Source organism: Perissodus microlepis, chromosome 1 (assembly GCF_051167445.1).
Source record: "Perissodus microlepis isolate ML-2025 ecotype Zambia chromosome 1, ASM5116744v1, whole genome shotgun sequence".
NCBI lineage: Eukaryota > Metazoa > Chordata > Actinopteri > Cichliformes > Cichlidae > Perissodus > Perissodus microlepis.
This window is the reverse complement of record NC_140461.1, coordinates 10,162,181-10,228,157: the sequence shown is the minus strand read 5'-3', so window position 1 is coordinate 10,228,157 and position 65,977 is coordinate 10,162,181. Positions and strand designations below refer to the sequence as shown.

General features: G+C 37.2%; 3 protein-coding genes across 4 annotated transcripts; all 3 read right to left on the bottom strand.

Moving 5' to 3' along the window:
- Window positions 1–5,396: 5,396 nt before the first annotated feature.
- slc6a2 (solute carrier family 6 member 2) lies at window positions 5,397–31,166 on the bottom strand. Of its 2 annotated transcripts, none has more exons than XM_084929424.1 (15): window positions 30,771–31,166; window positions 30,156–30,633; window positions 28,966–29,097; window positions 26,653–26,881; window positions 19,970–20,108; window positions 19,644–19,778; window positions 18,925–19,028; window positions 15,884–16,008; window positions 15,584–15,696; window positions 13,220–13,348; window positions 12,474–12,573; window positions 11,471–11,571; window positions 8,625–8,789; window positions 7,518–7,589; window positions 5,397–7,223 (listed from the first exon to the last, which is right to left on the bottom strand). In XM_084929424.1, the coding sequence occupies exons 2-15, from the start codon at window positions 30,628–30,630 to the stop codon at window positions 7,200–7,202; spliced, it is 2,043 nt and encodes a 680-aa protein (XP_084785550.1). In that variant the 5' UTR covers window positions 30,631–30,633; window positions 30,771–31,166; the 3' UTR covers window positions 5,397–7,199. The 2 variants fall into 2 exon arrangements, with proteins under 2 accessions (XP_084785550.1, XP_084785541.1); XM_084929415.1 differs by having other exon boundaries at window positions 31,047–31,166.
- Window positions 31,167–36,048: 4,882 nt separating this feature from the next.
- lpcat2 (lysophosphatidylcholine acyltransferase 2) lies at window positions 36,049–45,768 on the bottom strand. The gene is made up of 14 exons (XM_084929402.1): window positions 45,162–45,768; window positions 44,661–44,803; window positions 42,716–42,933; window positions 42,086–42,198; window positions 41,855–41,915; window positions 41,388–41,446; window positions 40,877–40,911; window positions 40,602–40,656; window positions 40,329–40,411; window positions 39,805–39,930; window positions 39,522–39,675; window positions 38,766–38,864; window positions 37,914–38,055; window positions 36,049–37,562 (listed from the first exon to the last, which is right to left on the bottom strand). Exons 1-14 carry the CDS (start codon window positions 45,270–45,272, stop codon window positions 37,384–37,386), a joined length of 1,578 nt encoding a protein of 525 aa, XP_084785528.1. The 5' UTR covers window positions 45,273–45,768; the 3' UTR covers window positions 36,049–37,383.
- Window positions 45,769–46,005: 237 nt separating this feature from the next.
- Window positions 46,006–60,342, bottom strand: mmp2 (matrix metallopeptidase 2). The gene is made up of 13 exons (XM_084929392.1): window positions 59,996–60,342; window positions 59,597–59,823; window positions 58,655–58,803; window positions 57,543–57,671; window positions 56,578–56,751; window positions 55,660–55,833; window positions 54,651–54,824; window positions 54,352–54,507; window positions 54,104–54,230; window positions 50,506–50,639; window positions 49,742–49,901; window positions 48,686–48,795; window positions 46,006–47,242 (listed from the first exon to the last, which is right to left on the bottom strand). The coding sequence occupies exons 1-13, from the start codon at window positions 60,146–60,148 to the stop codon at window positions 47,139–47,141; spliced, it is 1,971 nt and encodes a 656-aa protein (XP_084785518.1). The 5' UTR covers window positions 60,149–60,342; the 3' UTR covers window positions 46,006–47,138.
- Between the last annotated feature and the right edge of the window lie 5,635 nt (window positions 60,343–65,977).

The window sequence follows — 65,977 nt, the reverse complement described above, 5'->3', positions numbered from 1 at the left end:
ATAACATTAATGTGAATTTAGGAACAGTGATAGGAGTGCACACACCTTTGGTGAAAATTTAAGAGCAAACAAAGAACAAATATTGGCTAAATTGCATGTAAATGTCATAAAATACAGACATAGAAATATACCGAATGGAAAGAATTGTTGTCCTGTCCCATAGGTGCAGACCAGTGTACCTCAGTTTAAGTGATTTTCCAGCTTATGTTCAAAAGTTACTTCATGTGTAGACCAACACTGTGCCTATTTTTAAACATGAACTCCCAGAAGGATTTATATCAGATTTTTATGGTCTGCATGTCTGGAAGTATGTGCACATGCTTGTCTGCTTGTGTACAGTATGTGTATGTTTCTTTGCTCTTGAGATCTTGTTTTTTAAATTAAAACAAGACATATACTTAAGAAAGTAAAGAAATTAAGAAAATTAATTTGTTGTTCTCAAGGTATACAGAAAGTATGGATGACTTTAAGAGCTACTTAACCCAAGGCAAAACAACCCAAAAACCTAATTTTAAGCTGAAAGCTATTTGTCTTCTATTTGATAACTGGTTTATCACACAGCCGGAAGGCCACAGATCAGTTATGAATTAACATTCTATTAGATAGAATATATATTCTATTGAACATTTACTCTTTTGTTGGTTTTAAACCTGGACTATCAGAAATGCTTACTGTACCAGGAGTTTTGAAAAGTAACTATATGTAACCATATCTTAAGTGGGAATCAGATTTTGATGTCTATTAGATTTATGTCTCCTTTTTCTTGGAAGACAGGAAACAGGCACTACTCATTTTAATGGAAAATTTTGCTTCTAAGAATAATAAAAATGGATGGGCTTAAACTGCAAAAGTGGAGGAGAGGGTCACATAAATTTTAGAGTTATGTCATTCTTTGGAAAGCAATTTCGATATAGTCCAGGGTTTTGGGGTTTTTTTTGGTACAAAGCTGATGGGGGGGCCCAAGAAATAAACAGGAAATACATCATCCAGAGAAGTGTGCCCTTGGGAGGAGAGGAGTTTCCTGAGGTATGCTGTCCATTGTGCTATGCCCATGCTTGCTCTGTGATTTCTGAATCTCCAAGTCAGCTGTGTGATTAAAGACTTCCAAGCACTTAAGTGACTATTACTGTCTGTCATTTTTGTTACAGACACAATATTACAAGTGTTGGACAGAACTAAAAAAAACAAAAAAGGTTTAAATTAATGTAATAATCAAATTTGGCACCCAGTAATGGAAAATACCTAATGGGGCATTCTTTTCATTAAAAAATAAATAAATAAATAAATTTAAAAAAAAAATGCCACACGCTAAAGAACTGGGAAATGTTGTTAAAGCTCAAACAGTAAAAGATTATTTTTCTCACAGCTGGAGGTCATGATGGAAAAGTTCATTGCTTGGTGAGTTTCCTTTATATTTCCAAGAAAAACAAGGCATTTTTGCTGCACTAAGGGGAGGAACTGATGTCTGGCATTCTGTTTAACCTTCAACGTCCACAGTAACTGTTAACCTAAGACTTTATCCATCAACACAAATGAGGTTTTCTTCAAACTGTATGCATCAAATATGTGTGAACAAAGAAGAACTCTTAACTTTAAATAAGTTTGTGCATGATTGCCAAGCTAATGCGACACAAAAAAGGGTTGACATTATTAACACTATCTGAAGTCAGACATATTACTGTTTCTGTATTATTATTAATTTAATATTAGCACTTCTTAGCTGTAGAAAACAAAGGTTTTATAATCTGAACCGATGATCTTATAGTGTTTTTGTAGCAGCACAGTCAATGCTCTACTTGTGTCTCCTTTTTTGAGCTGTCTCCAGGAAACAGAACACTTTCCCTCCAACCAAAAAAGGATTTTACTGCTCAGTCATATGGATTATTTCAAGACAATTGGATTGTGAACATAGAACAAGTCCTCTGTTTGAAGAGCTGGATTAAAAAATGACCCTCCTTTGCTCAAATCCTATTAGTGCTGTACACAGCTGACAATTAAGAAGCAGTCTATGTTGGTCTGGCCTGACTTTTATTAGCTTAACAAATTTGATGAAAGTTTGTGGTTTTGACCTTTTTGCTGCATTAAGGTAGAACTAAAACTATTCAAGCCCATCATCAAAAAATGATCAACTATAAAATGTTAATCATTAAATGATGTCATTCTGAAGCAGAAAACAGTATTTTCTTAGTCAGTGAAATTATGTAATTTCCATTTTGCAAGTATGTTTTCCATTAATCACTACAGTCAAACAAATCCAGAAATTGTATGCACCTTCTAAATGTGTTTGTGAAGTAATTTTTGTTAACATAAACATTGCCATACTGTTGATGCCATTTATTGAATTATCACTGTTAGCCTAAGTATGCAAAAGTAAGCCTTTTGTTGTTGTTCTTGTTGGGGGAGGGGAAGGGGGTTGTTTTTTTACTACACTACAACCCCAAATTCATTCATCTATTAAAAAAAAAATCCTTTCCATTTTTTTTTCATATCATTGAAATAATAATAAGAAAACAAAACAGTGATCTTTTCTATGTGACCCAGCCAAAGCAGCTTTTGCATAGTTTTGTTACTGAAAAGGCCTTTATAACATATAATCAGACAGCATGTCAAAGAAAAGCATTAAGATCCTTTAAATGAAATAAAATATTTTTCAACTCCATTTTAACCTTTTGATGTTACTTTAATCTTTGATGTTTAATGTCTCATCTGGTTATGGAAATATAGAAATGTATCCCAGGGCATGTCAGTACGCTGTGCAGACAACAGATGGGTTGCATTCAGACTTCATGCAAATGGAAGGTAAAACAGACTCTTGCAGTTCTTAGCCAGAGAGATCAGTGAAAGACTGCTTTTCAGCCTGATGTTAATGGTTATGAGTTCTAGCTTACGCACAGTGCTGTGTCGCTTGTTTAAAATAATACTTAAAGAAAAAAAAAAAGAACAACAGTCACTTCAAAATGGAGAGTGAGGTTAGTATCATCTTTTCTCTTGGTACCACACAAATCAAACCAAACAATATAAACAAACTCACCATGGATATTATGTAATGGATATTAATTTGGGATCATAAATTGCCCTTTGAAGGTTTCGGTTTCTTTGCTTTTATTGAAAATGCACTATTTAGGACGGTACCTACATTTGCATCTCTGTTGCTGCGTTCTCATTCCTGCCACCTGCCTCCATGACTAGTTGAAAAAGTGGCACCCCAGTGCTGTGATCCAGTTCAATTCAACTTAAATTTAATTCAATTCAGTTTTATATATATATAGTGCCAAATCACCGCAACAGTTGCTTCAAGGCAATTTATATTGTAAGGTAAAGACCCTGCAACAAAGAAAACAGAGAAAATCTAGTCCAGATGTCATCACCGTACCTGCTATAAACACATAGTGGTTATTTTGTCATATATTGAACTTAAAACTTAGCACTGTTTCTATTTGTTCTGCGTTCACTTATCAGTGTTGTTAATAGTTTGTAACAAGTCTTGTGTTTGTAAAATTTGCAATCATTTGTTTGGTATACTTTGGTTCTTTGTGATTGGACTTGCACATGTAAGTAGTAGCTTCTTTATGTAATGAACTGCAGTTACCTTTAGCTTTGCTGCAATATGTGAACCTTGCACCTTGAGACTAGGTCAGACTCTAGATTACCGCCTCTTGGCACATTGCATACATTCTTTAAATAAAAGTGTTTTTATTCATTTTGTCTGCTTCATTTACATATAATGTTATGACTGGTAGCATTCCTGTCAAGTCAGAGCTGATGTTGGATATTCATAAATGAATAACAAAATAACCACTCCATTTATTTTATTTAATATTTATTTATTGTCTATATAATAATAACATTAGTTTTTCTTTGCATATTTCATGTTAGGAGATGTAAAACATTTTCCTTAAAGATTTATAAGCCTGAATGGATTCACATGAAAATATATACAATTCTTCCATCCATCTGGCTATGAATCACTGTGACTGACTAAATCATGTAGACTCTCCTTACATCACCCTAGCCTATCACCCAGGTCCTTTTGGTTGATTCTAAATTGTTTGGAGACCTCATGTGACATTCAAATAGTACTTCTTAAGACAAAAAAAGGTGACTATTACTGTATCTGCCAATACATGCTGCCCCCCAAGCTCTATACAGCAATTAAGAGCTAAACAATATTAGAACCTTCTGTTTCACCGTGATTCTCATTAACCTATGTGCTACTGAGCCTGTGAATTATCTTAGTGGCCTGCAAGATAATAGGGTAAGGGTGCTGGATGTCCTCCAGCCACGCTTTTACCTATGAATTGAAACTGGTCAAGTTAAGGAGTTCCTTAAAAGTAGGGTATCTTTATGTCTGTCTCCATATCAACTTTGGAACAAGTGGGTGCCAGTCACAGGGTTAATGTATAGACAGAACCAATTATAGCTATGGACTCTATGGTGTTGCAGTCCAAACACACGAGTAAAGGTAAAGGTAACTGTGCCTTATTCATGTCTACAAATAAAAAAAAATCAGCCATGTATTTCTGCTAATTATCTTGTGCAGCTGATTGAAAGGGTATGTACTATTCAGCCCAGTTATGTGTGTGACACAATGGCCAAAGAGGTTGTTTTTTGTGTACTTCTGTGTACTATGTACTATTATTTATTCAGGTATTTTTAGTGACCTGAAAAACATTACTGGCCTGATGTATGTTTGGTGGGCAGCCACCAAATGAAATACTGAAAATAGTAGTTATGGAGGTGATGGCTTGCTTACTCTCTGGAATCTTTCTTAAGCTTTGGAAAATTTAGCATCACCTTTCCATCAAATTAAATAAGGTTAAATGTAGACCTTGTCATTTGCAGTATGATTGTGCTAGTATTGGAAACTCAAACCTCTAGAGTACTGTTGTACTGCTGGATGCAATATTATCCTTTAAATACTCTGGTTGATTTTACTTAAACCACTCATAATCGTCCTGGGCAGTGCTCAGGAAGCCTAGAAAGTGATGCCTGATCCATTCTAAAATAGTATTTAGAAGTATCTTTTTTCAATGAAATCACAGAGATAGCAGAAGGAAGTGTTCTTTTTAAACTCATCATGTTGAAAAAAAAAACTGGTGTGTATTGCAGATTATCACTGTAATTTACTAACTTTGTATTATAGTTTCAGAGTTTCTTTTAGAGTAACTGATGAACATGAAAATGATACCACCTTAAGGATACTGAACTTTAGTAAGCATTAACTAAAAAACAGTATTAGTAGCATGAGTATAAAGGCACAGTGAACCAGTATTAGAAGTGCTTATCCAACAGTAAAACTAACTGTGTTCATAATGTCTATGACACACAGATGAAGTTAGCAATAGCTGAATGCTTAAAAACTAAAACAAAAGGAAATAAAGAAAGAAAAAGCAATGTTAAACCGTATAGAAGAAATTCTTTATTATCATCGTGTTGATACTTCAGAATTCTTCATAGACATTTGTCACTCACGATCAATAGGACATTGGTGTTGTACATAGCATTACTCTAAACGTAGTCCAGTAAAGCCAGGGTGTTTTTTTTTTCACATTCATATGTGACAAAGTAGCCCAAGGTTACATGGAATATAATTTTTTTTCTTAGCTATACATCAAACACTATATTATGACTATGGACAGTTACGTTTAAAATACTTTACATTCACGGTTTGCTATAAACAAGTTGATAAATACAATATTAGATATAACAAAAGAATATATTCATATATTTCTATATCTTCTTATATATTCCACATATATTTGTTTTTTTCTTTGTGGCTTTATTCCTTTTTCTGTTATGATTCAAGGTTAGACTCCTTCAGCTTCATCCCAATAAAAAAACCAAAAAAAACCAAAAATAAAAACAGGAGAAGATAAAAAATATCACTAATACAAATTGTTGGCACTTCTATGATGATGAAAACAGGAACACTACAAGTCGTGTTTCAAATGAAAATATAAGTGTTATAATCAAATAACATAATCATTAATATACAGCACAAGAAAGCGAGGCATTTGATTGTTGTATTCTGTGTAATGTGCGCTAACAGCATATAGCATGGTTTGCAACATAATCCCAATACACAACTCACACACACACACACCCTCACACACACACACACACACACACACACATGCTCTCACTGTCCTTTCTCTCATTGTCTCCTTGAAGGAAAAGCCACAGAGATTCTTTAGAAGCACTAAACAGACAAAAAATGGAAGATAAAAGTCACACAACACAAATACAAAGCTGTTTGTAACAGTTACGCCATTTGTTTTGGTGAATTTTTTTCCCCTGCACCTTAAGTGAGCAGCCAGAGACTAACCAGGTTATAAATTAGCCATTCTTTGAGGCTAAGATTTAATTATAAGTTTTTCTTATGCTTCTCAAAGCGTAAGAGCTGAACGAAGCCTGCCACTGTTCTTTGAAGCTTTGGAGTAATACATGCATTATTCCCTTTATTATAACACAGTGTGACACAAAAGGATTGTTTCTTCTTGGTTTTTCATTTGATAAGGAGCTTGACCTTGATGCACTGTTGACTCCCAGCTCTTTGAAATTTGTGTCAAAGGACTAGGAGATTGCCATCCACAAAGCGGTTGGATTTTAGTGGGTTCCTGAGTCGACAAAGTGTATTTTATTTCTTTGTCTGTGAACTGTAAGAAACATAGAGTGTCTTGCTTGATAAGGCACTGACATAGATAAGTCACTGTGCACACAGAATGGTAAGAATGAAGACTTTCTTCCAATAACAACGCAATAATAAAGACTCTTTAAAACAAGTTTAAAAGTTATAACATTTTTGGTCCCCTGTTTAGTAGTATACAGGGAAATGGGATTGCTTCTGTTTTAGGTTTTATACCTTCCAAGAGATAAAGCAAAGTGTACAAAATGAAAACTAAGGTGTATAAAAATCATGAGCAAATAACTGTAAATTTTTCCCACAGTGTGATCCTCCATTGGTAGTGGAAGCTGTAGAATGATTTCCAAATGTTAGCAGGCAGGCTCTTGAATCAAAATGCTTGAAGCCACTGTTGACAACAAAGGCCTTGGGTGGTAAATGCAGAGAGAAGAGGGAGGCTGCTGAGAGAGGTTGGAGCCTACTGTTCTTCTTGTCTGTCTGACCACAGGTGGCACACAGGAACTTCAGACACCAGATGTGAGGATGGATGATAGTATTCTGGGTACTGTATTTGTGATCAGATGGCCAACCAGTGCCTGAGCTGTAACACAATAGATATACTCATCCATACTTTATTGCTTACTCACAAGGGTCTGTTTTATCAACATGCTAAAAGTACCTTATTATATTTTGATATTGTTCTCTGTGCAGTAAAATGACATTACATTACATTTGTAAATCTACCATACATTTTGTTTGCCTCTCACAGAGACAATAGAGACTATCTGAGACAATAGTCAATAGTCAATAGTTAGTAGACACACCTGTGTTCAAATCCAAATTAATTACAGCCATTTAGCCAGTTCATATTTAAACAAAAAAATGTGAGCCTTACTCTGAACTGCCGGACTTTTCCTTCAGCAACCATGTGATGTTCATGTTCTGGAGTGATGCAGTAAGCTATCCTCTGCAAAACAAGTAATTACGACAAATCAGTTCTAACAGAAGCATGTCATCTATTAAGTACACACACACACACACACACACACACACACACACACAGATAGATAGATAGATAGATAGATAGATAGATAGATAGATTTTTTTGAATGACTTCTTCTAAAGAACATGCAAAATACTTTATCATGAGGAAACTTCAGCCAAAAAAATGAATAGGCATCATAATAGTTTTCAGCACATGCCCTGAGAAACCTGAGAATAATATTTATCACTGAGGATCAATGGGAAATGCCAGAAGGATGAAGGAATTGTTACAATGGAGTGGCGTTAACAGTAGTTAACTGCTGTGTTAAATATAGGTCTCAGGAGTTTAACAAAAGCAAATTCACACAGCATTAGTGTACACCAATGGAAGTGACTGAATCTAGCTACTGTTATGTAAGGTTAATTTTCACTGTGTTTGATGCTCTATTTTATGTGTATTGTATACGTATGAAAAGTTATACTTTTTTCACTTTAACCAACTACTTATTTATACTTTTAGTTGCTCTTTGCACTAAAAAAATAATAATAATTCTGAGCGATGATCCTTCAAATCAAAAACAGGTTAATCTAAGCAAAAAATGATGTTTGCTTTGTGTGCGAGATTGAGGTCCATGGTGAAATATTGGACTAGCAAATGATCAGAAAGAATGTTTTTTTTTTCCAGTGACAGATGAGACCCATGAGAAACCCATGAGAAAATATCCATCAAAGAATATAGATAAATTAGATTAGTTTCTAACAAAGTGCTTCCTACAGTGAAAACGTCTTTTGTATTTGCTTCTTTTCAATGATCAGCCTGCTGAAAACCTGAGTCAATATATATATGTCTTGATACACACTTAATCATCCAGGTAAGGAAATTCAAGAAAGTTGAACCTGTTTATCTGGAAATTGTGTTTTCAGTGGGAGAGACAAACTGAAGAAGTCACTTGGATGAGTCACGAAATTAATACAGTTACTTTTAAACGTTGTGTGCTGAACATATCTTGATACAAACCTCTCGGAAGGTTCCTGATAGACTGCAGAACTTATACATCGCATAAGAAGGAACCATCAGCATGGAGGACAATGCCACACCCCAGCCGATTTGGTTGGCCCATTCAGGGAAGACGTAGTTATCATAGCTCAGGTCTGATGATGTCAGACTGGCTATTACCACAAACTGTTGAAAATAGAACAGAAAAGAGAAGAAAAAGAGAATAATAGACACAATATAAAGGTAAGATCTATTTGGAGTGATAATGGTCTTAATGTCTGAAATAAAACATGCATAGAATTGTAAAACAGGCAACAAAGGCAAAAAAAAAGAAAAGAATAAAAGGCAGGAATGTAAACAGAAGAGCGAAATAAAAGCTCAGCCACCAATGGGGATGGGAATTGAGAATTGATCTGATCAGTTCTTCAAAATTGTTAAAGTGCTTGCCTGTTGATTCCCCTTTTCATTTCCACTTAGCACTTGCACTGCTACAATCAGCTGATTTCATTTCTTGTGGAGTGTAGAGTGTGGATATGACCATTACTTTTAAAAGGACGAGAGTACGATGGTAAAGTGAAAACTGCATCCAGGACAGAAACAACTGCATTATGTTGTTAACCCTAGCTTTTTGCAAACATCTTCACAGACACTGTGCTAATGCTAAGCTAGCCAAAAACCCAGACTGATGTTAAAGCTGAGTGCTCAAAGCTGGCAGCCCAGCAGCCAGACCCAAAAATTTCAAAAGGTAGCAAACAGATGAGCAATCAGGCTGCAGCCTCCACTTATACCTGTCCATGTTTCTAAAGTAGAATCACTGCAGCGATCACTTTAAAGTCTCTTTGTGTCCATCTTTGCTTTGTATTGTTGGGTTTGTGGTCATATCTCAATACTATGATAAAGATCATATACTGTATGTGTCATTAGGATAGAGATTTGTGTTGGTGTATGGGACTATAGCCCATAGATTTACATCGTTAAATTGTAATTTAAGACAATGTGTTTCAGGTCATTTTACAGAGAAATGCAAAAGTAATGTAACAAGTAATATAATGAATTACTTTCTCCTCAAATTAATTATGCAAAATACTCCATTACACATATTACACATATTACACAAATTTGTAATTTGTGTAATAAATAACTTTTTTTGAGTAACAACCCCAATACTGATTACAGTAAAAACAGTAAAGTTCTCCCACATGCACAAACATTTGCCCACACAATAGGCAATTAATTTGCATTAATGGAATGCCTTTGATATGTTGCCTAGCGATGGTGGTGACACCAACAGAGCCAATAAGAACCCAGTGAAAAACAAAAAGAAAATCAGTAAGGAATTAAAGCAATAAGACATTGATAATAGAATTGGAATCACTAACTCCTTATCAATTCTTATCCCTAACAAGCAACACACTTCTATGAAACCACACACCACAAAATATGTGCAGAACATGATTGAAAAATGATATTTATGAAACTAATTTAATCTGTTTAACTGTTTATGCTTCAATAAACTGTTCTCCATCTCTAATATATGAGAGGAAGGCATGTGATTGATCCCAAATTCTTTCAGCATTCAGTGAGACAGTATTTTCCTAAGTCTTGTGAATGAATGAATGCATTCAGATTCTTTAATGAAGTTGGCTGTAAAAAAAACAAAACAGCAATGCTTCTAATGGCCACAAGAGTTTGTTGCCTTGTAAGACATTTTTGCCTGTAAATCTAAATTATAGTCCAGAACAAATTATTACTTCACACAGAGAAACACATGGACACTTAAGTGTATTCACTGACTTAAAAAGTAAACACTGAATTCACTGCCATATCGCTGCCATATTACTTATCTCCTAGCTTACTAACAAATTAAACTTTTTAGTTTTCAGGAAGGATATGTATTCTGTTGGTGTACAAAAGCATGTAACCCGGGGAATTCCCTGTATACGAAAATGTATACATAAACAATGGTAACTTGTTGTTATTCATTACAATATGTAATTTTACTAATTTCTGCAAACCACCACGCATATATATTAAAGGAAGCACATGGCTGTCTACACCCACTTTTGCATAACAGTGAATCGAGCAATGCGCTTCCTCTAATGCACGTGGAATAGCGCACTGCTAAATCCACCTGCCAGTGAGGAACTCGCCAGGAGGCACGCTAAGGTTCAAACAATTCTCCCTTATCCCACCCTCCTTCTGTGCTTATGTGCATATGTGCTCTCTCTGGTGTAGTATATGTTTTTGTTTTTTTTAAGTTCTCTATTCTTTCTCTGTTTTTTATTATTTCTCATGTTACATCTTGCATGAGCTAACCTGTACTGTATTACTGAGAAGGAAACTTAATGCTGGAATGAAATGGACCTGCTGGATTATTGTAGGGTCTTTACCTAGCAATATAAAGCACCTTGAGGCAGCTATTGTTGTGCTTTGGTGCTATATGGCAGCCTCGCCTCTGTCAGTGTGCCCCAGGGCGGCTGTAGCTACACTGTAGCTTGCCATCACCAGTGTGTGAATGTGTGTGTGAATGGGTGGATGACTGGTTGTGTAAAGCGCTTTGGGGTCCTTAGGGACTAGTAAAAGCGCTATACAAATACAGGCCATCTATATAAATAAAACTGAATTTAATTAAATTGAATTGAACTGGACCTCAATGCAGCTTTCAAACATTAAGAATGCAAGATATTCAAATAAATTAAATAAATAAATACATAAAGTAAATAATAATTCCAAGAAATCCAGTTGCTGATTCTTGAAACATTTTAGTTTTATCTGGCCTTGCTGAGTTTGTGTTTTGGTCTGAGCTCAGATACTATGCCTGTCCCAGAGTATCGGACTACAATCTTTCTTGTTGTTGCCGCTCTCACCAACAGAAAAGCAGGGCTGACATATTTCCAGCACAGCCTCCAGTAGAGTCCTGGCTTGAAGCCCATCATTCGCTCAATATCTTCACTGAAGCGATCCACACCTGGGGCGAGCATAAAAAGTTAAACAGCAAAGGTTACTAATCAGTGTAGGCTTCAGCCAGCTCTTTGTGCCAAGCATGCAGTCTCACTGGACACAAGGAGAAAATGCAACATGGTTTACACCCTCATAGTCCACTATTATTTTTCATGAGTGACCTGAGATAATCTAAACCTGACATAACCCATCAAGCATCTTATTCATATCATTATTTCAAAGAAATGACCATGTTGTTATCAACATTTCTTTCTGCCTCCTAAGAGATTTTTCTTATTTTAATCTATCTATATCTATCCAGTTTTGCTTGTCTACAGATGACTTAAAAGATTAGATAGGTGTGATGTGCCAAAAAGTATTCTATCTTGGACTTGGTTTATTCACTTTTCTCTCTCTCTCTCTCTGCCTCTGTATATCTCTCTTAATGACACTTTTAAGTCAAGTATGTTATCTTGTTCATCCCTGTGCTGCAATAGTGCAAAATACAAACAAATGCAAACTGGATATGTGTTCCACTAACTTAATTTTTGCTTGTTGGTCTTCCCTTGCTTAACCTATGACAGACTGTCTGCTTTTTTCCACCATTTAAATTTCTGTCTTATGATAAGACAGAAATTTAGCAGAAGAAAATGGATAGATAAGACTCTTATCTATCAATTTTCTTCTGCTAATCCAATTCAGGTTCACAGGAGAGAGAACAACTAAGTTTTGCACTGATTTGCAGAGATCTTTCCCTCAAAGGAGACAAGTGGACCAATTCCATACCAGTAAAATCCTAACAGGATTTTAATGGGATAAATGTTCATCCTCTCACTTTAATTGGATACCCATCTGTATAATATAGATACATATACAGATAAATAACTTAACAGAATATTAAATAATAAAGAATGCCATGGGCATACCTACCATAAAACCACGACACTCCAATGGCCTCGATCAACACACCAAAGAGTATTGAAGTCCCAGCTGCATGCCTATCTAACAAGGTCAGGACATACATTCCACCCTACAAAGCAGGAAAGAACCATCATTTAGTATGTGTGCCATATGTAACTGTTTTACTTTGAAGATAATGCAGCTGGTGAAATCAACCAACAAGTCTTTCTCAACGTAAATGAACTAATAGACAGCATATACAAATTTTGTTCTAAAAGATTATTTAAAATTGAGTTTGTGGAGTTGGCATCTCAGGATGATATGCCATGCACATTTGACGTAAGTAAATCTTTGATTTGGTCTGTTTCCTTTCTCAAGGATACGCCAAAAGAAAGGCATCATTCACTTTACTATTAATTTTACTGATCTGATAAAGGGAATAAACCATGTGATTCACTAACACAATTTCATCCTGTCTCCAAAGTTTATATTTCCACAGTCAGCATGAATTTTACCTTGCTGGTGATACCATGTGAATGAAAACTGAATATTGGCTTTAATTAAATTATGATTTGTTATCAGAGCTGGTCTTTTTGTTTGAAAGAGTTTGTTTCGTGATGGCATCAAGTCATGAGACTGAGTCCCTTGCATTTTAAATGTCAGCTGTGTTTTACACAGCAAAAGTATATTACAAAAGTAAAATATTTAAAACAATATTTACTATTTAGATATTCATGAATAAGTAAATAAGCAGATAAACATCCAGTCATACTGACGTTGGTAACGCAGAGCAGAGCAAACAGGAAGGTTCCAAAAGCTGTAGCGAAGGTGAAAAGCTTTCGGTTTCTTTTGAGAATCTTAAAGTCATCTGACAGGCCTGTGATGACTGCCTCCATGCCACCCATCTGGGAGGGGACACACAAAGAGACACAAGACACTCAGAACTGAATCTGAGCCGTAAGTGAACTCCAATGGCAATCATACAACTGCAAATTTGCAATTTCAGTCAATACTGTTATGGCAGTGTTTTAGCTACAAGAGGTGGCTTCAGAGGAGAAAAACCTTAGTGAAATGTCTACATACCACACAAAAGCATGGCGATGCATATGATATATTATAAAATAATTGGAAATCCTCAATCTGTACAATATTTTGTGAAATAATAATAATTGTGAAATAGTTATTACTCTGCCCTAAGATTAGAGTGGGCTACAGGGATGCAGATCATCTTTAAATATGTTAATAATATCCAAAATACAAACTTTAGGTATTTGGCATGACTGACAGTCTAGATGACTTATGATATAAGAGCTTTTTCATGCAAAAATTCATTTGGTTATAGTGTAACAATATTTCTATTAATATTTATGTTTGTAGTTGGCAATTATCTGTTTATTTTATTCATTCATTTTATTATTATTATGTTTCTGTTCTTCTACTGGCATGTTGTTCGCTAATCATTTGATGACACCTGAAGCCACACATACACTATGCTAGTTTCCTTTTGTTTAAATGTACCAACATTTTTCATGTTTTGTGCCAATAAAGAGTCTAATGAAATAAATAAAAATACCGTTATACTGTTTAATATTTTTATTACACCCCAATCTGTTCTATGCAATAAGTGATTGGATCGATAAGTTAATTTTTTATCTATCTATCTTATCTATCCTGTTGTTGTAGTTTAACTTGACAATGTTAACTTATCTGTCAAGTCGACAATACTGCCAAGCAACATACAACATGTCACACTGAAAGAGAATTGTGTACACATTAAGGTCAAACCATTGTGGACACTTTTTTGTGTACATAGTGCTAAAGGAACCATATTGTTGCATCATTTGTGAACCACAGTAACACATTTTTCTCGGAGTGCATATTATTATTTACACTTTTTTCTCTCTTAATAAAATTATTTCTTGTTGTGCATGTATAATAATGTATTTCAGCTGTAACATTCACCACACAACTGCTGCCTTATTTTTGTCTTTGGGCTTTTATATATTTTTACAACTTGACATATTTATTTTCCACTTGCATAATGTGTGAGCAGTGTTGGGAAGGTTACTTTTAAAATGTATTCCACTACAGATTACAGAATACATGCCCCAAAATGTATTTTGTAACGTATTCTGTTACTTTACTCAATGAGAGTAACGTATTCTGAATACCTTGGATTACTTAATATATTTTCAAGCTTTTTACAACTACATGAATGTACTATTGCTGTGTGATTTATTACTATCACTGAAGGTTGTTGGCCATACCAATAATAACTAGATTTTTAAATCTTAATATGAAATGAGTAACAGTAGGGTGGACATTAGGTAAGGCTGCACTTTTTGCAGCGATCTATAGAAAACTATTCCGCACGTATATAAAACAGGTCTGCGGCTCCAAACCGAAGTAAACGGACCTCTGGCTAATACGTCGGGTTCGTGTCGGGCTCGTAGCCGAAAACTAGCTTTACTTTGTTGTCTGGGTCAACTTTGCAAACGAGAGACAGAGAGAGGCGTTGAAAGGTTGCTCCAAAGGAACTTATTGTTTTGGAAGAAAACACGAAACAGTGTACAGTCCAGTCTTAATAGCTTACTTACAACTGGACTACACTGCCCATGAGGCTACATTCTTTAGAGCTATGATTGTAAACACTCTGCCTATTGCCTTCATATTAAATAATTTTTTGAACAATAATTTTTAATAATATTTCTTCACGTCATTATGTGGGCCGCAAGTAGAGGTGACATGGGCCGCGAGATTGAGACACAGGCATTAGAGCCTCTTAATGCGTGTTTTGTCTGGGCGTGGAAACCAAAAATAGAGAGGGCATAGTCTAACATATGAAACAGGAAAAGACCGCCGTGTAATCCTTTTATTTCAGCAAAGTAACTGTATTATGAATACCACCTTTTTAAACGGTAACTGTAACAGAATACAGTTACTCATATTTTGTATTTTAAATACGTAACGGCGGTACATGTATTCCGTTACTCCCCAACATTGTGTGCGAGTAATTATATATTTATATATAAAATACAGAGATAATTGGAAAATAACTGTTTATAAATAAGCGGTCCACTTTCAGTTGTAAGGATATGAGTTTAGTTTAAGGAGCTGCTGTAATAGTCCGTAGTACTTACTGCACTGTCAATGCCTAAAGTCAGCAACATGATGAAGAACACAATGGCCCAAAATGTTGAGCCCGGAAGTGTTGAAATTGCTTCAGGGTAGATTATAAACACCAGACCTGCACCTGTATATACAATGAACATTTCAGCATCCCTGTATGTATCTATGTGTATTCAGTATTAAGTACAGATGATCGAATACTGTATCATTCGTTCCAAAGTTAAAAATCACATATAAAATGCATTACAGCAACATAGGTTAGTGAGTGATGTCAGTCTTACTAATGCTTTTACTGCTATGTGAAAACTTACCCTCTGTTGCCACATTTTCTACTTTCACCCCATGTTTTTTAGCCATATATCCGAGCACAGAGAAGATGGCAAACCCTGAGAAGAAACTGGTAACGCAGTTCACAGTGCTGGTCAAGAGAGCATCCCTAGATTAAGAAAGCACATGCAAAAATAAGAAGTTAAGAAGGAACAGTTTTCTTTTTTTCTGTATACCTTCTATTTTTAAAAGTGCCAACTATCCGACCTTGTCGATCTTTATAGTACACAATAGTTCCAATGAGCTAGTATCATTCGTTCACATTCTATGGCATCAAACATTGTTAAATCACTGCTAATATAAGTGCTTCTCTTTTATGGTAATCTGCATAAAAGTTTGTACTGGGTCAAGAAGGCAAAGCTAAAATGAAGCCGAATGTTACTTGTTATCTTTCAAATGTTTCATGAATTGATTCACATATAATACATAATGAGAAACTTTTGTCCCTTGCTTCTAGTAGGTGGTTGGAAAGGCGATTATGGTGCTTGGTCACTAACTTGCTGCTGTTAGACCAAAAGAACCAATCCAACTTGACCTTGACATCTTTATAGATTTAGTGAGTGAATCATCTCAACAACAAAAAAATTTCTACCCCCTAACACCACCCCTTTCGACATTTATTTTTAGTTTATAGGCTGTGAAAAATTTATTTTTATTCAATTATTTGTATTCATTTCACCTCTGTAAATGTATTTAATGTCAGGATCCTGGGTCTCTCAACCCAGCGTTTTGAGTTGTTTGTGTCTTTGTGATTTTGCATTATGATTAATGTTTAAGGTTCTTTTTGTTAATCTTAGTTTATTCCATAGTGTCCAGTGTTCTAGTTTAGGTTGCAGGTTTTAGATATCACCCTGGGTGAACATTGGGCGATTGTGGCTCAAGAGTTGGCAGTTCGTCTTGTAGTCGGAAGGTTGCTGGTTCGAGCCCCGGCTCGGACAGTCTCGGTTGTTGTGTCCTTGGGCAAGACACTTCACCCGTTGCCTACTGGTGGTGGTCAGAGGGCCCGGTGGCGCCAGTGTTCGGCAGCCTCGCCTCTGTCAGTGCGCCCCAGGGCAGCTGTGGCTACAATGTAGCTTGCCATCACCAGTGTGTGAATGGGTGGGTGACTGATTGTGTAAAGCGCTTTGGGGTCCTTAGGGACTAGAAAAGCGCTATACATTTACCATACCTGAATGAAATGATTAGTTTATTACCAGGCCTCTGGAGAACTTAAAGACATGTTGAGGAGGTAATTTAGCCATTTAAATCAGCTGTGCTGGATCAAGGACACATCTAAAACTAGCAGGACACCGGCCCTCGAGGCCTGGAGTTCGACACCTGTGCTGTATTCTCTGTTTAGTTCCCTGTGTATTCAGTAGGTTCCCCTCGTGTACTTGCCCTCTGTGTCTCCCTCTGTGTATCTGTGTTTACATTGTGATGTTAGTTCTGGTGCCGTGTTCCCACTCCTTGTGTTCTGTTTCCTCATCCCGTCATGTGCTTCTTCATGTTCTCTTTCTCCCTCCAGGCTGTCTCTGTGTGCTTCCTGTTTTAATTTGAAGGTCTGTGTCTCATGTTAGTGTATTCTGCTTTGCTTCTTTGTCTTGTCAGCACTGATTTCTCCAAGCTTTGTTCCCCTCCTGTCTCCCATTGCCTGATATCTCCTGTGAGTATATAAGCCCTGTGTTTTCTCGTGCTTGTTGCTGGTTTGTCTGTGTTGTCTCCCTGAGTCTCCCTGTGTTCCTCTGCATGTCATCCTGTGAGTTTTGGCTTCAGTTTCATTTGTTAGGTTTTTCCAGTCAGTGCCCGCATTTGGGTCCTCTCTTATCACAATCCCGGGGAAATCATTTACATCTGTCTCGTTAAACAGGTCTCTGTATGTGATCCCCTGCAATTTTCATTTAATAAGACGAATTAACACAGTAATTTTAGACACATAGTTTATTAATAGTTATACTGATTACACAAACACGATTAGATTTTAACTGGAATCTGGTGTGTTTTGATATTAGACTTCCTGTTATTTTAAGCTGTTTTTCTTTGTCATAATAACTTCCTTTTCCATTTGTTAATTGAAAATTATTAGGCTAAGTTTTAGTTAGCAGGACTTTTATTTCATTATTTAATTATCATTATTTTCACTATTTAGCTGGTGTTCTGTCTCTGTTGGTATTCAAACAAAACTCTTTCCAACTTTGCTTGTTCTTCCAGGCTGCTGCCTTTCAAATAGTTCAAATCTGCTCATTTGCCACTAAGGACATAATGCAAATTCCACCTGCCAGCAGTCCACTCACATTTCTAAATGGGACATGAGAGGAGAAAGGCAAAAGAGGCCTAGTTTGGGGTTTAGCAAACGTGAATAAATGAGAGAGGACAGGAGAGCAGGGTCCATAATGCATATATCAGAGTGTAGTTAAGATTTAGCTTGGAGGCCTCTGTTATGACTATTATTTATTATCTACTTATTTGACAATATAAGCAGTTAATAATAATATTCACTTATTTAAGCTATTTTTAAGCAAGCGTTGTCTGCCTGTTGCACAAAGCAGACAACTTTCTCTCTTTCTCACTCTACACACACACACACACACACACACACACACACAGACACATACTCACATCTTAGGTTGGCCATTCTCTACCACCCTAGAGGGCGTCTCATATATATATACACACACAACTGTGATATCATAGGTCAAACTCAAAGTGTTTTGCCAACAACATTTCCCTGTAAGAGGACAACTGCAACCTAATTATGTGGAAAAGATTAGTCAAGTCTCCAAACACATTTCTTACGTTTCCTGAGGAAAAGCAGCATTTAAACAGACCAGTGAACATACAGCCTTTGGCTATTATTTGGCAGCTCTTCCTGGCCTGTACTTTATCTGCTCTGCTAACACCTGTTCATTGGGGTAAGTTAGACAGATTAAGATCACCTCTGCAGCATAATCCAATTAAAAGCTGAAAAAACAGGGCAGTTTAAAAGCAGCAGGATAAATTTTGCAGTGGGCTTATTTCAGATTATCACAAATACAATGCAAACCCTTACCTGTAACAGTTGTTGTCAAATTTGTTGTAACTAGAAAATGCAATGAGCACACCAAATCCTGCACCCAGCGAGTAGAATATCTGTGTTGCAGCATCAGTCCACACCTATGCCAAAAGTAACAAGAAAATGTATCAATTCCTAAAGAGAGTTTTCCCACCTAAAATGCCACACAGCCATAGGCTGATGTGAATACACTAACTTTCATTACTTCCCTGAATATCATCTTTGAGAAAACAAATCATTGTCTACCTGCACCTTTTTTTAATCAGCCAGGAACACCAGGCACTATTTTACAAAACATTTCAGGTATATTATTTATGGATGTTGTGCAAATGTTTTGCAAAACATGAATATCAACCCTTACACACATACATGAGCTCAGACAGTGGAAGATTGTGTCTCAGGATTGTGTGTATAGAGCACATTCATTCATATACTGTACATTCATTCAGTCTGGGAGGCACTAATGAAATTTAGCATTTAACCCTAAGCATGACATACTCCACCCACTACATAACAGTAACTCAGAAAGGGGGCTGTGTAAATCGACTTAGACACTGACATGATTGTTTTTTGCAGCAGCAGGTTAAGTAATGCACCTGAGAGTTTCATGACCTAACTCCTAACAACAACTCAATAATAACTCGGCATCTGAAAAAAGCACAAAAGTGTAAATCTGCATAGCACAAAAACAGGGAATTTCATAGTCTGTCTCTGACCTCTAAAGTTTTTAGTCGCTTGAAGTCAATAGAGAGGTAAGCTTTGATGCCATCCATAGACCCATCTAAAGTTATGCCTCGGATCAGCAGCACAAAAAGGACCACATAGGGCATTGTAGCTGTAATGTACACCACCTGAGTAGGGAACAAACAGGAAACGAAAAGGAAATCATATTTTCCTTTTTTTCAGTGAACCGTTTTCTCAATGAAAACATGCAATACAATGAACTGTCGATATGAACAATCATCCCACTTGGGTTGGATACACTTGGTATAAAACGATTCAGAGAAAACTAAGAAAACTGTTTGTTGATCCATGGCTGTACCTTGCCGGAAGACTTGACACCTTTCCACAGGCTGAAGTACAGGATGAAGACTACCACGACCAGGCACAAAACCAACTGCCAGCGAGGCCAGCCCAGGTCCTCGATACCACTACTTTCATGAAGATTCAACACACCCCGTCTGAAAAAGATGATAAATAGCACTATATCATGACACCAAGAGGGTTTTTCTTCCCCCTTTTCATGCAATGTATACTTCCATTCAAACAATGTTTAGTATTTCACAAGCTATTTTTGAAGAATTACACAGCATTGTTGGTAAATAACAAAGCCATAAATCATATATCTATTAAAAATTGTACAAAACACAAGTGCTATATATCAATATAAACTGTCATGTAACACTGCTTTTAGCATAGGTTGTCACAGATAAGGCATCTTAAATTAATTTATGTATTTATTTTACACTGAAGCTATATCTTACCAGACATGCTTTTTGATGAATAAGCTCACTCATTTTCTACAACAGTTTAGGTAGTCTTAAAAATAGTAAGTTAACAAGTGTCCTGGGTAAAAACAACTTGTGGGACAAATGTGTCCCAACATTTCCAACTAGTAGCTGATGATTTCCTTAGTTTGTCACTTAACATTGTTGGCTTGTAAATGTAAGGGGGCTTGATCTGTGACCCAGCATTTTGAGTTTATTTTGTATTTTTGATTCAGATTCATTTGTGTCAGCTGCGTTTCCCCAGGTGTTTCCACTTCCCTCATTACCCTTCTGTGTATTTAAGTCCTCTGTCTCCCTCTGTTCAGTGTTGTTTCATCTGTTCGCCTTAGATCATGTCACATCAGGTCCCAGGATTATTTTATGCTTCTGTTCAGTTTAATGTTAATGTTTTCTTGTCATAGTTTTCATTGTTAAACCTAGTTTATCCCAGTTTAGGTTTTAGTTTAATTTTTTCTAAGCTCTCATTGCCTTGTTTTTTGTTTTGATATCAGCATTAAAAAACAGCTTGCTTTTTGTTATACTTAGTTTTTCTCTCCAGTGTCTGCTTTTGGGTCCACACCTCAAACACTTCGGCCTGCCCGGCTCTGACAGTAAATTTAAGGGATGAAAGTTGTTTGAAATTGGATGAAAAAGCATCTAGTTTCCAGGCTTTTGAAGTGAATTAACTGCTTTCCTTTGTCACCCAACTGCACACAAATGCTTTGAAACTGTCAATAAAGACCTATGGCATTGTTCTACTTTTATAAGGCTATTCCTCAAGCCAAATGCTACTGTAAGATTCAAGGTCTTGGTTCAAAGATTCAAGTGCAGTGTTATGACATAATGAAACAAAGAAAGACAAATGGTATCTCTTCCTTCCCTATCTACAGTAAATATTGTTTTCATCTGCTAGGCCATTCTTTGAATGTTTGCTCTAGAGTAATGGGAAGGAAGTTCACAGCGTCAAATGCTTAGAAAAACCTGTACGCATATTGTATGGTGAAAAGTTCATCTTTCAGGTTACTTAATATGTCATCCTAAAATATTAGTATGTCTTCCAGCACATCGAAAAATCACTTTTCTTTCATAACACATTTAGAAGCAATATAAAATTGGCAACTTTAAGTTATAGAGGAGTTAAATGAGATAACAATGTCTTCATGAGTGCATTTTCTTCTGAATCTTTACAGTGACTTTTCTTGATGTTGGTCAAATTAATTTTGGGCAAAGATTATAAGACTACACACTGGTCATACTGGTCATAGATGGATAACTCATGAGATCCATATCTTGATTTTACTGTTAACCAAATAGAAATTTTTACTTTTAAAAGTTTCAAAGTGCCACATAATGTTGGATTGATTATGAATGTCTTCTAAGGAGCTTGGAAGAAAGCGACTGGACTTCTTTACCTAAAGATCTTTAAAAAATTCACTCACTTTCTTTCCAAGCTCCTTAGACTACCATGACCTGAATGAATGAGAACCAACACAGACATAATGAATATCTGTTTTTATACAGTTATTCATTACTATTACTAAGAAATATCTACAGTTTGGCTGAAGAGTATAGAAAATAGTATGATTTTCTCTTTAGATTAAGACAACAGATAAATGCAATGCTGGTTTTGCTGTTTTTAGGTGTGGTTGCAACATCTGGAATTTATTTAAAATAATAGTAATAATAATAATAATTAAAAAATCTAAAGATCTACTCAAAAGCACTGTGAAAGGAGGCGGTTGTTGGAATGCATGAAAAATGCTTTCCAAAGCATCAATTTAAGATTTTGCATCCATGGGACCCCAAGAGATCAACCTGTCCCAATGAGCACTTGTGATGGGCAACAACCCAAAAACAAGCCAGGTCATGATATTATAAATTGTTAGATGTTGCTCCAGAGCTGATAAGTACTGGGAGTTGGTTTGATTTTAATTGGATATCAATATCGTGCAGTTAAACATTTAAAAGCACTTTTGTTCCTTTCACATTTGCCCTAAGACTTTCCTCAAGAAAGATAAAATTTAATTGGCATGCAATATTATGGGCTGATAAGCAGTGGAACTGGATTTGGATCTGATATTCAGGTTGCTTACACAACAGCCCGACACAAGTATCCTCAAGGACATGCAAACTGAAGACTGTTCAGAGACAGACATTTGCTTATCTTTTTCAGATAATGTATTCAAAGCTATATGGTCTTTGGGGAAGAAGATGCTCGTGTGAAGACATCAGTTTATTTGAGGAGAGGAGCTGAGAGTCTCTGCTCTGGCCTGTAGGCCTCGTCTTAGTGTTATGCTGTAATGCCCCAGAGCCTCCTTGCTCATCTGATAGCATTGATAAAGCACTGCCAGTACATGCGCACTATAACATAAATCCAGGTCCCTTTGGCCGAGTTACTCTAAACACATTTAGTCTAATCGTCACTCACTAAGCCAGTTGTTCTGCTATCCCAACACTCACTGTTACCATTACTCATCTCTGTATATTTGAAGCTAGCACACTACTTTACATTCAGCCTGGTTTTCAAGTTGCTTAAAAAATTTGAAAAAGCACATGTAAAACTCAGGACCAAAGTCCTGAGTGTCAAGTTACACCTCTATGTAATTTTAATCTGCTTTATTTAATAAATTACATGTGATTCTATCCTTGCTATTTTGGAACAATTATTTCAACAAATGTTAAATTCATGTGTGCGGCAGAAGCAAAGGCAGTTTCTTCAAGTGTCTGTGAAATTAGATATTTTAGTTCAAATGAGAGCTATTCATCAAGTCTAGTTATCCTTGACATAACATCAGATGGGATTGCTTTCAGGCTAGATCCGTAGAGAATAGATATTGTGTACGATAATGAAAGGAGTTAACGTTGCTGACTTAAAAAAAATATTTCTAGTTGTAACTTTGGTTGATAAGCTCATCATTTATGTTAATAATATACTCTGACAGGAGTAAAACATGGAACATGTTTTTTTTTTTTACAGAATCTGTCTTTAATCAGATCTAATGAATCATGTCTAATCATGTCTGATTACACTTGTCATCAGGGAGACTTAAAGATGGAGCCTAGTGTGTGCCCAAAGCTTTTGTACTAGGCCTGGGAACAACAAATATAAGACAAAAAAACAAAAGTGAATTAAGAAGAAAACTGGATTGTGTGAAGTAGTGTAGACACACAACATACAATGTATCATTGGATGCTGGCTCTTATTTTAAATCAAGTGAAAGAATCCACTAATTTTTCAGCTCTGTTTCATTTTATTACTTTGGTTCACTTTTCACAGTTAGTATTATATAGCTAGCAAAAAAGTATAGAATCACATCTAATGTGTCAGATATTTGCTTCAGGAGTTGGTAGAGACCGGAAATTGTTGTTATAAGAGGAATCATACTGTAATATTACTGAAAGCTTAAAAAACCAAATTACAGCTAAGACCAGATGGAAAAGAGTTTTATATTTCTTACAAGTTTGTTTTTTGTAAACAAAGCCTAGTCATTATGTTATTTTATTAAGAAATTACAGAAATACAATTTAGAATTGTGTAAGGTTTCCCAAAGCAGTTTAGCCATTTCAAAAGTACTTTGAAGCAAACTATTAGACTAAATATTAAGTGAAAGCCGGTGGTTTTTTTGACATGTATGGCTTTAAGCAATGAGACAGCAAAGATACTATGTTTTATGGTAATTGAAATGATCTGGGTATTTAACGTTTGGAAGGTTTCTTTGATCTGATACTGTAAAAGTTATCATATTAATCACAGAGGAATGCCCAGCAAATCTCTTTTTCCTAGGTCAGATTTTTTGGCAGAGATCATGTTTTTGGCTGTCCTTACGTGACTCCTGCAGCTGGCGTCTTCCAAGCTAAACCCTTTTACATGATTTAAAATTTACTTTGATATCACCTATATAAGGCCAGGTCACATTGAGCCATAGTGTATGTTTGCTGTATATGTAATGTAAAAGCTCTTCCTCTCAACTGACTTGATATAAAAGAAGTGGAAAAAGATTTTTTTTAAAAAGGACATCATCAGGGACATCATAGGGGACATCATTCAAAATAATACAAATCTATGAGGAAACTGCAATCCATGCAACAGAATTGGTTGTCTCACCTCTATCTATAAAGAGCCAATCAAAAGCCAAAAGAGGAAATTCTTGTTGATTGACTGATGCAATAGAGGTTCACCACATTTTCAGTTATGTAGTTACAGAAACCTAGCTCTCTTTTTTAACCTACTAAGAATGTAGGCAAGTATACTTTCTTTTCTACTTTTTTTTGCCTTAGTAACATAACATTAATCACATGGTCTTGGTTCAATACTCTCATAAGCCAGATAGTTTAATTGTGTCCGCAATCTGATTTGAGCCATTGACAAGATAGCTGTCAAATGGAAAGACTTGGTTCCAGAAGAATTCAGTGGAATAAAATTCCATTGAATTTTATTCAAAATTAACAATAGTTAGAAATCATTATTTTATGCTATAATAAAATTCCATCAAATGTTTGCAGGAAAGGTAACAGTGAGGTGACAAACCTCAAATTAGTTATTATTAAACACTTTTTAGGTCTTTATCAGATATTTTAGTGTTACTCTGAGGGTACAAAGGCTGTATCAATAATCAGGCTTTTTTTTATTTTAGTTGAAAATAACCAATAAACAAGCTTGTATAGGATCATTAGACCCTACACCAAAGAATAATCAACTGACAGCTACTTCCTAAAATATTTGTCATATCAGTTTAATTGGTTGACAATATGTGTACACGCTTGCTGTCTTCTGCCTATAATGTACTGCACTGAAATGCTGTATTTGGCACTTAGGTTGGTAAACCACGTAAAGTACAACCTGTTTTTTGAAGGCATTATATTTTACAGTTTGTTTTACTGTTGAACTTTGATACACATTAAGTTCGTGTTACAAACTAAGCTCAAAAGGTGAAGCAAGAGAACTGTTGACTCAGTTGGCCTTCCTCATGCTGTGCTTTGGCATTGCTCCTGTGTTCAAAGCTAGCTGAAAGCAGGAGGATTTATTGTCCCCTGCAGTGCGAGATCTGTCTTAAAGTACCCCATTGTTGTCTGTGAATGAAGTTCAATAATACATGAGGAATATATATTCTGAGATGTGGTTTTATGGATCCTGTCTATGCTTTAAGTAATATTGCATCACTTCTTTGAGGATCTGACGTAATCCAAAAGGTTAGAGCCTGCATGTGAATACTGACCTCTTTGTGTTAAATAAAAAGCATTTGATACCTAAAAACAAATCAAGTTTAAGGGTTCCTGAAGTTTGAAAGATAACTATAGATACTGATTAAATAAACATACATGCTCAGCCGAATGGGAGTGAAAACTCTAGAAAAGCTCATTGGCTGTGGTGCACGGTCAATGTATTCTGTGCGTCATGCTTAGCATGTGTCCCTTGTATTGTCCAAATCATTTCACAGACTTCCTCTGGACTGCACAGTCAGTCTTCACAGAAGCTAGGGAAGAACTGGCTGTCTTTGAAGTATAAACAGATGGAGTGTTTTCATTCACTTCAAAGAGTGCATTTCAACTTTTTATGTTTAAGCCTTTTACAGTGAAAACATTTATAGCTGGACAATTTTGAAGTCTTCTACTTCTGTTTCCGTAACTGGTAGTTTCCCTCTAGAAGTATTACTTGTGTTATTTTAGCCAGGTGTATATGTTATTCTAATGTTATTGTGAGAACAACTTCAAAACTAGAATGCTTCACTTCAGTATGTCATAGTTAAAATGTAAATTATTATACTGTATTCAGTTTACTGACTCAGGCTAATTGCATCTAATAAAGCAACAATACAAAAAAAACAAATACTTGAGTTTTGAATGAACAAAACATTTAAACACTGTCTTATGAAGGCAGTAAGTTCCTGTTTAAGCAGGCCAAAGCACTGTCATCAGTTAAAAAAAATACCATTTATATACAATACTGTGATGAAGATCACTACATTTTTCACGTTTACTATTTACTGATTTACTATTTAATTTACACTATATACTCTATATACATTTAGCCTTCAGATTTTCATAACAGTTTTACTAAAAAATAGATGTAGACATGCTTCTGGTTTTTAATCTAATGATTTTGTCACTCATCAAAAAAGCTAGACGCTAGGATGTTCCTTTGCTTTGAATTTAAAAAGTCTGCCCGTTTTCATTTTTATTAAAATCCAGTACTCTAAATAGTTTATTGTCTGACAAATTAATTTCAGAAATCACTTACTCATAGTATTCTGCTGCCGGTGTATTCTTGTTCTTGGCGTATGATGTGCTATTATCAGGAACAGATCCATTGAATTCAGTGCAGTTCACACTATTCCAGCTGTTCCCACATTTGAGCCATGGCAGCTCAGTAGTCATGGAGGAGAACAGGTAGTGGAGTGACCAAGCAATGATGACATTGTAGTAGAAGCCAACATACAGGGCTATGAGAATCACAGTGTAGCCCACACCTAAGGAACATTGGGTTATTAATGAGAAAGAAATTATGGCTTACTCTCACAATATGGAATTCATGCAGCTGTCAAGTTCTTTTTAAAAAACACTCCAATGTGGGTTTTTTTTCAAGATAATTTGTAAAAATAAGTGTATAAAGCTGGTAGTATAATAAATAAACTATGGAAAATGAGGTGGAGTTCAGCCATTACTCAAGAGAAAGCGATATAATCAACAAACAATGGGTAACACAGGCAAATAAGCACTAGAGGTTGCAGACATACCCCTGGGAACAAGTTTTTGTTTTATCGTTTCGCCATTACCATGACCTGCACCTATATTTTTTCATTGGGACTGTAGTAAATGGTAAATACACATATCTGAGAATTTACCAGTTTTTTGAAAACAGAAATACTGTCCACACACACACACACACACACACACACACACAAATATATCCACTATATTTTCATGGATTCTGGGTGGGTTATTTTGCCTACTCTGGAATGTAATGTCCTTACATGAAAAAGAGAAGCCCATAAACCCATCACCCACTCATTCTACACAGGAAAAAAAAAACAAATCCGCCTCAGCACAAAAGCCAACAAAAGCAGTGACTGGTGCTGTTTTAATAGTGGAGACAGAGGGACTTCTCTGGCGTTTTTTTAAGATACACGTTGTAATACCTCCTTTATTGTTAAGACTTTTTGTATTGTTAACTTTTTTTGTACATTTTGTCAAATGAAGTTTAAACAGTTATTGGTTGCATAAGTCATTATGATTAAAAAAAGATTAGGTTTCTCCTACATATTTCATTGTCTAAGTCATCAGGTGCACACTAGTCTACTAATATTTAAAGTCTGCCAGGAGCACAAGTGTAAGTCATGTGTATGAGTATTGTAAAACAAAGTTCTAAAGCTTCTGACACTAGAGTTACAACAATATACGAACATGGAGTAGCTTGTATAAACATTATACGAAGGCAACAACCTACCTCACTGAACAGTAAGATACATAATAACATGTGGCAGAGTAGCAACATGTTGCTACACTAAATTGTTGCTATGAAGATGCAGAAGATGATTTATTGATGCAGGTAATAGTGATGGACTTAGTCTAACAGTGGTTCTTTCACTGTTAGATTGCAAGGGAGAGCATACAAACTTTAGTACAAGGCCTATAATCTATGAAAATGTGTGGCCAAACAGTGTCCACTAGCTATTCAGACTATTTTTTTACTGTAGCATTCTATTGCACGCTGTAGATCTGTTTTGTTTTTAGGTAGTAACTATCCGCGTGTTTTCTGCACTCCTGCTGATTTTTTTTAACTGTGTTGTAATACCATTGCAGAATTTTGCTTTTGCTTTGCAAAGAGCTGTTGAAATCAGCATCTGAAGATTTTGGCACATATTGGCAGTCAGTTATCCTCATAAAGATAACAGTAGGGAATCAGTGCCAGTGAAAATATGGAGGGCAAGACTTTGGAAAAAAAAAAAATACAAGGAGAGAAAAACAATTCACTCTTATTCTGACAAAATATCTAAATATTCTGAGCGGCTACAGTTGGTTTACATAATATGAAAAGCACTTGTCATTTTGGTGGTAATAAATTAAAGGTTTTAAGCTAGCTGCAAACTCCAGTGAGGTCACTGTCCTTTTCTGTAAATCTAAAATAGACTGGGTTTTATTGGAGTTGTTTCAGTGTTCTTCTGTCGAATATGAGTGATTCAATTGTAATCTATTTTCCTTAGCGTACTGTTAACATTGGCCCTAGTGTGGTTTTGTTTCACTCAAGGAAAGTTGACATTTGCAGAAGGCTGCAAGGTTGGAAGTACAATAGGCGAGAGATTAAAGAAAATACAGAGAGATGAAAGAGCCAATGTGACAGACACTAGTTTAAAGTGACACTATGCACCTCTGAGGGCGAAAGGACAAGAACAGATGGACAAAATTAAAGGGCAAGACACTGAACAGAAGCAAAAACAACTTGACCAAAGCAGGTACACAGATTAGGAGATCAGTGAAGGGTGAAGTATATAGACATACATGGCTGTGCAGGTAACTGTAGAGTGTCTCTGTGTTTGGGTGTGTCACAGTTCACCTTTAAAGACGGGGCATATTTTCCAAACCGTAGCTGCTCCTTCTCTGTTATATTGGCCTAAGGCAAGCTCCATGTAGAACAATGGCATCCCGGCAATGAACAGGAAAAGAATATAGGGAATCAAAAAGGCACCTGGAAGGAGAGAAATAATATCAATTAAATATTTTTCAAAAAAAAACTAACAAGGGTGCCTGATAGTGAAATAAGTGCCAAACAAAACACAATATCCAAAAAGAAAAGGAGAAAGGAAGTGGTAGGGGCCCCAAACCATAACATACTTGTAAAAGCAGCACACTATAACATAGAAGTGGGATGGCTCATGGCTATTTTCATGCTGTGCCTCAGTAGCACACCCACCAAAATGGAAACAACCTCTCACAATTGAATTGTTCTTGACATTGTCCATCACAACTGACACATTATTCACAGTAATGAATACATTTTGCTGAGGGCCTATATGATTGACAGGTCGGCAGTAGAGGTGACCACTGTGAACACAGACCACAACATGTTGATGTGAATGCATATGCAGACAAACATAGGACAGGGCGCACCTTCTAGTGAGCACTCTGTTGTCATTAGTGTTGAAAGTAAAACACCACTTTGTTTTAAATTCCTTTGTTTATTTAACCACACACTGTACTTTTTTTCTCTCACCGCTGTATAGCATCAATGCAGTGTTTGGTAGTTTTGTAAACAATCCATAGTCCATTAAAGTCCAGTTTACATACATTGGCTAAAGCTATTAAGTACATTTGAAAAAATATATATTTTATGTTGATTATCTTGTCCCCATTATTTATGTGGAGCCACAGGCCACTTTAATTTTTCGTCACTTTCCATTATTTATCTGACAGTTTCAAATCATTAATTTTATGTCTTGTCATCAGCTCATTAAGTTAATTAAAGGATATTTACTTTATTTGTTTAGGAAATAAACATAAATAATAAAAAACAGATTTACACACACTTTACACACACGTCTCATCATCATCATCATCAATAAAGGAACACCAGTACAGAAGAAAATCTACTAAGGGCACCTAGGGTAATTTGTAGTTCATTTTCGCTGTCCGCTATCTTTGCCGTTACATTACGACTATTTAGTGACAGAATCAGTCTGGTAATTAAAAAAAATAAATAAGCATCTTTATATTCACTCGTATTAGAAACAGAGCCCACATACTCACCCCCTCCATTTTTGTAGCACAAGTAAGGAAATCTCCAGACATTAGCCAGGTCCACCGCGAAGCCAATAACCGACAGGAGAAAGTCTATTTTCTTGCCCCAAGTTTCTCGGTTGTCCTCGGAGGAGGATCCGGGTGGACCTACGCGACGACCATTGGTGGGAATGATCGAGGAATTTGTGTACTGGACGCCGTTCTGATCCTTCACTAGAATCAGTTCTACCTCTTTTTTCTCCACATTGCACTGTTTCATTGGGGCAACCGATGAGAGCTTGTGCTCTGGCATAACCTGGATATTCATCTTCTCTGCAGTGAGTACGAAGCACACGCTGGCGCGGCGCTCACACGGCCCCCTGCGGGTTCTGGTGGAGTTAATGGTCTGGGTCGGTGCGCTTGAATAAGGACCGCTATCCCGCCGGCAAAAAGCGGATACGCAAATGTTCTCCGCCGACACTACAGGTGATACTCCCGTGTACATGGGCTGAAAAGAAGGGAAAAGAAAAACAGAGTTTAGAGAGATTTGGTGTTTGTGCGTAAAGTTTCAGTTACGCACAGCGGGAAACTTCTTAGAACTGCGAAGATGAAAAAGCGACGTTATTCGTCCTGTAGGAAACAGACCTACTGAATCCGAGTTACTATTATTAGTAAACCATTAAGGACAATGCCTGTGGAATCTGATGTAGTGAGGAATACGAGGCGACAAGTGAAGCATACTTCAGAGTAAAATCCTCTCTACGTCACAGCGCGCACTGAGCGCATTGTGCGCTGAACAATCTACTTAACAATTGCCTAAAACATTAATCATAAGGATAATTTTAAAAAAGATAAATGGTTGAATGCCATTGTTGCTAACGCAATTTAAAGTCCTGCAAATAAAAGGCTTCCCCCCCATACTTGGTAAAGTTAACGACACGACTCTATGACCCGATACTGTTGTTGTCCAGATGCTTCTGAGGGAAGACTGCCCATTCTGAAGGAACTTTAAGGCTCGCCTTCTCCAGCAGAGACGATATAAAATGCGAGCTTTTAAATCGCTTTCCCCTCTCCCTTCCACGTGATATTTCATAATTGAACGCTTTCTCTCCAGTTTGATGTCGACTTTTTTTTTTTGGCTTGTCATAGCTCAAGTTTCCATAAATCTGCACGCCTACATCCGACTGTACAGTCGTGGTAAGATTGTTCCACCTGGAACGAAACTTGTGCGAACTTATACGAAGCATTGCTTTTTCTATAAATCAAGTATGTGAGAAAAACAAACACACAAAACGTACAAAACACAAACTTGTTAGAATATGTTGATTTATTTGATGTTTAAGTTTTCCGTGACAAGAATGGGGTAAAACGATAGCGCATGTATGTGCATTTCTACTTGGTGTTTGGATTTAACGTTGTCCAAGAGACATATGATCGCTTTACCTTCATGTTTTTATAGTACGTAAATTTCACATACACCAAAACTTTTTTTAATGTTTTAATTTGGACTTTATCTGTTTCTTCTCTGCACTAAACAGATTGAATTACAGTTTTCTAAGAAGCCATAAAAGCATTGTGTCCCATGTGTAATTCAATTCTAAAGCAGCTTTTGCCAGGGGCAATGATTTCTATTAGATATGGTTGATCAGTTCATCCCATTAAAGTCAATGAATGTCCTCTTTGCTCTCCAGTGCTTGTTTTAAAAAACCCTAACAGGGCTGGTTAGAGGCGTTTTGTTTGTGAAGATTGAATAACTGCAGTGATGGTAAGACAAAGGACCAGGTAACAAGGTAGGATAATGTGTTATTACTGCCCTTTTCTTCTGAATTACTTCTATTCTTTTGCACTTTATTTTGCAGTGCCAGTTACATTTGAAAATGGTATCTCTAGGTAAGAATAAAATTGACCATAATCAGCTAAATTGCATGTACTGCGTTTTGTTATGATGTACCTTCAACAAGTGTGTTCCTTCAAATTTTCAGTCATCTTAAATATTATACAATAGCACATTTATTTTAAAGGCAATAGTCCTCACAGTTTTTTTGCTGTGCAGGTGCATAATGCAGGTCAAATACTGGGAATGGGCAAATCAGTCTATAACCCTAATCATGCTGTATCCATGGAGTTTTTAAGTCCTCTTCTATCCTCCACTTTTTCCTCAGTCTTCTTTTTCTCTTAAGATTTGGATTCTTCCTGATTGACCTTAGGCTTAAAATGTAATAAACGGAGAGGCAATCTCTCAGCTGCCGCAGCATGACCCTCTAGAATTAACCTGAACATTTAGTTAGGGGCAAAGCAAAGACTTTTCCCTTCTAATGCCCTTTAAAACCACACAAACATTTCTTTCCATACAATGCCATATGCACCTATTCTACTTAATAGTTTCAGTCTTGGTAATGTTATAAATAGTTTCTTAATGACAAATATATACCTTTCTGTCTTACCTTATAATTAAGTTCAAAACAGACACATATGACACAGCTTAAATGAGACTTTCAGGCTATTCTGTAAATCCATAGGCCACAATTTTAACGTAAAGGACCTTTGCCCTTACACATAAAAACAAAAATGCATTTCTTACGTGGTCATTCCGCAGACTTAACTTACCAGGTCTTTACTACATGGCAATCAGTTCATGGTATTAGTACTGAGTGGGTTTGTTTTGTTCTGCTCCCCCTTTAAAGCTCTCTGTTTTAAATCTCTCCAGGCCTCACTAAGGGAGGAGTGTCATTAAATTTCCCCCTCTAGGCTTTTGTAGTATCTGCAAAGATTTAACTACTTCAGCAATGTTAAGTCTTTTTCCCTTCTTGCTGTATACATTTGGTGAGTGAAACAGCAGTTTGAGTCAGATGTCTGGGGACAGAGAGCCATGTTCTGAGCAGCACACAGCACATCCTTAAAATATGTCTAAGACAATCCAAACTTGCAGACTAGTAAAGAGAGCTTCAGCCAACACGTACACACAAAAGAAAATCTGTAAGAATGCCATTGTCTCTAAAAAGTCCTCCATCAGCCCTCATCAGTATATCAAAAAGACTTTTATCTTTCAGTCGGTCACATCCTTTCAACCCTTCAGTTGTGGGTAGTAATCATTGGCCTGAAAGGGGAAGCCTAATAGCATGCTGATTGACATGATTATGGTTTGAAAAAAGGCTACAGTTGATCAGGAAGTCTTACATAAAATTTCAAATTATAGATTAGAATCAGACTGCACTAACATCTCCTCTAAGAGACACATTTCAATTTCCATCCTCCAACTTCTACTTTTCTATGATGTAACCATTACATAGTATTAAATACATATTGTGAAACTGTTGTAAACACTGTAACGCATGATCAAGTTTTGTTGGCAATAGGAATCAAGTAGGAAAAAGAGGGAGAAAATGAGTGTCTAGGCATTATTTGGGGTTTGTTTGGAAAATAGAAACACTTTCACACCTTTGTTGGCCAGTCTCACTGGCAAATAAAAGACACATTTCTTTATCTCGACCTCATGCTGACCCATCCTCGACTATTACGCAGGAAAAGTTGTTGCCCTTCATTCACAGAACCATCTGGAAATCAGACAGAGATGTGAAACACCCTAAACCCTGAGCAAGAAAACAAACTTTCACTGCAGATACTGGTGCAGATACTGGCGCTGGATAACTGATGTTTTATAAGGTTCCCTGAACCTTGCCCTCACCGAGACCTTCACTGTTTCTATAAACCACTACACAGGAAATGAGGCGCAATCACATTTCTGAGAGAATAATAGGAGAATGAAAATCAACAAGGTGTCATCTGGTGCGATAAGGAAATGTAACAATGAAATTTGGAGGAACTCCCTGAAGAGCTGAAGGAGAAAGACTGCTAAGCTTAAGCTAGCAAAAGTCAAGGGTGGTCCAACATGTGAGCTGTGAAGGTGTGTACTAATGAGTGCACCGATCGCAGTAAAAATGTATTAAATCAAAATACCAGCGTCTAGAGAGGAAGCCAACCAAAAGAATTAAATTAAACATTTACACTGAGCTACAGTTGAACCCAGCACCTGTATCACGTTCAGCCTTTCCAGCTGGCTTTAGTACAGCTGAACTGACAGCAGATTAAACAGTGGGTTCATCTTTACAGAGGGCCATAATGCTGCCAAACATTCATAGACTGTTTTTTTTTTTTTTTTTGTAAACTATGCAGCACATCTCAAAGTGAAAGCCCATTATGCCATGCCAAATCAGTGGAAAAGATCTCCACTTTACAATTGATACAACCAGAAAGAACAAAGCATTTGTAGTGGACCAGAGATCAAAGCCTTTATCATTTTTCCTACATGTTATCTTTTTAAGGCCTAATTTCAAGCTTGGGTGGGGTAAAAGAGTTAATACCTTTTACGTACTTTCATCCAAACATTTCCAGCATTTCAGCTTGCCAACCTCTTCTTGCCAGAACTTTTGTGCACTCCTCTGACCTGTAAGCTAACGTTAATACTGTGTTTTTGAAACCTTATGTCCATGTTCGTCACTCATAGGAAGGAGGGTCAGACGACTATGTATACACACACCCAGGTATCCTGTTTTTATAATCAGGAAAGTCGATTCTATAGGAACATGAAGTTACTCTTATTTCTTCCTCTTATGTAAGATTCCTAAAACATCCTTGCAATAACAAAGCTGGGGACTTTTCACGTTTGTTTTTTTTTATTAAGACTTCTTAAAGAAGTCCAGACGCTTTTCTTTGCAAGATCCTTTGACTACGATGACTTGGATGACTGAGAACCTTCACAGACATATTTTTTTTATTAATATTACATAAAAGCAGATGAATTTGACTATTCTGTTGTTTCTGGAGTTACATGAGCAAAATGTGGATTTGGATATGGTGAGCATTTGTAGATGTTAAAACATGATATTTGGGATGTTGCTTGGACTAGAGTCTTTGCCTTGTATACTGAAAGTCAAACCTGTCAGCGCAACATAAAAATCATCCTTAAACTTTTTGAAATACACTAAATGGATTTCAGATGGATTTCAGTTTGCAGAGTGGAACTCCACCAAGACTGATTCCTGGTTCTGATTTTGCCTGAGAAGGCAGCTCGGTTAAATTGAGGCCCAAAGTTGAGTCACATTAATTTAGGAGTGAGGCCTGTCGGGTTTGACCTTTCCTTCCAGCTTGGCACGGTGAGTCCCCAATCCGTATGAGGCCTGTGTCCAGCTCGCATCCACAGAGGCTGATCACTCACTCAGGTCCTGAGGAGACCAAATCAGATTACCAACACATCTCTCCCGCAATCTACTGCGACAGGATTGCCCTGCAGGCATGGCTCAAATGGATACAGCAATATACAAGAACCATCCAGAGGAAAGTGTGAGGATGGAGGGAGATGGGGCCAAAGAGAAGAGCAGAAGCTGGGGGTAGGGAGGGAGTCACACTGTTGTAAGCGCGGCAACAATGTGATTTAATTGATTCCATGCCACCTCATCAATTTTGATTAAAATTAAATGAGCGTCTGTATGTTTGAAAAGGTTAAAACAAATTGAAGGTGGAAATCACAGCTGGTAATCACAGTTTGTGTAACAGCGGGCTTTCAATGAAGAGGCAGCTCTCCATCGCTCATTTCTGCCTTGTCTGTGCATATAAAGCAAGACTGTGCATTTTTGTGTTTCTGTAGATGTGAGAACAAAGTAACCAAAATTGTATTAAGACTAAAGTTGCATTTAGTGGTTGTTCTCTGCTGAGATCAGGTGAGGAGGATCACACAGTTGTGCTAAAATGTAAGGTAAACGTAAAAGAAACAGTTTCACCAATCAGTTGACAGATCAATATGTACCAAATGATAAGTGATTATAATCTTTTTTTTTTTTGGAAATTGAAAATTCCACAAATCCTTAAATGATAAAAGTGGACACATAAAAACTAATGTAACACACAGCGAATATATATTAACACATTCTTTCAAGACATGCAAGGATTTTATTTTATTTGCATAAATATTTCTCTGATTCAAATAATTTTAACATTTAAATCCATAGCAAGTGTAATCAGAAAAAAACCCTGAATCATACTATAGATATCCATAGCTTAAAAAAATCATCCATGTTGGCCAGTAATGAGGTAAATCTTACAAACATGCACAACAACATTTATCCAGTTTTATCAGTACATGCCTGCCTTTAATTCCTCCCCTAGTTTAAACCTCATTGTCTAGCGCCAACATCAAAGTAAGGTACAGTCAAAATAGACACAAGGTATTTTAACTCACATAGGCAAGTGGGTGAAGAAAAAAGGCACACACAACAGAATTGTAATGGGTAACTACTGACACCTTGTGGTGACTTTGGAAAACAGCAGTTCAGCTGTAGCCTGTTTATTGCACTTATGCCTTAATAGAAACAAAGTCTATGAAAGTCATTACAAGTTTCCTCTGTGATGAATAAAAAAATGGCAAAGAGGATTGTGTTCTTGTTTTATTTTAAAAATAACATTTTGCAGTGTTAACAAAAAGCAAAACATAATTGCAATACAGCCCACTAAATAAATAACAATGCCTCTAGTTAATCGGGTCTGAAAGCATACCCCACTGGAATATGCTGTTGTGTAGAAGCACCGTTGCCTTTTTGCTCACAAATTGCCCTATTTTCAGTGGTTGATTTGCTTTAGTAAACTTAAAGCTGCACAGACGTCGTGCTGTCTCAGCAACAACAATCTTCAGTAGAAATGCAAATAGATACACATGCAAAGCAAACTTCTGGCTAATTATACAGCTGAGTTACAAGTTCTGTGTCCCTGAGCACCGAGGGTGGGAAAAGTGTAATGCACAGCATCTATGCTCACTGTAGACAAAATTTTAAAACAGAACATATCTGGGTTGCTTACTGTACTCTAATTATACTGTAATAAAGAAGCACAAGGACTCTTTGCTTACATTTAAAATTTGTGTTGATTTGGCAAGATTTCCCACTCGGTTAAAGAAAAATTACAAAGACAAAGGATAAGGTGCACAAGGCTGTGCTCATCTCCGTCGGTAAAAACCCAGCAAAAACCACAGTGATGACTGAAGAATAGGTGTAAACCTATTCAATGACCAGCTTTCAGACATAGTTGCTTTTTATCTATAAGGCACTAAAATCGAAAATGAAAGCTTTCTAAAACTGTAAAAATGCAAGCGCTTCACCATATATGACCATTGCTGTTGCAGTGACTTGAATATGCTGACAAGACTGCAACAGCCTTGTATTCATTTCTCTTTTCAGTGAAGTCAAATAAAAGTCACAGTCATGGTGTCTCAGTCATCTTTTTTGTCAGATGTGCTCTCCTCTGGTTCTTCCCCTGAACTGGGCTGACCAGCAAGTTCCAGATCACCCGGGTTTGCTTCTTGGATAGCTTGATATCTCTGAAGTTCCAGATAGGTGGTGAAGAGTTTGGCATACTCAGGATGGGTTGCAGCAAATTCTTGAAATTCATCTAAAGAATCAGAACAGAGAAAAATTACAGGGTGCTGTACACACAATAATAATGAACTATTTTTTGAACAATTTAGTGAGTCTGACCCAGGGCAGCTGTGGCTACAACTGTGGCTACAACTGTAGCTTGCCTCCACCAGTGTGTGAATGTGAGAGTGAATGAATAGTGGAATTGTAAAGCGCTTTGAGGGTCTCGAAAAGTGCTATATAAATGCAATCCATTATTATTGTTATTATTATTTTATTTATTTAACATTTTCTTGACAAAATATCACCAGGAATCAAATAAGAAGCCTCGAGACATAACGGGAGTTTTGCATTAGGCTTTTCTCTTCAATTAGAATCTACTTACTGAAGGTAATGAAACCAGAGCCATCGGCATCAATCGCTTCAAAGAGTTTGGTCATGTCTACATCTGACACACCCAAAGCAGAGCACAGCAGAGCAGTAAACTCGTCATGGGTGACTTTCTCATCTTCATCTGTGTCAAAAAGCTGCATGAAAGATAATAAAAAGTGAGAAATGAGTAACGACTTTCAAGAAAAAGGTTTCAAAATGATCTTGGACGTTACACGAAGCAGGAGAAAGTAAGTTTTGATTAGTAAGTTCAAATTGCATCTGACTTTATGGCCAGCAAAATGTTCACAGCAGACACACATTGTTAGCCTGACATTATGCAACCTTCTGTGAATTGTATGCTGCCTTTGTTCTTGCTATACTAAAGCTGCTGCTGTGCACAGACAGTAAGGGCTGGGCTGGTTGATTTTATCTTAACGTTGGTCATTTTTTGCATTTAGCTTATTCCTTTTGCAAAGTGTATATGCTTTTTATATTTTGGGGTATATATTTCATATATAAACATCATATATATTCATATTCATAACAGTTGCACTGTTTATACTTCTCACAATTTGCCAGAGATTACAGTTTAAGCATCTCAGATATATCCTTCATACCTACTAGTTTATCATGATAGAGTGATAAAACTACTATCAACAGGAAATGCATGATGCAATAGAAGTAGCATATTAGGTGTACAGAAGGGTATTTATACAGGTCATTTGCCTTGCAAAAACCATAGTAGTGCTACCTTGGGCGAGTCAATAAAGGAGCTGTTGTAATTTTTCTTGCTTCACTCCAAGAGATTTGCATAATATTCAGCCCCTAATATGAACACATCAGTATGAGAAATGTATGGTCTCACCTGGAAAGCCATTTTGAGAACATCCTCAGTGTTAGATGGCCTACACAGGATATTCACACCGATAACATATTCTCTGAAGTCTATAGTGCCATCTCCGTTCTAGAGAGAGAGGTCAATTAGAACAGATGAGCTGTTAAATGTAAAGATTATTATGATGGACAGCATTTAATCATTTATGGTGCAAGCGCTTGTTGTCTGCTGTTATTTGGTGTCTGGTAATAGTGATAATACTATTTGATTAAGTCTTTACTACTATAGTGATTTGATAACAAGTTTATGAACGGCATATGATACAAGGTAACATTCAGTTTTTAGTAAACACATGCTCTCTGACTCATGTTGAAAGTGATGAACACATAAGAGAACAGAAAGTATGAAACTCAGTAGCTTTCCCCCTCCAACTGGTGCAGCACTGTGACACAGAAATGTATTGGATTTTCACTTCATTTCACATACCCTATTAGAGCTTTATAAAAATAAATATAAAAGGTGTTATATTTGTTAAGGGTTTGCAAGAAAAGTGCCTAAACTTACATAAATACTACAGCTATCAGTAAAATGAACTTCACTATTTTACTGATCATTCACATTCAAATGTGTCCATCTAATAAATGTCATTCGCTTGGCCAGGCCAAATACTGGCTGTTTTAAAACCTTGTGAAGTGGTGCCACGCCACAGCGATATTTGAAAAGGGTAATGTTCAGTTGATTTCAACATATAATGTTTAACAAATATTTAACAATCAAGTTTCTCACCCTGTCAAACAGTCTAAACAGATCCTCGAGGACTGGGCTTACAGGAAGCTTCAAGAAACTGGCAAATTCCTCAATAGTTATGCGTCCCCCCTTACAGGCGCTGGCCATGGTTGCAAAACCGTCAAGTTCCTTTCTTATATTGTCCCACTTCAGACTAGTTGAGCCAAACATAATGGTGACAGGTTATATCATAATCAACATTAACAACAATAAGAACTCTTTGAAGCTGCATTGGTCAGTACTAACTGCAATTTTTGGTAACGCTCACATTACATGTTCTTACTTGAGTTTGCGACTAATTTTAGTGAACTCAACCAAGCCAGCCTCCATCGGAAGTGTGAGTTCACCAGCTGAGATCATTAAGCGGCAATCTTCATATGTGTGGTCTGTCACAGGAACGCCCAAAGCCCTAAAAATAGAAGGTTTGCAGACATTTAATCAACTCACTATAGTAGTCAAAGGAGGCACACAAAGATTATAGCAAAGCAATAGCCAGATTCACTATGCATGGATATAGACCTAAAGACAGTAAAAAATGCAAATTTAGTTTGACAAATTGCACTCACTCTCCAATACCGACCACTTGTTTATTTTCTTATCAGCTTAGTAGCCTTGCATGTGCATAACACTATATTTATGACTTCTTTAAACATTTATACAGTACTTTTACTTTCTATAGCAAATTGTTCCACTTTGCATTTGAGCAATATGCAGTGCAATGTGGTTTTGCACAGAACCTCTTTACGAAAAGGCAACATAAATTGCTTTACATAATACATTATACACTTAAGACTAATGAACACTTACTTGGCCATAGTTTCTCGTACTCTGTTGGCAAACAGAGCGGGGCTTTTCTTCTCTTCCTCTGTGGGGATATGAGGTGGGAGGAACTGGGAAGCATGTAAACAGATGAGAAGTGTATGAGAACAGTCAAACAAAAAGTACACTTAAACCAAAAAGGAAAATAAAAACTCCTGGTAGCCTTAGTTTAAAAGAGTTCTTTTGCGTACATCATATATCCAAAACAACTAAAACTCTTTAAACGACTTCATGAGATAATGTTATTATACAAACACTTACCTCAATTTCTACTGTTGTGTAGAGCTGGCACAGTGTCAAAAGCAGAAGTGTTTTCCTGCATAATCAAAAAAACTGTTATACATTCTCATTCATTAGAACTACAGTGTTGTAAAAATAGGGCAGCCATATAATTGTGCAATAATTATGTTTATTTTCTGGGAAAAAGTGACAGTTTACAAATGCATGCAATTTATAAATATGCATATTTAGACATGCATACTTATAGATCGAGTGATGTATACTGGAAGAGGCAAAACTCTATAAAGCATACTCACGACTTGAATCCTTGCCATGTCCAAGTCACTGTATCCTACAGAGAAAAAACACAAGTATATTATTCATCCATTCCTGAATCTTTAACATTGGTATAAGACAGTTTGCACATAGGACTGTGTCATATTATATTATCCACTACAACACTGGTATAAATTTTAAAATCATTTACAAATATATAGGAATGTCATGCTTTTAGATTTCCTAGTGAACACAATGATGAGACAAGCCCACAATCCTCACGAAAATCTGGAGGGAATTGAAGCTTTGAACTGCCGAGCCACAACCAAAAAAAGGTAAAAGATTTAGAAAGTAAGTCGTTCTCCAATAAAATGAAACTATCATAAAAATTACGACTGTTCATTTGTTTGTGAGCAAATCTACAAATCCAACAGGGAATCCAATATATACACTATTCCTATAGTTTTGCACTACATCACTGAACAGATATTACTGGCTGTGTATGTATATGTACGAAAAATGAAAATCTATTACTGTCACAACCCTACTTACCAGTTTGTTAGGATACCTCAGAAGCACAGGCTGCACAGGAACACCAGGAATGAAGGCACCTAAAAGTGGCGTGGGGAACAATAGGTATTAAAATAAAAAAACCACACAGCGTGTAGTTAAACATGAAGTGCATAGCTGTAAAACTATATGATTTTACTCTGACTTCTCCATTCTCTCACCACATACAGAACCACTTTTATAGGCATCAGTTAACAAAAAGTTAAAACAGAAACCACATCAAATATTGATTAAATGGAATAACGTACCAAGAAGCACTCTCTGTTATGAAATCGATGTATTAAATGAATTTGATTTATGTTAAGAGAAAATACTAAATGTTCTATAATACAGTAGTAGATCTAAGTTTTGTATAATAAAATGTTGTTATCTTTTTTATTTGCATTTGACATGCTGATAGAAATTAAACTAATGATTACACTACACAAAATGTACATTTTATATCTTACCTTGTTTGAACGTGATAAGACATGAGCGATTTGTACATGTTCCTTCTGGAAATATAAGAACCTGAAAAAAAAAGCATCCTTGCTGAATGGTAAAATAATACCCCTCAAAATTGCAAAGATTGTTTTTAAAATAATCTGAGTCAACACTGAATACAGTTTTGCTCCTTTGGAAACAAAGAATAAATTCATATAAAAGTCATTTTTATTGAGAATGACTGTGCAGTGCCAGACCTGTGGCCACTGGCCTTCTGACTTGGCTCTCTTGTTAATCTCGTTGATTGTGTTCTTCCGGGAGTCTGGGTCTGTTCTAGATACCAGCACTGGCTGGAGACTCCGAAGGAACCCTGAAGAGAGAACGAAAGATTAATGGTAATGAACATACAAAAGAATATAGTAATCTTGATCCTATTTTCCACTAATCTGGTGCACAGGCTTTGGTTATTTTCATTCGTTTGTAAGCGTTAAATAAGACAGAGTGATATCACTGTTTAACAAATCACATGTGACAGATATGAAATGAAACAAGTTACGTGTTGTTATTACTTTTAAAAAGATGGATGAAAAGGTTTATATTAATCAATGTCTTAGCTCGTGTTTACTTCATAGAGTGCATTTGTAAATTTTACTTACAATAACAAGGATTTATGTCAATGACAACTCCAAAGTACTGGACTAATTGATACCCAGTACAGGCAGCAAGTAAGGTAATGACATTCCATTGTATATATATTACAAGCTCTCCCACATTTCATAGAGAGTGGGAAACTGTGCATTCAGATGAAGGCAGATGGAAATGGACTATAACAAACACAGTTTGTCCCTACTTTCCTGTTCGAAACAATCATGCAAAAAGTATCTTACTGCCAAAGATGGGTGTGGCGAGGTTCTCGACACGGGAGACAGTGGAGGGCAGGCCAGCTACAACGCAGACAATCCCATCAAAAAAGGTGGAGTGGGGGGCCACAGCCAGGATGGGTGCGTCATGGCTGCTGGCCTGCTTACCCTTGACCACCACTCGAAAACCCATGCTGAAGAAGTAAGCCCTCCCCAAGGCAGCCATCACTCTTTGACACAAAAATCTGGAGATAAAAAAAAAAAAATTTAAATTGCTGAATTTTTGTGAATGAAAAAAAAATGTGAATGGGAAGTGACTGTCTATTCTACACAACAAGAATCTTTGCATGAGAAAATCCTAAATTCTTTACATAAAAAGGGCTGGTATAATATTTTTAATGGGTTTATTTAGACCTTCTTTGTTTATCGGCTCAGTATATTGACTGATGTGTTGTGGTAACAGGATGCGTTTCACAATTTCGTGCTTTTCTTTAACCTTAAAGCACAAAGTATGTTACTGCTGCCAATTGCTTCCTCAAAAACTGTAGAAAAGAAGGAAGGGGTGTTGCAATGGAGTCAGAGATACAAAATGATGAATGACATTATGAACTTATTTTCACATACTTAATATGAAACAAATTAAGAGAATACAAACATGAATATTTAAAGATACATTAATCAATCAGCTCTTACAGTAAAACGTTTTAACGTATACTATCAGTCAAGTTATTATGGTTAAGTTTCACTTCCTTCATTATGCAGTGTGGGCTTATGCCCTGCTTTAAACTATCATATCACACTTTCTGTGCTTCTGAGCAATTTGTCACAGGCTCCGAAAATAGTATACAGCTTGTAAGCTGAAGGATGGTTCATCATTTTACTAATGCAAACAAACTAACAAGACGTGGTCAGTGGTTAAAAAACCTGTGGTTCGACAAAGCTGGGTGGCAATTTTCACTGGTATCTGCAATACAACATAAATTCATTGATATAAAGCTTTGTAGTAACAGCCTAACCTGTCTGTCAAAAAAAACGACAAGATTCAAGATTACAAGATTTCAATAGTTTAAGCTTATATTTTTTTTTTCTGTCAGTCATCTGCAAAGTGTATGAAAAATGTTGTAGTCTAAGATCACAAGAACTGTTTACACTGTGAACAAGTGTGAAGAAGCCAACACACACCCAAGTAAAATATAGACTACAAAACTAATTGTCATTTTCAGACTATATGTACAGACATACTGTTTAATAAGTCCAGTGGAATGAGTCATTTTCATACAAGATGTAAACAGATATATAAAATTATTATAATGTCTGTTATTACTTTTAGACATTAGAGGTGAACAAAGTGTCTAAATCATAATTTTCAGTTCCCCTTAACCCCCCACCACCGACTACTTCCTTTCTGAAGGAAACTGAGGTGAGGTATTGCTTGTGAAGAGGATATGATCTAGAAAAGCATGAGTCAACATGAACACAAGTAGCTGCTAATTCATTATTACAGGAACTATTATTTTTTTGGCATTTTGTGCTTCTGTAAAGCATATGAGCAAAAACTGACTTTTAATCCTTCTTCTCACCTCAGTACAATTCATTACTTTTGCAAAACTTAAAGCTCAATATGTTTATTGTTTGATATGTTCAAAGCATTTAGTAGTAGTAGTTCAATTCACTTTGATAGATGGTGATAAGATGGCGTGCAAGGTGAATGCAGTTGCTTAGCAAACAGAATGTCTGCAGTAAAAAAGGCAAATGGGTTATTGATGTCCCAGATTAGCCAAACAGTAGGCCAAACTCACTTTTTCTGGGCAACCAAGTTTTAAAAAAAAAAAAAATAAGCAAAAGATCATTTGCAAGTAAACAAAACTAATGTTAAGAATAAGCTAAATATATTATTATTGTTTCGCTTTAGGTGTGATAAAGTTGTGGCCAACTCTGAGAAAGACTGGATGTTACTGGTATCCATAGTTACCTTCTCCATCCTGTGCTTGGCTCCACAGCTCCTTTCAGAGGTAGCTTGAAGGTGACAATGACAGACACTGGCCATAACACCATCAGAACCAGGGTTATAAAGATAGCTCGAAGAGGGACCAACAAAATTCCCAACAAGACACACTGCAGGCAGAGGAGTACATTTATGCACATTAATTACAGGCCCAAACCTCCCTGGTGTTCAAGTCACTTGCTGCCTGGCTGAAAACTGACCTCCCACCTAGCAGAAATATGCACGAGCCTAGAAATCCACATTGCTGGAAAGCATTCTAGAAAGCTCCCAATGGCTCAGTCTGTTGTGCTGCATAGGAGGCTTTACAAGCTGATTGTCAAAGCCGTGTTGGAGAAGATTACAGGCCCTGGATACAGCAGCCTGACACACTATGAAACACTGTTACCAAACGAGCATTCTTCAAAATCCTGCCTTTGTGCAATCTCTTAAAAAAGCAGAAGAAGAAGAAAAAGAAGAAGAAATACTCACTTTAATTATAGCAGCGTTGCTTAGTTTGGTGTCTTGGACAAACGGGTTGATGACCGCAGGCAAAAGCAGAGATTGTTGCCTCGGCAAGGCACCTACTCGCTGCGGTGGCATCGTAGTCCAGTGAGCGAAATGACAGGCGGCTGATGTTCTAATTTGTAGCCCCGTGATGTTACCATCTCACTTCCTCAACAGAGAACCTGTTCTCATTTGTTGCTGAGCCAAACGGTATCAAGCGCGAGTTACGACTAGTACAAAACTCAAGCACGCGAGAGCAAAACCGGTAGCGTCAAGCTCCACCTCCGCCGTGCGTGCTGTGCAGTGGGGAATTAAGACTGTTAAGTGAATGTTTGTACACTGTCACTACATTTGCAAGGTACTGACTTTAGACAGTACCCTTTCGACAGTATCTAAAATATAGTGGTATCCCATTTAGATGCCTCGAAAAAAATTGGTTCAGATAGGAAAAGATTAAAATTGTCTCGTAGGCTGTGTGCTTTGATAAAATAACACTGGTTAGGACTCCCGGGGGGAGTAAATGCTAAAGAAAGTTAGGACGATCGCGGTGTCACGAGCAAATAACTGATTTTATGCTAAGGCTATACATTTATCATAAATGTCCACAAGATGGCACAGTTTCATAACAAATTATAGTCTTTGCAGGGGTTTAGATAAAGTCCGTTTGCTCTATTCAATGAATTTTATATCTGATTATTTTAAAGTTAGCCCGCTTGTTACTTATAGAACCTTAAAATTTAAAGAAGCGCCAGCATTACTATATATCATAAAGATGAACTCTATGACAAAGCAACACTGGTGTAAGTTCATAACACAAGCATTATAGATCTACTTTTACCACTAATGTGTTTTATTCAGATCTTTAAGTTGCAAGAGTATGTATACAGTGCACTACCGCAGCTCAGGTATATGATCTTCCACTTCTCTTTTTTGGTACCTAGCGGATAAGGATCACATATCATGGCTAATCATTCACAATTTTGTAGATTTATTATATTGACCATCTTTATTGATGACAGTGCAAAAAGCATAAACAAACCATCACAAGGAAAAAACATGTAAAAAAGATAATTAAGCAATACTACTGCGGTACTCTTGTCATGGTTCCATTATGCACGAAACCTATACAGCCTCTAGAGGCAACCTGTGCCATTAATCTTTCTGTACCATTAGTGTAGGGAAATGTAACATGGAGTTGACACAGGAATAATTTGGTCTTCCTATTGTGCCACTCCCTTGTATAGTCCTAAACAAAGTGCTAATCAAATGAAGGATAATGTGTCTGGGAATACTACTTTTATACATCCAGAGGATACTAAGTAGTCCGATCAGACATAGTTATACAGAATATAATGTATATAGGACTATATGCAAAAAGCGATCTCTAAAAGCACCATTTTCGGTCACATTGTGCAAATTCATTCTTTCAAATGTAGTGCACAACAATGGGAAAAGTAATTAAACAGATACAATTATAAAACTGCACTTATTACACTGAAATAATTCTAAGCCAACATGATTTCCTCATATGGTGTTAAAGAAATCAAATTTGTATAAAAAGGCAATATTGACCAGCACAGTATAGCACTGCATTTAAAGCAGTGTGGACATACCTGATGTCTGACTTGGAAAAAAAAAATCTATAAAATAATAAAAGATGGGGTGCATATTGTAATAAATCTGCATAACAGCATAACAAATAAAATGTCAAAGTCACACAGAAATGTAGCAAATATCCAGTTGCATATGTTCAGCCTACGAAGAAGGTTCAGGGGTGGCGTTCTACAAATCTGGAGACCAGTTATACAGGCTGCAGGAAAGCGTGCAGAGTTGCCATGATAGAAAAATTACAACAGTTTTCACTGCAGCGACCTTAAGTTGTGTTCAATACTACAATAATGTCCTCATTAGGCTCAAGAGGTCACCATTACACAAGTTAGTTGTGAGACATTTTGGAAATGTTCAACATCCGAGCCAGTCCTTTGTGATTTCACCCAACTTCACGATCTTCAAGCTGCTGTCTTCTAGTTTGAAATAGTGGTTGCCTTTGAAGAAGTAGCTGTAGTCTGTGAAAGACAAGCAGAATACACATTGTGTTTAAAACATTTACTAAGCTGAGAATTTTCTTTATTAAATTTGCTCGAGTCAAACAAACTACCACGCAATAACAGTGAAATAAACAAGCTTCTGTAGAAGCGTACAAGAATTAAAATACCCAATCAGAAGCCAAAGTCAAGCCTCGCGTTCTCTGAATTATGCTAAGGAGGAAGTACACAGAGGCGCCTCTGTAGAGGGTGAAAGACCTTCTTTATATAAATATGTTTGTTTACGGTGTGGGGAAGGGGCTATGTGACACTTACAGCACTGTCTGTATGTTAGGAGAGAAGCAATGAAAAAAATCCCTGGTTGCTTGCCATAAGCAAAAATTTGCTAACCACCTCTGACCTCAAGTATACATGGCTGACAGTGAGAATCTCAAAATATATTTACTGGTGGTTTCACATTAAAAATTCACCATTTACTTCTCACAGTGGCTGCAATGCACTTTGCACCAGCAGTAAAAGTAAGTGTCAACTAACCTGTGATATTCACTCACAAAAAATGCAACAATTCTGTCATTATAAAACCACTGATCACTCCCTGACTTCAGAAATACTCCCTATGGTCTATTTGCCTTCCTGACATTCTTTGTGTAGCCAACTCCTCTAAACGCTTTTTTTTTTTTGCCTAGAAGGCGTCACTGTTTGCTCAATTCTGGTATATGAGGAGTTTTACTGACAAAGGCAGAGTGCCAGACTCACTGATAGAGCTGACTGGATTTTCCTGCAATTTTACCAGAAGGAATGCTGCTGTGCAGACAGTAATCACACACACATAAAAACACTAGTGTCGTTATCAGAGCATAGCAACAGTTGTGTGGCATATTCTTGGCATATTGGAGCCATGGCTCTAGAAGCGGTAGAGTCAGGAAGTTCCCCATTTGCTCAGGACTTCAATATTTCAACAGCTATTGAAGGCTTTCTATATTATCTGGTACAAACATTCACGATTCCCAGAAAATAAGATATTTTGGGGAACCTGTGACTTTTCCTACCATAGTGAGGTTGATTCATATTTTCCAGTCAAATGTCTTGACATTCCTTTGGCATGGGCTGCCATGAAATGTGGCGGAATCAAACTTCTCCTCCTTAGTTTGAGCTGTTCTTTCTGTTTAGTACTAATTAAAATATGACAGTGTTCTAAAATGATATACCTATGAAACCTTATACTCATATATTGTTTTCAGTGGAAAGAACTACACTGCTCTGTAACTAACAAAGTTGCAGGTGTAGCTTTTTATCCTTTTCCCTAAATACTGCCATATCTTGAAAGCTTGAAATCAGTCTTGCTTGGAAAATAGAGTACAGCAATGGCACAATGGTATGAATCGTACAGCAAATTCATTCACATACTAATAACAGTTCCTGCCATATTTTGGTCAAATTTACTTGTTAAAAGTATTATTTTACCAATGCCATTAAGACTGAAGGCAGAGTCAATGCCATCTGGGATGCCATTCCAGGAATCCGCAATAAGTTTTGGGAAGCCAGAGTCCATTGTCTTGCTGGTCTCATCATATCTGTAAACACACAACAATGAAATCACATCTGAGGTTTTACATATAACATGTAGTACATCAATAGCATTAATTTAGCACCGAACAACTCTATGCTGTGCCAAAAATATGTAGTGTATTGACATTTTTGTCAGAGGATGCCTTCAGAGCTTTAGTAGCTAATCTGACCATCAGTTTCATAAACTGTTGTTCCTTTCTTGCATCATTTAGAGAAGAGAATAAAAGTAAAAGAAGTTGAGTAACAATCCAGACTGTTAACTAGGTTGCTCCCATAGCCAAAAAGTTTAAAATGTTTTTTTTATAATGCACAGTCCTTTTATCAAAGTACAGTTGCTGCTTTGCTTTGCTCTCTGTTTTAGCCTGTTAAAAATTGGGTGTGTGCACATCAGCCAGATAATGACTAATATCATTGCTATTTAATAACATAGGACGTTAGTTAGGGCAAACTGTTCTGGCTGCATTGTTATTATGATTTACTCTCAGTTACTCAAGGTTTGTGGCTGTAAATGCACTAAAAAGTCAATTTACAATCGGACAGGGACTGTGGATATGGCCAGCATGCTGTACCTGTTTGTTTAGGTCAAAGAGCCTGCAGACCAGTGCAATATGCACAATAGAAGTGAGATAGCCATGATTTCACTTCTTTTTTTAAAGACCCTCTGTTGTTGAATGACATTCGTTGATTTGCATCTTATAAAGTGCATCAGAAACACATAATGGCACTTTCCCAGATAAAACAAACAGTCCGCAGCACTACGGCTTCATATGTGCAAAAACTACAAGCTGTTGAGTTACTGTACCGTTTAGGTCACACCAAACACTAACTCAGTTCAGATATAGCACACAACTGCAACAGTTTATGACCTCAATTGCAAGAGCTAGGTCGAGTCACACAGGGCTTTTAATTACATTAAATGCAAATCTTAGCACAAACTTTAACTCTCCTTACCTCCAGAATTTGTCTCCAGCAAAGAAGTAAGTCTTCCTGTTCTTCCTAAAGTTGAAGGCAGCATCGATTTGCTGCAGGTCAGTGGGGAGGCCAAGGCTGGACAACCTTTTCGGGTAGCCTGTCTCCAACTGATCAGCTCTATAAATCCAAATTTCATTGCCTGGGAGAGAAGAGTAAGATAAAAAGAGAACTCACTTTTAGGATACATACAATATGTTATTCTAATGAAAATCACTAAACCTTTAAATCAACATTTTATCATTTATTCTTGTGTTGTCCCCGGGATTCCCATATACTTGTTTGCCATTCACCTAGGGGTCAATTTTGACCCGAGAACAACACAAGGGTTAACTCTATGAACCAATTTTGCAGTGAGATAATAAGTCGAACATTTACCAAACCATCTTAATGTCTTTAGAGTTGATGGATATATCATGTAAGTCTCATCAGTATTCAGGAAAGTTGTCATATTTGTAAAATGCTGTGAATATTTCATAAACCACTAATAAGTATGCTGGAAGAGTCCACAGTGCACTTAAGAGTGTTTGGCCTACATTCTGGTGCCTCCTAAAGTTTCAGGTAATAGAAATGGCTGACCATTAGGGGAAATGCATCCAAGTGGTAAAATGGGGAAGACACATCTTCATTACTCATTAAAAGTAATGCATCTGTTTCCTTCATCACCTTATAAGTGCGGGGTTATGTCAATATTAAAACAGATCTAAATGTGCATTTTTCAAAGTCTCTTGCTTTCCTCAGAATACCTGCAAAGAAGACTGTTTTTTCCTCTGGATTTTCATAGGCAGCATCTATCTTGGCAGGCAGGTCGGGCCAGTAGGTGGCCACTAGCATTGGTCCATTGGGTTTGCTTCTAAAGTTGACTGACCTGAACAGGAACCTGCAGAGAGAGTGGGTGGATGAGCAATCATGAGTTAGACAGGCTAGGGAAGAAATAAGAGTGAAGAAGTAAGAGTGAAAGGAACAGAGAGGGCTGATGAGGAGGTGGGGAGAGAAAGAGAGAGAAAAAGCATGTGTGTCTGTGTGTATAAGAGATTGGGGTTTTAGTGCAAGTGCTTCGCTGGCCGAGCCAGCCACAATGGTCTGATTCATGAGCATCTGGTTCTCGTTAGGACCAAGGCTGCAGACGCCAGCGGAACAAGACCCATCTTGCCCGGATTTCCAATACACAGCTGCGCAACAATAGCAGCTTACCATACTCTTTTCCACTGACCTATTTTTTAGACAGACAAAGATTTGCCAAAAACAAAGATCAGTTGTCATAATGATAAAGTGAAGATGAGAATAAAACTTTACAAACAAGCATAAATAGAAGTGCGCATACATAACACTTGCCCAAAGTTACATTTGTCAGGATGAAAGATGAGACATATTCCAGTCTGAACTAACCATCTACGAATGTCATTATTTTATTTGTGTTCTTGCAGATCAGTTTGCTGTTCATGCACTAACAATATCCAGAGGGTTTTCAGTCTGTACCAGAGCTTTAATTTTATCCTCTCCTCCCTCTCTTTTCTTCCAGTATGCACTCAATAAAAGGAAAAACAAGATCTGCCTAGGGGTGGTAAGGGGAATACGCGTACAGAAAATATTCAAGTGATTTTTCTAAAGCACTCCTGTTGTTTTAGATCTCTGAGTCTGTTTTATTCTTTTTTATTTACCTTTATTTTCATACAGGTAATTACTAATAACCCTAACATCTGAAGTAGATAATCCATTGATCTTGGATTTGTTCTTAACAAAGTCCTGTTTGAACTGTGTAAAAATACAGGTTGATGATTATGACAATGCAACTGAGCTTTGTGAGAAATATAAGTTTTTAACACATTGATTTAAATGGCTCAGTGTACTGACCCACATTATAAGTTTGCCTAAAATGCATTGTGGAAAAGGCACTAAAATTGTATAACAGAGTAAAAACAAAAAAGAAGATAGAAAGAATTTCACAACTGAAGAAAGAGTAACAATAGTATCTGTCAGGGAAGCTGGAAAAGGTACACCAAAGTATTTCTTTGAGAGTTATGATGGTAAAACAAAAAGTTTGGTTTGTGGGGTTTAATGCTACATCCTCTCAGACATGGATTGTGGTGTACATAAAAAAGGAAAACATTCGACATTCACAAACCAGAAGAAAAAGAATTCAGTAGATGGAGAACAGATCTTTATCATTTTTGAGTCTAAATATGTTTAAAGTGCACCAGGTATTTGGCAGTGTTTGTGAGGCCTATTGTATTTTTATACTGTCATTATCTTTAACTACTACCATTCAACAAAAGTGCTTCTATAAAACAGCAGTCTTTCTTAACAGTTTTTCACCAGCCTCTGCACAACAGTCACAACAATCTCCACTGGTCTTACGCTTCAGAACAGACCTAACCAGCAGGTTGGCCAAACATTTTCTATAAGTCAGACTTTCTAAGTACCTTCTCCTTAAGCCTCGAGACAGACAGACCCACTTATATGCTGAGCTCAGGGAGTGCTGCAAGTATTACTCATTGCGTCACGTTAAGATTTGTCTCACAACATAAATATGCTGAGCTAACAGAATGAGAGATTCCACTTTTACAGTGGGAGAGTCAAGTGAGCTTAGCCCCAGAGCCCAGAGGGTACAGCTCTTTCTGTAAAGCTATAAAACTTGGCATGTACCAGAGCTCTGCAGCATACAAGTCTGACATGCCCTTCAGGCAACTTATGAAATTGGACCAACAGGCCTGTACTAAAACTTTACTGATCCCAGATTTCAGTGAGATATACTGTTTGTTCACTACAGTAACTTCATAATACTCTGTCCTCATTTTCCCACCCTGATCTTCAGAATAACTTTTAAACTTTGCTTGATTACATTTTCACATAGCAACCTAAAATTCACGTCATATTGAATTAAATGTGTTTGAAAACATCACACAACAGCTTAGATTAGTGCACAATGGTGCTAAAAAAGCTGGCAAACAGGAAAAAGTCTAAATATGCTACAGCTCAGCTAAATTTCAGTGTAACATATGTATATGGAACTTTTAGCCACCTTAAACTGAACCAGTTTGCTCTGAATAGCATCTCTCTGCAAAATGACAGTTTAATCATCTGTTACATTCCACCCAGGTAGGTGATGCTTAGCACTGCTGTCATCCTATCATTTAGACACAATGTCATTTCTTTTTTAAGATATTATTATTTTTATTTAAACAACGGTGACCTGAGAGCCGAGGTATGTCGGAAACTTGTTCTTGCCTTTACATTAATGTGACTGTGTGCATTGACTTCAACAATGCTTAAAGTGAAAATAAAATTTTCACTTTAAAAAAATTGTCCCAACAGTTAAATAAGATATATAATATTTCAGATGGAAGAAAAAGATAATTTCAGCTGACTTGATGACCAACAACTGATCCAAAGTTTCATGGTTCACTGCACACTCTCTGCTAGAGCCACAGCAAGGTGAAAAATATTGTAACTCAGTGAAAAAAGCCAAGCTAACTGACTCTTGAATATTTTGCTGATGCATCTACTCTTAGCTGATTTCCAAATGATTGTGACAGGATATGCAGCTCTTAACGTTGAAATTATAGTGTTTGTGTCAACAATGTCAACAGCTAACCCATCATTTGTTTGTCCTAACAGTTCCTTTTTGTAACATGCCACTGGGGTAAGCTGTTTGTAACAAACTTCAGCTGTTGCAATGAAACTGTTCATCTTTCTACGGGAAGTACCCTGACTCACAAAGACTGTTGACCGAGCCACAGGACTTTATGCAACTTCTTTTCTACAGAGTCAGCCAGCAGACACATAGTAAACCTACATGACTTTGGATTCACTGGCGCCGGTGGAGAAGAGGAGTGTAGACTGTTTATGAATGATGACTACTTTGGTTGTCACTGCGTGAGTAGAGGGATAGCTTGTTTTCAACTCTTACTAATTGTCATATCACAAAACAACAATATGCCCACAATCTTCAAGTGGCACAAGACTGTAAAAAGAGAAACCATAATTAACAAGAACCCTCATGTCAAACTGCTTATTGTTTGCAGTGATGTGATTGTGAAATCCAGTTGGTGCAGGCTGCTGTGTTTCAGTCACGCAAGACGATACAGCCTGAAGCAGGCAATTTCGTTTTCTTTATCGCTCTTCGCACAGATCACAGACAGGAAATTTAACAGGACTTTGGCAGTGCTTTCAGTGTTCACAAACTCAGCCTTTACATCACATTTAAGACTCAAAAGAGCAACTGGGAACATTACAGCTTGCATATCTAGAACACTTTGCTGGGCTTCAGACTTTTCTTACATTTAAGTCTTTTTTTTTTTTTTTTTTAAAAAGATACATCAAGTTGCTAACTGAGATGATTACCTGTCTTTGAAGAAGAATGTTTCTCCTCTGATCTGTGCTACAGCATCAAAGATCACTGGCTCATTACAGATATCCATTGGAGTGACAGGACCCTGGGTTGGAGGCAAAGGCTTGTCTGTTGGCACACCTGTTGTCAGATTTACCACAGTATTTATTATTTAAAGGGGTCTGCAAATTATCCACTGACAACACAATCATTTTCCCAGGCACTTATTGGTATTAGACTATATGTGGCATTTTTCTCTCACCATACAACTCCTGGATGCCTTTGATGTCATCATTGGAGAGCCTGAAGTCTTTAGTAAAAGTGTAAACAGGGGCCATCAGTGCACCGGGGTCCTGAGAGTGCTCCAAACCAAGAGCATGACCAAATTCATGGGCTGCTACCAGGAAAAGGCTGTAGCCTAGAAACAAGTTAGTTTAAACAAATATCTATTATCTTTCCACAGTAAAAAAACAACAACAAAGAAAAAGATAGATTCAGTGTCTTCCAATCCACTGGCTCTTGGGAAAAATATCCCCAAATACCACTGGCAAATTCTTTTACCTTGATCAGGACAGAAACCCCACTTGCGGTCATCATCGTAACTCTTGGTGGTAGCGCACCACATTTTGCCATCGCTGCGTCCAGAGGTGGTGCAAGATTCATAAGTGTCTCCCAGGAAGGTGAAAGGGAAGGCGCAGGGGCTTCCATCTGCATTGCCTCCCACTGTTGACATTGCTGGTAACAGCAACAAAATGCAAAACAGTAAATGCAAAATATGCACTGAATTCAGTTCCTTAATTATCTTATAGATTCACTATGCAAAGTGATTTTTTTTTCTTTCTGGAAAAGTTTGGGTTATTATGAAATGAGTGCAGATGATGTTCAGAAATAGCATGATGAAAGCAGCTGGCACAACACACACAACATCAATAACTAATCCATTAGGCACACAACCAAAATGCACCCATCCAAATTGATTTTCTTTCAAAGAGAGATCATTTTCAGTCTGGCAAGAGTGGTTTTGTGTTAAAAAAAAAAAAAAAAAAAGAAAGAAAGAAAGAAAGAAAGAAAGAAAGAAAGAAAGAAAGAAAGAAAGAGTAAAACAAAAAAACAATATAATTTCTTATTCGGTACAAGTTCTCACACAGGACTCTGCAGCAAAGCTTCATCCCTAATCAAATAAAATCAGATGAAAGCACCAACGGTAGTACCTCTCCCTGTATGCCTTTCTCCCTACCCCAGTACCTCAACCCTAAAACAAGCCCCACTGACAGAATGGAAAATAGGCCCTGCTACTGCACATTAAAATACTTTTATAGCTATTCAGCCCACCACGAGCATAACCAAAAACCGCAGCTGCAGAATTCCTGTAGCCCAACATATGGCAAGGCACTATGCACTGCTCATCAAAAAAAGCACCGCTAGTGAAATATTTATTTATTTAAGTGTTATTGCATAATGAAGACCGTGACCACTATGCACACCTAAGTGGACATCAACTTGATGTCGATTATCTTTAATTTTGCTATATGTTATGTGAATAAAAGACAACACATGACACACCACTTACCAGTTTCAGGGCAAAAGCCATACGTTTTGTCGCGGTCATAATCCTCAGTAGTGGCACACCAGCGGTAACCATCATCTCTGCCCTGAGTGGTGCATCCATCATACTTTTCCCCCTGAAAGTTGAAGGGGAATTTACATGGAGCCCCTTCTGCATTTCCACCCAGGGTGAAAAGTACTGCAAATCACAAACCAAATGAAGTTACAGATGGCCTAATAAAATTAAAAAACAGTATTTGTTTTTACATTCTTCTAACTAAAAAAAGAAATTCAATTGTAATACAAAACCCTTGATCACTAAGTAGTGATGTAACACAAGGGAACACAATAAACTTGAATTAACAAAATAGGTACATTGGAACTGTTTGATTTTTTTTTTACTTCAAAACTAAAGTTTAACAAAATAGAAAACTCCAGTGCAAACAGGCCTTACTCATGTTTTTATCACATAAAATGACTTTGAACATGTGTATTTTGGCAGTTAGTTGTAATAGCATCTGATCATGTTAGTACCATGGACAGCAACATAACAGAGATAAACAAAATGTTTGACAAAGCCTCATGTTGTAAAGTGGGGCAGTAACTTGGAGAAGAAATGTTCCATAATTCACTCCAAATAAAACAAAATTTAAAAAGAAAAGCATTTTCCTGGCCAACCTACTTTCTTCATGTTCAAAAACAACAGAACAGCTTTGAGTATAGCTATGATGTGATAATAAGTATTACTTTACCAGTACTGAAAGACTAATTAAATGTTTTGTCTGGTTCAATAAGATCCAAGTAGGGCACATCACGCCTAAGGTCATGTGGGGCCACAAAAATCACAAGTTTCAAAAGCAAAATGTGCAAACAGACATCACAGCTGCATGTCAAACATATAGTATATGCTTTAACAAAAAAGGGACCCACTGGGTAAGCTTACATTCATGAGGGCAGAAGCCATATTTGCCATCTTCATCAAAGTTGTAAGTGGTGGAACACCATAGGAAACCGTCATCACGACCCTGAGCTGTGCAGCTGTTGTACTCAGTGCCCATGAACAGGAAAGGGAATTTACAAAACTCGCCATCAGCATTGCCAAATTTCGCCTTCACCACTGTAAAACAAAGAATGCATACATAGATACATACTTATGTATAGAAAGGGGTAAAGATATATGAATATTTGCTCTATGGTGCTTGATTTCATATAATGCTTTCTCAATTCACTATAAAACTTTGTAGCATTAGTTTCACACATGTTTAGAAGGTAATTTTTGTAATAATAATAGCAAGCAAGCTAACATAACATAGCAAGCTTCAACTTCTTGGAAGTTAAAGCAAATATTGTTGTCTAGAATTTGGAAAGCAGTTTCAAAGTAGGCTTTGAAAAATGTCCAACCAAACTGTATAATGCAGGGTACAAATGATTTTTATGTAACAGTATGAACAACAAACACATATTGAGAAAATAAAAGTTCATCCAAGAGATCCTCATCTGTTCATCTGTTTAAGACTAGCACCAAGAGAAATGGAAAATAGGTTTATAGATTATTTCCACACAAATTAAATATCCAGACATAAGGATGCTAAAAAAGGGGAAGTACTTGGGAGTAAAACTATCTGGGTCAATGGATGCGAATACAAATGTGTGCAATAGAGTTTTTTTTTTTTAATTTAGCTTCCAGATGGCTGTAGTTTGATATGATGTCAGGTGCCAGAAAAAGATGCTTGGAAAATAGCATCTGAAAGTTATATTAGTTTCTACAATTTCAAATTCTCACCTGACAAAGTTTTAAATTAACTTTACATAACAGTCTAAGCAAAAAATGAAGAACTAAATAAATTAAGAAATCGACACTGGTGGTTTTGCTGCATACACTTTTTGTAACTAGCATTCTTGCATTACCTTGCCCCTCTCCAAGTGTCCACTGCTCATCATCATCAAAGTGAGAGTCTCCACCAATCCCTGGGCCTGGAGCAAAGGCATGAGCCAGGAGGCCATCCTTGCCATCAAAGGGGTAACCATCTCCATGCTCTATTGATGACATCATTAACCAATCAAAACATGTATACTGACTGCTTAAGACATGATGTGACATTTGTCCATGTATTCAAAGATTTCTGTTTCTGAAACAACAATTCCATGTCTTCTTCAGCGGCCGATTTTCGGTTGCGTTTCCCTATAATTACTAGATTCTTTCTGAATATAGTCAGCTGTGACCAGACAGAATGTGGGTAAATATCAAGTGGTTATTGTGGGCGATCGTGGCTCAAGAGTTGGGAGTTCGCCTTGTAATCGGAAGGTTGCCGGTTCGAGCCCCGGCTTGGACAGCCTCGGTCGTTGTGTCCTTGGGCAAGACACTTCACCCGTTGCCTACTGGTGGTGGTCAGAGGGCATGGTGGCGCCAGTGTCCGGCAGCCTCGCCTCTGTCAGTGCGCCCCAGGGTGGCTGTGGCTACAATGTAGCTTGCCATCACCAGTGTGTGAATGTGTGTGCGAATGGGTGGATGACTGGATATGTAAAGCGCTTTGGGGTCCTTAGGGACTAATAAAGTGCTATATAAATACAGGCCATTTACCATTACCATTATGTTTGGAATGACCTGGGTTAATACCATAATCCCCACTGTCTTTAAAGAATTCCTAAAATACAGGATGGCGGGATGTAGAGTCACTTTGAAAAGAATGTTACTTTAAAAAGATGTATGTTTTTGCTCCTTCAGCATTAGTCTAGAACTCGGTGAGCTTCTGTTTAAATATTGACTTGTGCTAATTATTATAGGAACATTCTTAGAATTTTATCCTGCGGTACAATCTCTTTATTCTATTACAAAGATGTGGCAGATCCAATAAAAGGAGTATTTTGAGGGCTTACAATATGCGTATTATTATAAAACAAACTGATACATTTCTTCATTAATTGTGATTCTTGTAAACCCACCTGAGTACAGATGTACAATAGTTTTCAAATAACAAATGGAATATCTATATAGTGTGATGTTTATACACATAGTATACCATTGCGGCCAAAATTAATCATGATGTCAGCTTCTCCATCCATGATGCGAGTAAAAGTGAGTGGCGTGACATCACTCCATACTTTGAAGGCCCTGAAGAAAGCATCATTTATGACTTCTTCATCCAGATCGGGAGTGTAACCCAGAATTCTACAAATTGAGTAGAACAAAAAAAAAAAACAAGCATGACTTGAATTGTCCAATCAGGACAATCTGTGAGTGTTGCAAATTCTCCTTTCTTTACTAAAGATCATGGAAAATAAAGAGGCCAATATGAGTAATCTGTAAAAGCACCTCCTGAAACAATGTTCAGCCGCAAACCCATTTGTATGCCTGTCTACACAGTCCTTTTCCTGAAAACAGTCTAAGATCTCATAGTTGTTATTGTCTTTGGCTTCCAGTCTTTCTTATGAACACACAGACAGAGAGGCTGGAATGATCAGAACATGCAAAACCGCTGATATAAATAAACTACATCCACATCATAGTAAACCTCAAACAGAATGAAAACAAAGGACCTGACACATACTGTGTAGGAATGCTGGTGTTAGCGAGACATAAAGATGCAAGCACTTCAAGACTGTGTGGATGGGGGTAGTGTGGAATGGAGGCTGTGGAGAGGGTGGGGTTGGTTTTAGAGGGTCAGACAGGGGCAAATATGTCTCAGTACAACAACTTTGATTTATGGGCAATTGTTAAAGCAACAGATTTTTAAAATAGTGCTGTGCAGTAAACGGTTTCCTAAAGTGCAGCATGCCAAGTAACTCAAAAACTATTAGATCACACCCAGTGGTAATGCCATAACCATTTTGCAGGCCAAGCTGATTAAAACCTCCGCAATTGTTTGAGAACTAATTTGGAGTCACAGTGGATTGGCACTCACTCCCATTATAACATAATCCATAGCCTCTCTAATCATGTGTTTTATTGTTAATTCTCTGACCTGTAGGTGACGTCCTTGTTCTGCCATTTGGGTTTTCTGTGGAAGAAGTTATAATTGGCCACATCTGGGACACCGCAGCGGGGTTTTTTCATGATCTCTACAGTTTTGGCATCAATCTCTCCAGTTTCTTGCAGAGAAAAAAACTTTTGCATTTTCTTCAGGGTATCCTTGAGCACCATAAGATTACATCTGTCTTGTGGGCATCCATAAAACTTGTTTAGATAATGCTAAAGTTTGGATAAAAACATAAAATAATAGGTTAGAGCAATAAGAAATAAATAATGTGAAAACTACTCCTGTTCATTTCTGGCACTCCAGGGGTAAAAACAGTTCATTGCTGCCTGACCTACTTAGACATATCCTGAGGAAGGAAAAAAAAAAAAAAAGACAGAAACTTACCAAAGCAACTTCTTTGTCTGTTCTGGGGGTATCGTCTCCGGGAAACCTGATAATAGGAGAAGGACGAGCATTTACTGTTTGGAACGCGATGAACTGAAGCAAAAACAATTTGAGAAGACCCCGACGACAACTGAATATCGTCGGAAAGCCCATTTTCTCTGGTTAACAGTATATCTTGTGCGGTAAGTGCCGTTCGCAGTCCTTTCAGCCCGTCAGCTTGTGTTGCTTCTGCTCCTCAGCAGGATTTTTTTTTCTCCTTAACGGGACATCCTGCACCTCGGGTCTGCGAACTTTCTTAGTTCTGCTTGCACATGCACTTTCCCCCCGACGCCTTCTGCGCAGTCTCCAGGTTGGGAAAGAAATGGAGACGAACCAGCAAATCAATTGCTGAATGATTCATCGACTACAGTTCTTAGTCACTCGCTTTTACCAGAAAACGTCTACAAATAAATAAAAATGTTCTTTTTTATCGTTTCTTTTATCTTTTTTTTAAAGAGTAGGATAATCATCTAGAGGCGAAATTAACCAATTTTGGGCCAAGCTGACCAATTAAACCCATGACGACCTTCTGCTTTTTAAGTGTGTATTTCTTAAATTAATATGTGCAGATTCCAAGATAAACTATAACCTGTATGCCAAGAGGTTTCAGCATATTGTTTGACTTTTTTGTTTGTTTGGGAATGATCTTTATGATTTTTCTTTCCAAACTTAAAATCACCTATTTGTTTACTAAAGTAAGTTCTGCCAACCAATTCAGCCAATAACTTTATAACTGGTAGAAGTGGGCGACTTTTTGGTACTTTTTTGCACTGTTCACTGCTGTCTTAGAGCACCGCCACACCTCACTTCTAACTTTCTGACTTCCAGCGACCGATTTTCTATCCCTATTCATGAATTTCTAAATAATCATTCGCGATGCGGTGGGTAGGGGGAGAGGGAGGAAATCATTATACTGGATTAATTTGGAATTCACTGACGCAAAGCTGCTGAGCGTCACCACACAATATATTACCTTGCCAGGAGAGAAAAACAGCGACACCCAGTTGCAGAAAGGCCAGAAGTTATTCAAAGTGGTAGATTGACATCTACTGGTAGGGTGCGAAACTGGTCTCAATATTTGGAAGCTAGAGAGAGCCAAGTGAACCATATGTATTCTACCCATGAAAACTAATAAGGGTGAGAGTGTGTGTGTGTGGGGGGGGGAATTTGCTAATGCTGACTTATCCCTGTACACATGTTATAGAAAATAAGTACACGGTAAAAAAACAAAACAAAAAAAAACAATAAATAAATACACTGCTGCTTACCATGAGTTGACTTCAAACCTCATGAGACATTTTACTTAATGACAGCAATCTGCAGATGAAAGATATATATAATAGCAGGCCTTGTGTATATATACATCAGCGTAACTTTGTGCTGAAATAAATCTATTTCCCAGATGATTAAACATTATACTATTTTACTGGTAATACCTGAAATTTTATTGGGGGGATTATATTGGTTGGGTCTAATTATTGGGGGGGGGGGTCATAACCCCCCTAAACCCCCTGGAAATCACGCCCCTGGATAACTAAAGGTTTACAAAATATTTCTTGTGCAGTGGAAAATGTATCCTTTAGAATGTTTCTTATGTAGTTTGGTGTATAACACTCGCTTCCCAAAGACTATAATGTACACTAAGTGAACTAACCTACTTTAACTATTGAATAGTTACAGTGGTGATTGGTGCCCTCTAGTGGTTCACATATAACAAGTACCTGGTCTGTTTTGTGGCCCTTGGAGCCAGTGTTCTTTCCTGATTTGTAATCTACAGCACAGATTTAGGATTTACTCTAACTCTCTTTGACATCTCTTTGTTTCCGCTCTCATACTGGATTACTCTGAACAGCATATGAGAGCAGACTCTTTAATAGAGAGAGCTGAAGGACTTTTTTTGCAAAGAGATCTGACAGATGGATAGCTCACAAACAGGATTTTGTGCTATATCTAGCAAAGCAATTTCCCTTCCCTTTAGCCAGAGTACAGTTAATTTTTCATAGCCAGGGCTGCTGTTGGTGGTTGCAGAGTGAATTTAACATCCATTTGCCAACAATATCCAGGACCTGTCACTTTGGAGCATGAGCTTTATTTCATGCACTGATACATGCTGCCATCTCCTCTAACTGACACACTGGCAGTGATCTCTCGCAGAGCCGGGGAACAGAATGGCTACCTATTAAATGTACATGGGCCTGCCTCTCCAAATAGAAAATGCTGGTATGTGAAAAGTTGAGCCACAGCTACAGTAATTGAATGCCTTTGTGCATATGAATGCAATTTTGTCGGCAAAAGTGGCATAAAGAGATGGAGATGATAAGGTTTGATTTGCATGTAAATTGTTTTTCTCTCTCCCTCATTCTCTGCTGGATGCTTAAGCCTTTTCTAGATTTAAGCATCGCATATGTGTTTTGATGAAATGGAGTTGTTTTTATTTAAAGTGGGTATCTTGTTGCAGTTGATTGCAAGTGCATCTGTCCCATTTGTATTTGTTTGTGGCTGAGACAACTGATTTAACCATAATCACATTTGTAGGGCTTGCTTTACACTAACACAGATGATTTGTACTTCATTGTTTATATATATGTGTGTGTGTGCGTTTTCTGTCTTTCTAGCAATCTAATGCAAAACCGCAATATGCTTGTGCTGGTCCTACACCATACAAACTCATGCAATTAATTATGAGGATGAGCAGCCTTCTCCAACGTGCCAGTGAGGCCTCCTCTTGCTTCTGGGAATGGGACACTCTGGACATGAAGGCCAGTCAAATCATGGCTCTCCAGCTGGCTTTGGATCTTCAGCCCCACTGATTGACCCCCGTCCAGCTGAACAGACCGCAGACCTGGATGTCACCCTGGTCCTCTGGCTTTTGCAAGGACCCAGACAGATTCTCTGATGGGTCATCAAACCAAACTGCCTGTATGGCTGGCTAGCACCAAGGTCATGAATGACAAATATCACAGTCCCACTGCTCTCCTCTCACTCTAACTCAGAGCCACTCAAAGTGTTTGAGCGAGTTGTAATGTTTGGTACTTTTTGGTCCGGACTCGAATGCACGGTGTGTAGTTAATAATGACACTGAGTGGTTTAGAATCAGTCCATTGGCATTATTTGTTTTATGTGTTTTGCAGGGGTAATTAAGAAATGGTTGCTGAGTAAATGAAACCAGCAGTAGCCCTGTCAATAAATCTGTTTCAAGATAACTTAATTTGGCTAAGCGCTGTGTTACAGAATACTGCGACACATATCACTTGGTTTGAAACATTCTGATGATGAATTATTGAGCATAAATCCATTATCTTGAACATATTTTATTTATGAAAGCACCAAGACACTGGAGGACTTTAACACTGCGGGGTAATTATTGTTCCACATTGTGTCACCGCTCTTCTCTCAGATGCAACTGCCAGCGCAAACTGCAATGAATCAAAGAATTGCGACTTTTGATTGGCATTTTGTGTGTGCACAAGGCCCAAAGCGACATTAGCTGAATTGCTTTATTTAATGCTTTCTCCCTCATTCTGTCTCTCTTTTAGCACGCCTTGTAAACACTGATGCAATAATGCATTCCATTATACAGCAGAGAGGAGATGAGTGTCTCGCGTGGCTCTTCTCCATCTCAATAATAGGTCAACAGCTGTATTTAAAAAATTAATCACATTCTTGGCAGTTGCAAAGGTTAGCCGCAACGCTCTGAGATGCAATATTGGAAGCTCAGATCAGCAGCAAATCTCTGCGGAGATGAGGAAGAGTTGCCTTTGATGAGTACAGCATGTAAATGATTTGTGTGTGTTTATGGGACACGGGGCTGGCCCTGCCTCACTCCAAGACAGCAGCGTCTGCACCACTCTGTGGCAGAAACTGGCAACAGCAGATGGAAACAAGCAAGTGAAGAGATGGCTGACCGTGCCACAACATTTCACAATTTGTTCTCTCTTTTGCAGCAGAAAAGCTATCTCTGTAGCTTAATATCTATATGTTAACAAGTACATATAAATTATGTCTATCTATAGTATATATAAAAGTTTAGGTTATAAGTTTCAAATAACAAACCTTAGACCAACTAAAAAGCTTGTTGTTAATCCAGTTTCTTGGGCTTGACCTTGATCCAGTGTGATTTTTTAAGAAATTCAAATATTGATGTCTCGCCTACATCAAAGACAAATTACTCTCAAAGATATCGTGAGGTACAAGGACATGCATATGAAATATAAATGTCTACCTTGGATTGCTTTTAGTTATTCTAAAATATTCACCGTGGTATTTTGGAGCGCCGTGCCGATTGCTTGTTGTGCGCAGGCTGACATTTGGGGATGAATTTTTCAGTAAGGATCTGATTTGGCCGTCACAGTAAATGGATAGCCTTGAAAAGTCAGGAACATTGCTACCTGGATTGTTGGATGAAAATGAAATAGTGCATGATGCAAGTAACTGAAAGGAGTGTTGAAATGCTGCCATCTGTCTGGTGCTCTTGACAGTTCTGAGAGCTGTGCGGCACATTAGCTATTATGTAGTTTGCAAATGTCAGCTTTGGAAGCTTCTGCTTCTCTTAACATATAAATTAGTAAACACTTTAGACAATTATAACTTTACTACAGGATTCCAGCCTCCAGAAACCATTTACCTGTGAATATTTCTGCCTATAATTTGAGTTCATAGATGAACACCACTTTTTATGCAAATGGTGATTTTTTTCTTTCCCTTGGAGTATAATTAGGAATGGAAAAAACAATCCTATGTTAAGTAATTGTCCATTAGAACAAAATGAAAATAGTGTTTCCAAAACAACATCGCCCCTTTGGGAAATCAATTACTTCCTTTAACTCATTAAATAAAGAATGCCACGAGGCCTGGCAACATCTTTCCTGGTTTCTGAGCATCTTTTTAGTGTATTGAATTGTCACACTGTATCATTAATTGCCAAACAAGAACAGATTCGGTTTAATATTTTGTTTTATTGGGGAAATTTGACAGGAAAGTTGACAGGCCTTTATTTCAAGAAAGTGCAGTATGCTCTGGTAAGCAGCTTTAATCTAATTAGATGGCACACACAAAAACAGAGTGTGTGAATTTAATTTGATGTGTATCTTGCAGCATGCTTCAACAACTGGACTTAATTTAACTTTTTTTTTTTTTGCTTTTTGTTTCTCCAAATTCAGTCATCAGTCACATGTAAAGCCGAAATAAATCCGAACAGTTAACTCACCAAACCTGCTTCCTGGAAGATAAGCGTAATTCCTTTAAAGCTCAATGGGTCATACATTATTATTGTTTGGCTGTACCATCGCAAATTCCAGACAAAACTGAATTTCCTTTTCTGTGTCAATAACAAACCCAATGTCACCTCTGAAGTCAGGGGGGTGCGTGATTTGATTAAGGTTTTTTTGTGCTTTTCCAGTTTGACCTCTCTCCCCTTGTTAGGAAGAAAAGGTTGAAGTACTCTTTTCCCCTCTGGCAAGTACAAAAAAAGCTGAGTATCCTATATGAACACAGTTTAACAAACACAGCTTTTTTTAAAATGTATGGTTTTAAAAAGGGTTTTAGGTGTGTGCACTTTTGACAGATATCTGTACATGTAGATGGTCAATACGTTCATTTTTAAAAGGCAAAAGATGTTGAAAGCCTGAGAGTTTTCTGTTATAAGGTGAGTCAGTTTCTGATGTTATCCTTGACATAATTTGGATTTATTATGAGTATTGCAAAAGGCCTTTGCTTTTCTATCCTGACATTAGATTCCATATCTATCAACAGGGATGGCTTGTTTTACCATAAGGCCAGAGTGTAGCATGTATTGCATGAAAACAGCTTTGTTCTGAGATGTAGCTGTAGACTTGGGTGGATGTATGAGTCAGTGTTCCACCCGTGGAAGTCATGCCTCCTTCTATTGCTGCTACCTGTGATCTTAGTCACTTTTAGGACTGCATCTGCAACCCACAGCCCCCC

What these genes read in the sequence shown, in the direction of transcription:
- lpcat2 (XM_084929402.1), bottom strand. Translation starts at nt 45,272, where the DNA reads ATGCCACCGCAGCGAGTAGGTGCCTTGCCGAGGCAACAATCTCTGCTT. An exon ending in CGCCACACCCATCTTTGGCA is followed by an intron (nt 42,199 to 42,715) that starts GTAAGATACTTT and finishes TTCTCTCTTCAG; the next exon opens with GGTTCCTTCGGAGTCTCCAG. An exon ending in TGTTTAGACTGTTTGACAGG is followed by an intron (nt 38,865 to 39,521) that starts GTGAGAAACTTG and finishes CTCTCTCTCTAG; the next exon opens with AACGGAGATGGCACTATAGA.
- mmp2 (XM_084929392.1), bottom strand. Translation starts at nt 60,148, where the DNA reads ATGGGCTTTCCGACGATATTCAGTTGTCGTCGGGGTCTTCTCAAATTG. An exon ending in CAGACAAAGAAGTTGCTTTG is followed by an intron (nt 59,824 to 59,995) that starts GTAAGTTTCTGT and finishes TCCAAACTTTAG; the next exon opens with CATTATCTAAACAAGTTTTA. An exon ending in AAAAACAGTCTTCTTTGCAG is followed by an intron (nt 49,902 to 50,505) that starts GTATTCTGAGGA and finishes CTTCTCTCCCAG; the next exon opens with GCAATGAAATTTGGATTTAT.
- slc6a2 (XM_084929424.1), bottom strand. Translation starts at nt 30,630, where the DNA reads ATGTACACGGGAGTATCACCTGTAGTGTCGGCGGAGAACATTTGCGTA. An exon ending in GTGCTACAAAAATGGAGGGG is followed by an intron (nt 29,098 to 30,155) that starts GTGAGTATGTGG and finishes CTCTCCTTCCAG; the next exon opens with GTGCCTTTTTGATTCCCTAT. An exon ending in TTTGACAACAACTGTTACAG is followed by an intron (nt 16,009 to 18,924) that starts GTAAGGGTTTGC and finishes TTCTTAATCTAG; the next exon opens with GGATGCTCTCTTGACCAGCA.